The following is a 68,573-nucleotide window of genomic DNA, read 5'->3' on the forward strand; positions in this document are numbered from 1 at the left end:
CCTGGATAAACACAGAGGGGTTGGTCTAATCTTGTTTTCAAGATAGAAAGTGAAACTCGGTTTCCATTATATCAAAGAATCATAGAATAATAAAAACTGCTCTTAAGGATGATGTGAATTTGAATTGGAGCTGAACGTTTTCATTATCTTTTCATGTATTATTGAGAAGTATCATGCGATTATGTTCGTCTTTAATACGCATTCAGGAGCTATGATATGCCAGTGTAACAATACAAGAGATATAGAGTGTCGGTTTAGAGCTCTTTTGTTTTGGTGTAAGGTTTACAGATATGAATGCTTCCAGATCCCTACACTGACCGGTTGGAGCGGTACAGCTAGAGAGAAATAGGAATCAGGTAAAAATGACAGAATCAACAAGAAGACCAGGACGTACCATTACACCACAACCAAGAATCAGCCCTAAAGCAGCCAGAGACCCGAGTGAAGCAGCGATAGCAGTGACATTTGGACCACCAGAACTACCTGCTGATGATGCAGTAGCAGTGTTGGCTGCAGCTGGTGATGCAACGACAGGACTTGCGACGACGGCAGTAGGAGAAGCAAGAGGCACATCAGTGGTCGGTACAACGACGTTATTAGTAGGAAGTGGAGCAACGTCTGGTTCAAATCAGTGAAGTAAGAATGTTGATTCGTTAACACGTCCTAAATTTCAACCTTCTCAAGTTACCTGGAGTATTTGCAGCAGGAGACGCAGCAGCAGGAGATGCAGCTACAGGAGAAGCAGCAGCCGGAGAAGCAGCAGCAGTTGGACCAACCGATGGTGAAACTGAGGGTGCGGCAGAGGCCGGAGCCGGTGACGGACAAACCATAGTAGGAGGAGTGATAGTGGACTAGTGGATTTATGTGAGCGCCTTCGGAAGCACAACTATTGTGAAAGGGGTTCTACAACTCACATTGTCACAAGATTTAGCGTAAAAGTTGGATACTAAATATGAGCCAAGAGACATGACAGGAACGCCAGAGCGGTTGTACAGCGTAATTGGTCCATTATTGAGCGTATCAGAGCCGGAAGCTGGTACGACTGCAATAGAGAAATCAGGTAATGGGGAGTTGCTGATCTTTGCTGGATCAACTTCGTATACTATAAGTTCGAGGGCGGAGATTCCTTAGTCAAGCTTGACTTTGATCTTAAAGACAAACACGTAAATTACTTACTGACGCCAAGTTGCAAGTACCATTTTGACGGATCTGTTATTGCATGCTGGCAGTTTGCTTCAGCAAAGCTAGCGCTTGGCGATAAGCTACTTTCGAAATATACTGGCATCTTGTTCATTCCGGTTGTAGGAGCAACGAGTGGAGGATTGAAAACCGGAGAAACAGAAATGTTCCCTGGCGAGCTGTATTCCCATACAAAGGTCTGTAACTGGTTATCAAAGGTATTTATCGTGTCGCCGTTGTAAACAACTACATTGGAGAGCAAAACAAATACCACGGTTAGCTTCGAGCCCTTTTGAAATACGAAATGGGTCTATCAGAAAGACATACTTTCAACTACTAGTCCCATGGAATTAGTTCCTGGAATGAAACCTCCGCTTGTTGGTGCCCAAGGATTGGAAAATGAAATGCTATAGTTGTGAAAAAATCTTGAGTTAAGGACTGACAACGGAATACTTCAAGTACTTCGAATGACATACACATTGAGCTCTAAACCGGTCAGTACGGCTTGCATATTGGAGACTAAGTGCAAATACGATGGTTAGGATTCGATAGAGAGAAAAGGCAAGTAATGCGACAAGTTCAGCACCCCAAGCAACACCACACGAATAATCGTGCAATGATGGTCTTTGAAGTGTGCTCCAACTTGTAATAGCTGATTCGACAAGATGCAAAAACCCGCCCGAGTAAAACACACACACATCAAGTAACCCCACAGAGAAAAAGCCTCACAACCAATATCGATTGCCATGCATCCGGACTTACTGTTAAAGGTAGACTGTGTGTACATGGGTGAGAAGTAAACTGGGTACGTCAGATTGAATCGGCTGCCATTCGAAGCCAACAGCACTTGCTGAGTTGTAAAATCGAATTGTGAAGAGTTCGTAAAGCCAGATGGAGGAGTAAAGAAACTGAATGTCGAAGTTGGCCCACTACATATGGGATTCTCTAGTGCTAACAATTCACCACTGTTGACATTGGTGAAATTGTATGGCGGCGGAGCACCGGCCTGAGCACTGGCAACGATGTTCACCGCAATTGCAAATAAAGATGTCCACTTCATGTTGCTCGTAGTTGAACTCTGTTTGGGGAGGTTTGGAGGTTTGGCGAAAAACAAAGTCTAAAAAACATCGATGGCTTCGATTTAGTGCCACCCAAAACGCTCCGAAGGTCTCCGAAGGGCCAGATCGTGACTTTGATGACGAAATCAGGCATTCTTGTATCGTGTGTTGTCTCTCCGAGTATACATCTTGCTCCCCTTTGGGATTTGCTCCTTAATCGATTCAGAACTTGCAATGATGTGTCCAAGGCACACAATTATCTAAAATAAGGAGCGATGCATCCTTGTAGGGCGTTAGGCTACGTGGCATAAATACAATTCAAGCTCTCCAAGAGAAAATCGGGGTTCTACTTGAGCGATTGAGCAACTTTGCGTTCGTCTCTCACATTTCAAACCACAACTTTGCATGTGCTAGAAGTCGTTCTTTGGTAGGCCAAACAAGTCCTAGTTGATACAGCCGAACCATATCAGTAAATTAAACTCATTCTTACCTCTCTATATCTCGCAATTACATAGTCTCCAACTTGCGTTCTCAATCAAAACAACCATGGACATGACATTACTCGACCAACCTAGATTTCCTCTTAAACGGAGAGGCGAAGATTTGCATCAATATCAGCAACAGGTTCTCGTCGACCACCAGCAATGGCATCAACCATCAGCGAAACGTATCAAGACATCAGCAACATTTGAAGGATTGACGGATTTTTGGGCAATGTCTGAAACAAACAATAGTAATAACCAGTACCAGCAATACCAAACCCAAAACATGTACTCTATGGACCTAGTAGAACAGCAACATCATCAGTCCCAACAGCAGCACCCGTCTATTGATATGCAAGTATCACAACAACAATCGGTTGGCATGCAACAACCACAAGTAGTAGAAAGTGAGCCTATAGTAAACTATCAGCAGCAGATACAGAATGCACCAGTCTATTCACCACAGAGAAGTACATCTGGTTACCATTTGGCTGGATACCCAAGTACATCTACCAGTCCCGTTAACACTCCTCCTCATTATTCTTCTTCTTCATCCTCTGTAGCTGGAGATTCTAATGGGTGAGTTTATTTGGCTTGCTTTCGTTTAATTATGGCATCAAAGTCTCATCTTCTTCTTCCAACAATTTGACAGAATGGACATTGACGCGAACGAACGACATCTATCATTCAACAGTAGCAACAGCAGCACAATTCAATACCAATACTCACCAGCTCTACTGTACACGTCTTCAATCACTGGATATGATCTAAACCCTATATCATGGCGAGAAATGATGAACAGATAGACACGTGTTGCGTAAGTTGTTACCAATGTTTTTATTGCTTTTGTCATTATTTAGCCTTCATCAAATCAGCCATTGCACCACTTAGACACTGTTTTAGTTCTTTATAGCTTACAATGAGAATTGTCTGTTGATCTCGACTCATTAGCATGACTTTTTCATCAATACCAACATCCAGCTTATATATCAGAAAAGAAAAGTTAGTCAGTGGACAAGAGTAGTTAGAGTTTAGAGTAAACAAAAGCAAAGGAGTTAAGAGGGGACACAGACTTGCGACAGAAACGATGAAAATGTAATTGTGTAATAAGGAATGAATAAGTTTGGGACACTCGTTTGATGTGCCTCGGCTTGTAAAATAATAAAAGAACAAAATCCAAGAAATCGCTCCATCATTCGAATCTACCTTATTCAGACAAGTGATAACATGTCCAATATCAAGAAGTGGTCGTCCATTATCGTCAACTTGGTGAAACACATAGTCCCGAAATAGCTTGAGTAGGTATCGATCTCCAGTCTCAGACCACCTGGGATCCAGATCAAACCTAAATTGATGCAAGAAAATCAGTTGGAATCCAGGAAGAATTCTAGGGAAGGAAAATGCAACCAACTCACTCTGGTCGTTCGTTAATGAAGGATAACTTGGACATCAGTCGAACTAGTCTTCCATTCTCCAACTCGCGTCCCAGTTCTCCTTCTAGCATGTCATTATAGCTGTGTCATAAAGAAAAGAAACTTTGTCAGAGGTACCAAACATAGTAAAAAAGAAGATATGGTCATTTGCTTTACTGATGAGCAGAATTAATCTCATGCAAAATCCTAGGCCCAATCATCAACACCACATCATCAATTGATTTAGCCATAGTGGGTTTACTGAGTAAATATGAAACAATGTTCTTCATGTCGGGTGTATAGTGTCGAGCTATATGGTCCATAGATTTCGGCAGATGGTTTACAGATGCTAGTGATCCACATGCTAGTGCTACAATCAATTGGCCAAAGTGGAAGAGATCGTCTTGCTACGACGTGACATGTGAGTCAGTAATAATCCAATTTTTTTGCCCTGTCAGTCAAATCACCGACATCGCAGTTCAAATTTTACCTGATAATGAACCATATTCTTGCCACCATCATACGTAAGCATATCGAATATTCCACAACAGTTAAGCCGTATCCTTGAGACGAGCAAGATGGATTCGATTAGCGAAATTACGTCCTCGGTTAAATTCCCAGTGGTAAGGTAGCCTCACCTATTCTTGCCAGTCAAAATAACTTTACTTGGCTCAATCACACGTGCAGCAAGTCCAGCAGCATGAATGGTCTTTAAAGCAGAAGCAATTTGTACTATATAGCTCCATAACGTCTTTTCAGGAACTGAGTTTGATGGGTGATAGGAGTTTTGTTGGAAGTGTTTTGCTGCCAAGGTGATCGATAGTGGATGATAGTCGTATACTATCACCAGTGCTGGTAAATCAAATATATGACAAAACATAAGTCAGCGTGACATTATGCAGTGAGCATGATTTTCCCTTTCTTTGCTGCACTTACAAAAGTCACCAAATGCACGTGTCGTAAATGCTTCTCGAACCATTACAATATTTGCATGTCGAATTCTTCTCCAAGAATCGATTGCTGTCATAGCAAGTTCATTCAGTAATCGAAATCCTAAAAAAAGGAGCAGGAAAAGGCATCAGGTTCTGAATCCAACCTATTCCGTCAAACAGCACAAATAATTTACCTTCAATCCGGCGCAACACGTATGGATTCCCATCACTCCGGTTCGTAGCACGATAGACCCACGTGGGATATCCAAACACTTTGACAGACCGCTCTAGATGGTCATCCAGTGGTAGAAAGTTGGAGTATACGTGTAGCTCTGAAGGCATTCTTGACAGGTCGACTCCTAGGAAATGGGAGAGTGTTGAGAAACCTGTGCAAACACAAACAATTCGCAGAAATAGCATTACACTCTTACTGGCAGGATCAGTAACTTGTTGAGAAGCTTCACTACGTTGATGCAACTCTTCCCTCAGATGATCCGACATGAAAAAGGAGTGTATGGTCTTTTGATGTGGATGCAGGTTGGATATATGAGGTAATGGCGTTGTATATAGATGGTATTGCAACTAGAGAGTCGGCAAAAGAAAATCCGGTCAATAGTTGGCGTCGAAACGCAAATTCGAAGGGTCTGGTCTCGAAACTTACAGGTTCTCGGACTTGAGGCTGTTCATAGTAGTATCCTCCTTCTTGTTGATTACCATAATATTGATTGGCCTGGGTGTCGTTCTGCGACGAGACAACAAAAAGTAAGACCAATGCACCACATATCTAACACAGTTGACTCATGGCTCGTACTGGATCAGGTTGTCCTCCAGATGGCGCTCCTAGATTCATTTGAGCCATTTCATTACTTGGATATCCATTTGCTTGCTGGTCCGGCACGAATGTTTGAGGGTCGTAGTATTCGTAACTAGTTTAGATAATTGCAGTGAGTGACGTGTCCGACTTGTTGAAAAGTTTAGGTAGAAGCATTCACACACCCTTGCTGCTGTTGTTGATAAGAGGGATCTGACGTAGGTGGTAGTGCTTGTCCTGATCCTACAATGGAAAGAGATTAACCTATGTCCGCTATATGTTGCGCGAATTCCAAACTTATTTTCCAACCATACCAGCAACATTCAAATCACTAGCCGGATACGCAGGCGTGTTATCCGCCATAGAAGGTTGAGTAGTAGCATACGGGTTGTAGGAGAGCAATGGATCAAATTCAGGAACATCGACACTTTGGCTCAACGTTAAAGGGACTGACGGTCTTGGAGGAGTGAATGATGCTGTTATTTTAGGTCTTGGCCTGTAGGATATGTTGAGATCAAGAAGGAAATGTCAATGTCAAAGTATGGGTTCAGCGAATGAAGTTTGGAACTACATGTCGTTTGTTTTAGGAGCTGGGGTATTAGATGCTGAAGCTTTAGCTGCCTAGAAATATGTTCGGAAATCAGAATTAAAAAGCTGATTTATAGAGAGCAAGTGCTACAACACAAGCTCTACTAGTTCCAGTATTTATTTACCTGAGTTTCGTGATTGAACTCACATCCTTTGCCTTCCTTCTTGCAGAATCCATAAATGGTGATATTCCTACATTGGATCTTGGATTTTGCTGCTGCCGATGCCATCTGATCCTTCCTGCCTTTGGTCAATTTCTCGCCGCTGGACAGGGATTTGGTAATGATGATCGAAAAACACGTTGACAGCTACTAACCTCCAAAGAACACGTATCGAGTGGAATCGCGTCATCTAACGTACTGCATCATGTATTACAATAATAAGAGGTTTTTCAATCATAATTCTCTTTCACACATTATATAGTTCTTCTTCTCCACTCTCGTCATCAAAAGTCTTCAGTAAATGGCTCTCAGACACTAAAGCCACTCTATCATCAACATGACCGTTGGCACCGCCATTCCGCGAAACCATCGAGGCCCTTAACGATGGTTTTGATAGATCGTGCGAGGTGTTTTCTCGCTTGGAATTCAGCATAAACACTAATGTTGAGGAACAGAGTAAGCAAAACTGACGAGCTTTCATTATCTTCCACCATGCAAGCGCCTTAACTCTAACATTTTGCTTTACCTCCAATAAATATAGTAAAGAATCCACAAAACACGGACAAGACCTTGACAGAGTCCGTTTCATTAAATCCCTGGAACAGAGATACAGACGCCAAGATTGTAGCAGTAGTAAAGAACACATAATATACTATTGCGACAAAACCTGAGTCAGCTTACGTTCAGCGAGACAGCGAGAAATATGAAACACAGCGAGTCCCGACTCCATCAACAACAAGAATCTGTTATACGCTCTCCCCATACTCACTTGGCATGACTCTATTGGTCGAAAACAAATCCAGCGCCTTGTTAAAGTAATTCATCTGCGTCACAGCACAGACGACAACAGCCATTCCAAACAAATACGTAGACGGCCGTGATAACTGATTGTTGCCGGCGAATGTGAGTTTCAGAGCAATTCCAAAGCCTTTGCAAGCCATGACGGATATCGAGCCCACCAGTGAGCATATAGCAATGTACACGAGCATGTTTGATTTGCCATGTATTGGTGCGACTTTGTAGATAAGGTATAGGGCCACACCAATGACTAGCAGCATGTACATCATGAATGCTGGATGGTAGAAAAGGGGTTAGAGTTCGCATTGGGTGAAGACTTCATAATATCAGTGTCGCGAGTTGTGCCAAAAGGGCATCTGATGCGACTCTAGATAAGCGAAAAACCGTAATGGCTGAATTAGAAGATCAAGAATCCTGATTTCATGGACTCTCTCTTTCTCCCAGAACGCTAATCCCTTTCTCACACCCACGTGCAGAACCCGTTTGTAGTCTCCCTGGAGCTTACCCGGCTGCACGGCCAAATCCAGTATTTCGTCTACGGATTCGATATCTTTTTCACCAGGAGCATGTAATATAATAACGATAGCTCCAATCATACACAGAGCACAGCCAATCTTTCCTTCGCTGCCCAGACGTTCCTTCAGCAGTATGGAAGCCAGTACGGCACTAACTAGAACACTTCCGGCACCTAGCGGAGTCACTAGAATAGCAGGAGCATATGAATAAGCAGCGAAATTGGCGGCTTCACCGGCAATCACTAGAGTAGATATGGGTGAGAAAATGTGTGGTGCGAATGTATCATAGTAACTAGGTCCCAAAAGAGAGGGTGACTGATATATCCAATAGGTAGCTTCTCTTTCAAGACTCACTTATTCCCATTCCAATCCACCACTTTACATTCTGCAGATAACTGTAGTGTTCACCAGTCTGGATTCCATGTTGTTTCTGGCCGTCCATGAGGCCCATTTTCATTAAGACAAAGCTCACGCCTATAAAGACACTTGACGCTAGTGCCAGGGCGAGCCCTATATACTTTTCATCTACCGTCATTCTATGACTTTTTCAAGGCCAACTATGGTGGTTGCTGTGAAGGTATCGTGAGGGCAATCAGACTTGTGAAGGAGGAAGGAGGAGGAATACTATGAGGGATTTATAGCCAAGATCGCCGTTTATCAGAAAAAATACACGGTTTCGTTCGGTTGTGAAGCTTGGCAATGAGTGCAATTGCAATAGGGTCGGAAACCACCGCAGTATATAATACGAGAGTGGTCGGACTTTAGAGAACGTGTCGAATCACGTAAAGATCAAAGATCAATGAATTCCAAGCTCCTTTCTATCCTGTTTGACGGTTCATCTTGTCGAATTCATGTTGACAAAATTTAGAGGCTCATGAAAATTGGCGGTTCTGCTTTGTAAATTGGTAAACAGGAATGGTCATGGTTGCAGACGTAAGTATATGATCTAGCTAGCCCTGTTCTCTTTTACTGTCTGGATTATCTCTGTAGTCCTGATTTATTGACTCACACGTTCATTATCTCAAGGGGGACGACCTTCATGATACGCTAGAAGATGTCAGCGAAGAATTTATGCATGAACGTAATGCCGTTATATGGAGTTTCCTAGTCATTGTTGTAAGTGCAATATCACCTAATTGTGGTTGGAGACAACATTTGCTCCAAATCCCAACATCTGTTGGTTTGACCTAAGGACACTGGAACTGATTGCATTGAAACTTCATCTGTCATCTTTTAGGTCTCAGAGATAGGTAAGACTCTGATCTAGTCTGCACATACTGCGTACTGCAGTCAATGCTCACTCTCACTTAACAGGGGACAAGACCTTCTTTATAGCTGCCATCATGGCTATGAAGAACCCTAGGCTTCTCATATTCTCCGCTGCCATGTGTGCTTTAGGCATTATGACTTTCCTATCTGCTCTCCTAGGCCACACCCTCCCTGCCCTCTTCTCCAAAAAGTACACTCAGATGGTCGCCGCACTACTATTCATAGTCTTTGGCCTGAAAATGATTAAGGAAGCTTACGCAATGACGGGCAAAGAAGGTCTAGAAGAGCTCGAAGAAGTCACTAAACAAATAGAAGATAAAGAAGCTGAAATGAAGGCCTCTCATATGGAAAAGGGTGGTAAAGATGGAAATGGAATACCTAATGGAAGTACACAGGACCCGTCATCAGCACAACCGATACCAGCTATGGAAAAGCTACGGACATTGGGAATAGGCATCTCAAATCTCATGAATTTCGTCTTGACTCCTGTGTTTGTGGAAACCTTTGTCCTCACCTTTCTCGCTGAATGGGGTGATCGAAGTCAGATAGCAAGTATGTTTCAAGTTGTAATGTATTACATCGAGTTGTGCAGCTGATGACAATGCGTTTCTAGCCATTGCATTAGCTGGTGCTGAAAACTTGTGGTGGGTCACTTTGGGTTCCATTGCTGGTCATTCCATATGTTCAGCTATGGCTGTCATTGGTGGTAGAATGGTAAGACTTTCATGGGACGGTTGTCGTCAAAACACATGCAGTTTCATTCAATTCCATTTTTGTAGCTGGCAACCAAAATCAGTGTCAAGACAGTCACACTGCTGGGAGGTGTACTATTTTTAATATTCGGTTTCGTATCATCTTGGGAGAGCTTTGGTATTGAACTTTAGCACTTTTACATTACATTTAATAGAAAGCATTCATGAGCAAAGAATTGCGGGGTTTAAGTGCATCATAGCGCGACTTTTATGTATCTGACTCGTTCAATCCTGTCTGTCGAATTGCTGTCGAAAACGCACAAACGCACACTTTTGCAGCAAAACAGCAGTCCCACTCACAATAGACGAGTGACGATATTAGGTTGAAAAACCATTAGACCATTATTTATCGCTATTTTCTAGCTTTACTAGTCTCGTTTGGAGCTCCATTCTCTTCAAATCCTATAAATCCAAAAACCCTATAAGAAAACAAGAAAAACAATCATGGTATCCGTATCTCTTCAACCTCCATCACTGACGGAACTGCTCAATGGCTCACTATCAGCAGGTATGCTGATGTGCTACTATCTTGCTATTCCTCGCTTCAATCAATTTTCTAACATTTAATGCTCTTGAAAAATTGGATCAGACACCTCTGTTCGAGAACAAGCTACAAAGCAATTGGAAACATTGGCTAGAGAGAATTTTGTATGTTGGATTATTTTGGCCTTAGCTTTCTTTGTCAATCCACTGCAATTGATTGAAGCGGCCTGTTATTGCCTTCTTGGGCGAATCCAACTAATGCTCATGCTTTCTAGCCAATGTACATGGGATTACTCGCTACAGAATTAGCAAGTGAACAGAATATGTGGACTACCAGAACTTCTGCTGGTCTTGCTCTCAAGAACGCATTGACAGCAAAGGTTTGTGCTGCGCTCCTTTCTGCAATTCTCGAGCTTGCATTCTTGAGAAGAACTCGCTTAGTTTTGTTGACTGAGACATGTCTATTCTTTGCTACAGGATGAAGCCAAATTACAAGAACTGACTGAACGATGGGTTGGTATTGAACCTGAAATCAAGGCTACCATTCGATCTGCTGTAAGTTTGCATTGGTCAAAAATGCCACTGATGACTCTATCAGTGACGTATACATTATCATATCATTAGACGGTCAGTACGTTAGGATCACAAGAAATACGTGCTGCTCATACAGCTGCTCAAGCCGTCGCTGCCATTGCTGCTGTTGATTTACCACGTCGAGAATGGCCTGAACTCATTCCAAGTCTATTGAACAATGTGACTATGACCGATAACAAGATATTAAAGCAAGCCACGTTGCAAGCTATTGGATTTATTTGTGATGAGATTGTAAGTTTTTCATGATGTGTCAATGACCAAAGAGTATGGTATTGAGGGTGTTGTATTGTAATAGGAACCTATGGTCCTTGCTACGGAAGCCAATCCTATATTGACTGCTGTGGTACAAGGAGCTCGAAAAGAAGAAACATCGTAAGAATCGGTGGATTTGATCGAATCACAATCATACATGATTTCGTCTCGATAATTTTTCCATTATCCATGCAGACAAGACGTACGATTGGCAGCAATTCAAGCATTGAGCAATTCGCTAGAATTCGTGAGAGAGAATTTTGAACGTGAAGGAGAAAGGAATATTATCATGCAAGTTGTCTGTGAAGCTACACAAAGTCCTGACGCAAACGTTCAAGTCGCTGCATTTGAATGCTTGGTTCGAATCATGTCTCTGTATTATGACAAAATGGGCGCTTATATGCAACGTGCTCTCTTTGGGGTATGTGTTGTGATGAAGATATGACGTTGAGTTCAATATTGGTTGGGTACGATTAACCGTTTTTTTGTCACTTAGTTGACTCTCTTGGCAATGAAGAGCGATAATCAGAGTATCGTATTACAAGCAGTAGAGTTCTGGTCTACAGTGTGTGAAGAGGAATTGGAACTTGCCGCTGAAGCTCAAGAAGTAGGAAATGAGTTTTTCCAGCCAGAACAGAAGATACCGACGTAATGACTAATCATCGTCGATGATCATAGGCAACTGAAGCTGGTGAACAACCAACGAGGCAGAGTCAACAATTCGCCAATGGCGCCGTCACAGAACTTGCTCCAATCCTTCTATGGTTGTTGACCAAGAAGGTATTGTATGAATGTGTCGACATGTCATATTTTTGAAACGTCGATGTTGAAATCATAATGGAAATGTAGGAGGAAGACGATGATGAAGATGAATGGAACGAATCAATGGCTGCGGCGTAAGTCTAATCTTTGCTGTCGTCCAGAGCAGCAAGAAAAAGTAAAGACCCGCTGCACCTCCATTATGATACTTTTTGCTTCGTTGCATAGAACATGTCTCACATTGTTGGCAAACTGTGTTGAAGACACCATTGTTCAACCAGTCATCTCATTTGTACAGCAACACATTCGAACAACAGACTGGAAATATCGAGAAGCCGCCGTTATGGCATTTGGTATGAAAAGGCGAAGTCATACAACATGTCACATATCTGACGATCAACACCTAATTTCATGTGCAGGTTCCATCCTAGAAGGTCCAACACCAAGACTCATCATCCCACTCGTGACACAAGCTCTACCATACCTGATAGAAATGATGAAGGACGAAGTAGTTGCAGTCAAGGATACCACCGCATGGACACTGGGTCGAATTTGTGAATTGCTAGTGGATGCCATACGACCAGACACACACCTATTCGACTTGGTGAATGCCATCACAATTGGTCTGACCGATTCTCCACGAGTAGCCAAGAACTGTTGTTGGTGCATCATCAACTTGGCTGAACAATTGGGACAAGAAGATGTGCCAGATACTTATGTCCTGTCGAATTTCTTTGTTGGTATTATTACGACCTTGATGGATGTTGCTGACAAGTACGAAAGTTGCTCTTTCTTTACTTTCGTCTTGTTTGTTTTTTTGATTATAATTGTTTTTCGAAAGGTCTACCGAAATGGAATTACGTGCTTCTGCATATGAAGCCATTTCTACCATGGTCTCGCATTGTGCCAAAGATTGCTTCTCGGCTGTTAGCAAGTTGACTACAGCTGTGTTGGACAGGTTGGACCATACTGTGCAAATGCAGGTCAGTTGAAATTGCGTTTCGTTGGCCCCTCATATCTTGTGTCTTCTTTGACTCATTTTCAATGTTTTGGAACTAACGAACACATCTTTCAACTGGTATAATAGTCGCAATTAGTGGGTCCAGATGATAGAATGGCACATCACGAACTTCAATCAAATCTCTGCAGTGTACTCACGGTATGTTCAACGAGTTTACAATCAACAAGAAGATGTCCTGTGGTTTAATGTTCTAACTGGACCTTTCACCTCCACATTTTAGAGCATTATTCGAAGGCTATCAAACGACATCAAACCAGTATCAGATCGCATCATGTCATTATTGTTGACTATTATGAGCAGTTCATCCAAGAGTTCAACAGTACTTGAAGATGCCTTCTTGACTGTTGGAGCCATGACAACGGCAGTTGAAGGAGACTTTGTGCGATACATGGATGCCTTCAAGACATATTTGTGGGCTGCATTACAAAATCACGAAGAATACCAAATGTGTTCTATTGCTGTTGGACTGGTTGGGGATATATGTCGAGCCTTGTCGGATAAAGTATATCCATATTGTGATACTACGATGAATTTGTTGTTGGCTGATTTGCAGGTATGGCGTGGTGTTGGTTGGAGGAATGTGGTGTAGTTCATTCTTTTGTAAGGTTTTGGGTACTCATTTTTTTGTTGTTCTTCAATAGTCAAGGACACTGCATCGTGATGTCAAGCCAGCCATATTTTCATGCTTTGGTGATATTGCATTGGCAATTGGGCCTCAGTTCGAAACATATTTGCACATTGTTATGATGGTGTTGCAACAAGCATCACAAACACGAATTGAAGGGGTACGTTGAAAGGCATGTCCTGGCACCTGTTGATGGTGTTTTTGTTTTGTGACTGACGACAACCCTCTTTTATAGAACTCATACGATATGATCGATTATGCCAATCAATTACGAGAGGGTATTGTTGAAGCCTATGTTGGTATAACACAAGGACTCAAAGCTACAAGAAGTAATACGCATGGCTCTCGAAAGGGAAGTTTTTGCTGTACATTGCTAACTCGTTCTCCTTCGTCTTTTAGTTGATTTGTTGAGTCCATCAGTGCAACATATATTTGGTTTCTTGCAAATGTGTGCAGCAGATCCAGAACGGACCGAATCCTTGACACGCAGTGTTATTGGATTACTGGGGTATGTAGCTAAGAGCATTGTGTATCTGTGCGCTACTCGCTTTCTGCCCTAGCGCAACATAACGAAACCCGGTGTCCCTTCGTTACTATGGTTCAAAACTCTTCATTTATCAGCTAAATAGATACACTCACTCTTCGCTCTCCTTTATCTAGTGATTTGGCTTCTGCTTTCCCACCAGGTTTACTGAAACCACTATTGAGTGCAGACTGGATTGATCAATTACTCAAATCAGTCAAAGCTGATCGAGGAGCATCTCAAGCTACCAAGGAAGTAGCTAAATGGGCTAGGGAAGTAATCAAACGACAAATGATGGCTGTTTGATTTGGAGTGGTATAGAAATCCCAGCAAAAGCAAACAAAATGGAAGAAAGGAAATTCCCCAGTAACCATCACAACCCCCCTAACAACCAACAAACCTTGTAGTATTGTTTAGAGAGAGAAGAGAGGAGGGAGAAGAAGTCTAGTCTTTTGTTCTCTCCTTACACGAAAACCCCATCCCACCAAAAAAAGTAATTAAACTCTATAAAAAAGCAACCCAAAAACATCCCCCAATTTGCCTTTGTATGAACCCCACGAAAGTTATATACACATTGTCACTTCCACCCAGTATAGCGGTGTGTGTGTTGTGAGGTTTGAGTTTGTTTCTTTTAAAGATTTGTAAGTAGCATTCGCAATACAAAATAAACTCCCCTTTTGCATACACATTTGGACCGCTTTCGGACGGGCGTTTTGTTGGTGAGATAGCGATGCACGACAAGAAACCTTGTCGAACCGAAGACTGCGTTTCCCTGGCTTGCATCGCTCGCAAACACACAACAATGCTTCATAATGCACATCATATCTGACATGCTTCAGATGCGAAATATATATCAAGAGGAAGACAGAGGGAGACACTTACAACGAATGGTTCTTTTACAAGGGCACGTCTTTACGTTTCGTGCCTGCTGCTACAGACGATAATCCTGACCCTGATGCTAATAACGCTGCATTGACTGGTGGTATTGGAGCACTACTATGCTGATGCTGTGATGATAAAGAAGACGAGGGTGATGTTCGAGTTAACTGGTTGACAGCTTCAGAAGTAAGAACTCGTAATTGTAGCATCACATCATCGTCTTTACGGTTGGATGTTAGCATTCCGAGTCCTGAGCCGAGGGATACGATTGCGACTGTTTGGTCTTGGTCCAGTACGACTAATGGGGAGATGGTGGTGGATTTTTTGGGGGTTGAGTTTCCTTGTGAAGGACGAAACAAAAGAGGGCCGGTACCTGACAAGTACGGTATGAGTTCCTAAAACAAGGAATAAATGTGTATTAGCGACATTCAGTATGCCAAAAAAACCTGTCGAAAAGTCCAAAACACACACCTTGGAAACATCTCCTCGTGCCACATCCTCAGCTGCACTAGTCCTTGCCTCTATATCGTCCTGGTCTATAGTGGCAGGTATTACATCATGAATAGCGGCCACAGCGAGCAAATCAGCCTGTGATTTGGGAAGGACTGCAATACAGTGTATGGCTGTTGGCAGTGCCTTTGTGTAGGGCGATAGTGTGACGACAGACGACCAGTTTCCAAATAGGATGATGCTTCGTGAACCGTATTTAGCGAGGAGGGTTATGTCTGATTGTTTTTGTTGTGACGTGTCTACATGTTGGTTGAGATGTAGCAATGTTAAGATTTGGTGATGAGGAGGGTGCGTATGATCCCGCAGAGAGATTACCTTGGATTATTGTTCCTGGCATGAATTGCATCGTTGCGAAGAGAATTCCAATCTAACTGTCTAAGCTTTCACCTTCTACTTTTAACAATTCACAAATTCAAGATATTGGATGCAAAGAGTCTCTGCAATCACTCAACAACTAGCATCAAGGGAATACAGTATTGCTGCCATGACTACTAGAAGATTCTTTGTAAGTTAGTTAGTTACTCTATCTAATGTTTTGAAGTTGAAGCATTACAAGCGGGTTTGACGCACTTTAGCCAATTAGATTGGAGGAAACTGGAAGATGAATGCATCGACAAAACTCGTCGAAACTCTGGTCAAGATGCTCAATGAAGCTAAATGGAGTCCTGAAACCGGTAAAATCAAGCTTACATCACGTCAAGCTGCATGACATTCAAAAATTTGAAAACCCCTACTGCAGAGGTCGTCGTGTCTCCTCCAAGCCCATACTTGGACATGGTTCGCAAATCATTACGCAAGGAGGTCGGTGTCTCGGCTCAGAATGTATACAATGCGGCAAATGGTGCTTTTACTGGTGAAGTCAGGTATGAGCTGTCAAACTCAGTGCTTGGATGCATGCTGAATGAGGTATTTTTTGCTAGTCCTGAGTTCCTCAAGGACTTGAGTGTAGAATGGACTATTCTAGGACACTCTGAACGTCGTGATATCTTCAAGGAATCTGATGAAGCAAGTTGTCAACTCTGACAATTCATGGTCTTCAGGCTTGGGTTCAACGTCAACACTTTACCAACACACTCTCTCATCACACCAACCTAGTTCGTGGCATCAAAGGTCGCATTTGCACTCAACTCTGGCTTAAAAGTCATTGCATGTTGTGGTGAATCCCTGGCCGAACGAGAAGCCAACAAGACTACAGAAGTCATTTTCCGACAATTAGGAGCTATATCTGCTAAAATCGCTGAAGCGTCCAAAAACGATTGGACTAATGTTGTCATTGCTTATGAACCAGTTTGGGCTATTGGGACTGGAAAGGTTGCGTCTCCTCAACAGGTATAAACAGCTGATGCAATAAACGCTGTGTATGTTTTTTTACCGTCTTCTTGAAGGGTGCCTTACCACAGACTAACCAGTTTACATCATACATTAGGCTCGTGAAGTCCACATGGAAATCCGAAAATGGTTGGCATCCACTGTGTCCCAACAAGTTGCAGATGCCACCCGTATCTTGTATGGTGGATCAGTCAATGGCGCAAACTGTGCTGAGCTTTCGGTACAGGAATCTATTGATGGGTTCCTGGTTGGTGGTGCCAGTTTGAAGCCAGAGTTCGTGACTATTTGCTCTGTAAAGGGCTAAGAACAAGATGATATATAGAGACGATAAAAATATATTTGGATTGAATTGGCCAAAAACAATGCTTCAAAATTGTCAAGGATTTGGCGATATTAAGTTTGAACCACGTCTGTTTACGTAACCTAACGCATGTAGGTGCTGGCTATCGATATGAAGATGTTCAGCGATATTTGCTAAACCTCTGTTTGACCTGCTATTCGCAAAACCCAATTTCTTTTCAAGCGACGATGGATTTGGAAGCAGCAGCAAAAGCGAGGAAGGCCAAACTAGCTGATCTAAAAGCCAGGAAGCTAGGAGGCAATGTGCAGCAGCAGGAAGTCAAGCAAGTTCCTGAAACCAGGTAAGAAACCAAAAATGGCACACCGATGATTCTGAACTAAGTCTGTTATAGGCAAACCGATGATGACGAAGAAGGCGAGAATGCATCAAACGGACATGCTACTAGTGGTAAAAGGAGACGAGAGAATGGTGATGATATAGATGTCTTGATGAGGTACATTAAAACATTTGAGCAGTTTAACGTTGGTTGTTCGAGAAAAATGAAGCCAGAAGTATGATGTATAGCATGTATTTCATGATTTTGTTGGCTCTTTGTGATCATATCTGGTGGTTGGAGGCTCTGGATGACGCTGTTGCAGGACCAATAAAACCTGTTGGACAATACCATTCACTCATGAGACTGATGTGCCTTTTTTTACTCCTTGTGTTTAGGCCATCGCATCTAGAAGCAGATACAGCCGAATTCGCTAAGGAAGCGTTACAAGCTGAAAAAGATCGAAACCAAGAACTGGTAAGCTAATGAATATGATGAATATGGATAGGTTTTAAGCTCTTACATTACATGTATCCAAACCTCGTCATTGACGCATCATACAAACAGGATTTAACAAATCTAGCCCCCAAAAAGCCAAACTGGGACCTAAAAAGAGATCTAGAGCGTAAACTCAAGAAACTGGATCGTAAGACTCAGATAGCTATAACGGATCTCATTAGGAAACGATTACAAAAGGATGGGGATGTTGGGGATGTTGTTGGCGCTGCTGGTGATGGTGTGAATATGAAGGAGCAGGAGGATTCTGATGACGAGTGAAGTGGAGAAGCGACGATACATCTCGTTGGTTGTCCTAACCGTTTCGTGCCAGGTTTTTTTGCTGTACATATAATGATTTTGCTTGTTTTCGCATTTTGAAAAATACATCGTATACTGTAATATTACATCGCAAGGTTGCCAAAACACGTCTTCTCTCACAAATAACAGTGTATGTATTCGTCAAAAACCTTAATCTACTCTTGAATACATTACTGAACCCCACTGCCTTGCTCTTGCGACATCACTCATCCTGATCCAAAAGAATCAAACTTCAAAAGACCACCAATAGTTTTGGAATCTGGACCATAGGCCTACCGCTGTCGTTGTAACAGTGTTCTGCCCTTCATTGATATTCCAAATTGCATCGGTTTAATGACAATACAGAGTGCACCGAATCCTTTGCAGCACTTCCCTTTTGATTTCCGGGCAGTTTTGAAAGTACCTGACCGCGATGCTGCAAGATGCCAAAAAAGTCTCATGCGATTAAACAACCTGCATTTGCTTCTGTATCACCAAGCCAGCAAGAAGGAGCAAAACTTCCACACTATTGATATGGTCTTATGAAGTTGATATCAGCGGCCTGTCCAACCAGCTCGTCTCGAAAGCTGTCAATTTAGTCCAAATCTCATAAATGGTACATCATTGTTGCCTCTTGATCAATCAGGTCACAATCAAACACACCAGATAATCATGTATCACAACAGCAACAAGCAACATCACACTGCCAAAATCTCCTCTCAAAAATAAGAATGTATGTGATTTGTAAAAAAAAGTTACCTCCACTCTTCTTGTTTTTATACTATTAAAACTCTTCCTTTTTGTCTCTCCCACTTCTCACAAATTCACTCATCATCTTTTATCAAACCTCTTTATCATCGTAATCCATCATAATCAGAAAAAATCAAAACCAAAAAATCATGCAACACCATGATATCCCAAATCTACTTTTGGAATCTGACCATATTGTGGGTATTGTATAGCCCAATATCTTGAAGACTATTGCTAGCGGCAAATCCATTTCCATTCACTGCTGCAACGACGGCTGTTGTTGTTGCTGTGGACTTGGTGGCTTTGGCTGAATCGCTTCGTTGGCGTTCCAAATCGTCCAGGTATTCGTCAGTGATGTCCTCTACAAGTTGAGAGATAGAGGTGTGAGGATATCAACTTATGGTGGCTTTTTTTTGTGGTGCGATATTTTGCTGAAGATAGTTCATCTTCATTACCTGTAACATAACATCCTGAAAACACGGACACATCAAATGAGGTAATTTGAGGGTTGAATTGCGATACAGAGTGCACCAAATCTTCCAAATCCTATACGGTTTTCAGTTGTGTGAGATACACCTTTGAGGTCTGCATTTCTCCAAATCGAGAGTAGGATTCTTTTGTCTTTCGAAGAATCACATACCTGGTAGATGACAAAATCAGCACCAATCTCAGTAGCAACTTGTTCAGGTGTCCGGTTGAAAGCGACCAATTCTTTTCGAGTTGGCATGTCGATACCATATACATTTGGGTACCTGATTGTTCACAAAACAACAGAAGTCAGCAAACGAGTTAAAAAACGGGGCCAATACGCTCAATGAATTACCGAATTGGTGGCGCACACGAAGCAAAGTACACTTTTCTAGCACCACATTCTCTTGCCATTTGAATGATTTCTTTTGATGTTGTTCCTCGTACAATAGAGTCTAAACAAAGACAAAGTGAGATTCACAAAGAGTCAGCCAAAAAGAAACGCAGTCTCAAGCTGAGCATGTTCAAATCGACATACCATCAACAATCAATACATTCTTGTCTGCGAATTCCATAGTCATGGGATTCAGCTTACGTCTGACATTCTTCTTCCTCAATTGTTGCCCAGGCATGATAAAAGTACGACCAATGTAACGATTTTTTATAAACCCTTCACGATATGGAATACCTAGACAGGTTGCAGCTTGTAAAGCAGCAACACGACTGGTATCTGGGACCTAATAAGTGAAAATGTCGTGGTTAGAGACTGAACCACTTGTTGAGTTGGTAAGTGGTTTCTTTCTTGGTGTCAAACGCAATTTCTTTGGTAACGGTCTTCATAATAATATAAGCTGTGGGTGATCACTTCTTTTGACTTCATTTGTGGGGTGTGTTTTGCTTTCATGCAGCGGGGCATGGATTTTCTTAGATCATTTTTGGTCAAATGACAACCAACCAACAGCATCAACCAAACAAAAAAATCAGACATGATACAAGACAATGGCAAGAAGCACTTACAGGAATAACAACATCAAGATCCAACTTGTTTTGAAAAGTCTTTTTGACCTGTATCGCAAGCGCCTCACCCATAGCAAGACGAGCCTTGTACACCGATATACCATCCATAATAGAATCAGGGCGAGCGAAATAAACATATTCGAAAATACATGGGGTGAAGGATCGTGCAGGTACCACTTGTCGTCGTGTAACTTTTTGGTGTCGAGTCACAATGATTGCTTCACCAGGTCCTACATCCTGTATGTTGGTGTATCCCAGTGCTTCTATTGCGACGGATTCGGAGGCAAAGATGAAATCGAGGCCGTGGCCGGGGACTTCTCGTGTGCCGTAGACGAGGGGACGGATGCCGTTTGGGTCTCTGAATCCAATGATGCCGAACCCTAAAGGAGGGTGACGATATTGGTGTTATTGTCGGGGTTGGAGAATCATCAACAAAAAAACCCTGTGATACTACAGCACTACGGGCTGTCAAGGGACATACCAGCAATCATCATTGTACAAGCATAACCACCACGACATTGTTGATACACTGACTTCAAAGCATTGAAGGTATCGTCTTCGTTCAACCTATTAGCGGTAAAATCAATGTCAGATCAAATTGGTCCGAAAACGATACAGAGACATTTAAGATTCTTTTGGGTAGACACAGCTCCGCGCGCAAGTTTGCCTTTAGTTGACCCAACATACCTGAATTTACCAGTCTTTTGCAACTCGTTTGCGAAAATATTCAACAAGAGTTCAGAATCCGAGTCAGTGTTGACATGTCGATGAGCTTCAATATCCAGAAAGTGTGCCAATTCTTGCGCGTTTGTCAAGTTTCCATTCTAATACCATCAGCAATACGCAAATCAGTGGGACACGAAGACCAAAAAAACTAATCAGTGAGGTCAAAGGATTGGCTTCACACTCACATGAGCAACCACAATACCATACGGACTGTTGACATAGAACGGCTGAGCTTCTGACAGTGAGCTTGAGCCAGCAGTTGGGTATCGAGCTATTGCAACGAGACAATGTCAAACGGCGGTCAAAAGAATCACACCAGGATTTCCAAAAGAATTTACCATGAGCAACACCCATATAACCCATCAAATTAACTAGTTGCTTTTCATCAAACACGTCTCGCACAAGTCCGTTTCCTTTACATTGATATAATCGACCCTACGACAGATGATGTGTGTCAAAAAGACAGGTGTTTTGTTCACGGTCCGAAGAGTCCAGATAAGGATCAAACGTTCTCAGATATATGACTGTCAAATAGTACATACACGTGCTCCACAAGTGACGATACCGGCGGCATCCTAAGATTGTCAAGCATAGGAAATTCGAAATCAGCTCCTTATCTTTCTGATGATGCAGATTTGATATCAGTCAGTTACCTGACCACGATGCTGTAGGATGCCAAGCGCTTCGTATAATTCAGCACTAGCACCTGTATTAGCTTCTGTATCAGCCAGCAACAAGGCGAGAATTCCACACTAACAGATGGTTTGATGTCAGTTGTTTTTGATGCTATAATCGATATCGATTAGGAAAGAAAACTTTGGCGTCAAGAGGTGCATCCAAATTCCTTAGTTGCTTCTCAAGCTACAAGTGCTGAAAAGGAGCTTATCTTACCATTATTGGTATGGGGCTTCACAGATTAAGAGGAAAGTGTAGGATGAGGCTCTTATCTTGACAGCTTCAACGTGAAAAATGTCAAACTTGAAGAAAAAGTCGGAGATTGTAAGTTACGAGTCTCTACGGTTTGTGAAGGAGATTTTCTTTTTCTTCTGCTCCCTTTACGAGACTCGACGAAAAACCACTGTTGAAACTGGTTTGCGTCGACTTCCCTTTTTAAAACTACCCTGGCTTCGGATGCTACATACAACATACAACATAACGAGCACATAAAACTGCATCATTCATTGTCTAAATAATATACATTCATTACAGATTGCTCTTTATATCCCGCTGTCTTCACCAATTTGGTTGTAATCGCCTTTGAGATTCTCCTTCCATAAAGACACCTAATGGCAACGAGAAAAGAGAATCAGTTCACGCATTCATAGAGCGAAAAAGATACTATCGTGACGGCAGCATACCTTGTTGTCACCAGATGATACGGCCAAAATGTTGCCAGCCAAAGACCAACTGACTCGCCATACAACATCGGAAAAGGCCTCATTCTTGACAATCTTGCGAGTCCAATTGGCTGTAGGACTGTCTTGAGTCCATACGAACACCAACTTGTCCTGTTTTGGTAGGATGGGATGTGAGTGAGAATGGGATGTGAGTGTGTGTGAACAGGGTCATTGGCGATGATGTTCTGTGTCAACAAAAACACATTTCACACCTGTCCACAACTGGCAAGGTAGCTATGAGGTAATCCTATATTCGGCGCCCATGCCACATCACGAACCCAATCTGTATGTCCTTCTAGTGTGAATTCTTCCTTCCATGATCCTTGTCCTTCGTCCCTGGACAAGATAGATAATGATGATGAGTATTTGTTAAACGACCAAAAAACGAATCGCAAACGAACACTAATACTCACTTCCATATTTTTATGAGATTATCACAACCACCAGACGCAAACCTCCTGGCTGTGGAAGCCAATGTTGACGAGGTTGAATGTACGAGACTTCCTGGCGTTGTTGCTGGTGCCCAACTGACTGCATTGCATCCAATAGAATGAGCTGGGAATGCGACAGATTCCCATTGTCCATCCTCTATAACGCAGCAAAAAAAGGAGAGGAAATAAGGAGTCCAAAGAAGAGAAATCCAGAGTACGATTCCGTGGATTATTAGCCTACCTTTACACGTCAAGAGCGACACTTTGCCATCAGAAGAAGCACAAGCCAGTACTAGTCCAAATTCATGTGGAGCCCATGATACCGAGTTGACTATGAGCGTGTCGTTTAATCGGTTAGAATAGCGTCACGAGATACACGAGTCTTCTTGTAATCTTCTGTTTGTCAGTCTCGTTGTTTTTGCTGCTCTTATTGTTACCGGAAGCAGTATGTACAGCGTGTTCCTTGATTTTGATCCATTGTCCATTGACTTCCTTCCATACGAGCACCCGTGTATCATATGAACATGAAGCCAATAGATTTCCAAACTTGGGATGTGCCCAAGCTACTTGCCATACTGGACCTTCGTGTCTATATGAGTTTGGGTTTGGAGTGAGATGAGGAGTTCAAGACACTTCCAACCAACAGAATCTGCTAGTAGATTTGTTTCAAATGCTCATATACCCTCGTAAAATATCAATGGGTCGATGTTGCTCTCCTTCAATTTCGAACAAGCGAACAGTTCTATCTGATGAACACGTTGCTAGTTTCCGGCCATAGTAGTCTAGTTGCGCATCATGCTATGTACCGAAAGCAGAGTATTAGTTATGAACAAGGATGTGCATACTGCTTCGGAATTGGATTGTTTGTTTAAATTCGTCAAAACCTACCAGCAAGTCTTCGTGTTGACTGTCAAATGTCATGGCAGCCTAATAATAAGAAATTTGAGATTTTAAGGAGTCGATGCATATGTTTATGATATCTCCACATTAGCTCCCACCATGATTGCTTTTTGTTTCTCTCCTTACGTGTGTTATTTGCGATGAACGAAAGGACTGGTTTCGAGAAGTACAAAGGACGAGTTCGCGGAACCAACACACGTTCAAGATTGCCCTCTACTGCTGCTTTATATTACCACTAAATGCTATGGTTATAAACCTACGCAACACGAAATCTGATTACGAGAACTTTGTCTTGATCTTTTATTGCTAACTACAGTACAAAACTCAACCTTGTTCAGCTTTTCTAAGCCACGTAAGTAGATGGGCGATGACCGATGAAGGTGTTGGCATGAGCCTTGGATGCAGCTCTTTGAACTCGGTGAGGAAGAGGGAACTTGAGACCAGGTACCTGTTACGTTGAAGGCCGAAAAAAAGGTCAACTGGATGGGAAGGCCGAAAGGGCCAACCAGAGCAACAAACTACACATGATACACATACCAAGACTTGTTTGATGTGTGGACGTCTGACATCTTCGTTCTTGACAAGGGCGACCTTGATGATTTGGATGGAACTGAATCGAGCTCGGTGCTTTGAAGCCATATCTTGGTCTGTAGAGACGAAGTGATATCAATAAACGGACGATGCGAGGTCTTGGGTGTTTCATTCCAAAGGCTGTTGGTTGGCCTGATCCACCATGATATCCCACATGTATCACTGTGTATCTAATGAGACTTACAGCAAGAAGCAACAGCGTCTGTTCGTGTCAATTCTCTGTATTCCTTGTACATGTTGTGGGTACCAGATCGAGAGTTGTATCGTAGCCAGATACCGTAGTTTTTGATGACCAATGGCTTCTTTTCAAAGATCTAGACATACGTGATGATGATGAGGATTCTGATGTAGAAAAGCTTGTAGTGTTTGGACATCAGTTGTCCTCTCTCGTGTATGTGCAAGTGTTTTTTTCAGTCGCAGTTCATCCACGCTCAGTGCCTTGTACAACATCCATCCAAAGTAGCTGCATACTGTAATGACTGTAATATATACCAGTCCACATATCTCCTCTCTTCTGCTCTGTCCCCAATCCCATACCCAAGCTCCTTGATGCCTACCTCGTTAACAGCAACGATTTCACCAGATGCTCTCTTGACCTTACGGACTTGCTTCAAAAAGTACCAGAAACGAGACTTTGCGACAGTAGTATTTGGAGCAAATAATCTCATCCGGTATAGCTTGGGAATTGGCTCTTTTTCAGTGGCCAGTTTCCTGCCAATGACCTAGTTATGAGAGTAATTTGAGCTATCATGATGAAAATGGTGCTATTTATCCTGAGGAAAGAGGGAATACCTGGTATTCGTGATAATGGGATATGGTCATATTTGCCGTGATAGTGTCTTGTTGCCACTAACGATGCTAATGATGGATTGACTCTGTCGAAAAAAAATAGGGAGAGCAAGGGGAGCCTTTGGGGCTTGGATTGCACATCTTCGTTGATGAAGCTGAGAGGTAGAAAATAAGGAAAGGGCACTCAATTCAAAAGTAAAATTATTGTAGTTTGTAGTCACTTTCCTTCAACCAATGACACGAAAACTTGGACGCGTTTTCACTACTTTGCAGTTTTCAGCCAGCCATTTTCAAATCAACTCTTAGCACCATCATTATACTTACACCATCAACATAGGAATTATTACTATCTATCGGCCGCTTTTCTATCACGTAATTGTTGTGTGTTTTGTCGTTCTCCATCACCGTCCACCCTTTCACATCTTCACACATACACGTACACAACGATAGAGAGTACATCAAAAATCATGAGGATATTATTACTACTCGCTGCATTCATATCCCTAGTATGCGGGACCGTACTAGTATCAAAGGTATGTCATTGACGCATTTGCAGGTACATTTATGACAAAAACAATCATATTTACAATAGGAAATCGAACAAGAATACTTTGTCCAGGGCAGGCCAACTACCGTCAAAGTATCCGTATTCAATCTAGGACCAGAGTACGCCGCTATGGTTGGACCATGCACCATCCGTCAACATTACAAACTCATTGCCATCAAATACTAACTAGGGTCATCACAAACGTCATCTTGAATGACAAGGTAACCATTCCACGTTAGAATTACATCTCTCAATTTATTGGAATCTGAACCCACACTTCTCATCTCACACAGAGCTTCAAAAACCACACACAATTCACGATCCAAGAAGGTTCAACAACATCCACCACCTTCCCCAAAGTCAATATCGCTGCAAACGCTACCTTCTCTTATGTCGTTGTCGCGGCCATAACTGGTCCATTCCAAGATGAACCTGTTGCGGTTCATTATACTGTAAATAACAAGAAAGTCGTAAGTGAAGCTCGGTGGGCCGGTTTGGCATGCATCCAGCATATTCGTTTTCTTTTAGCTGGCTTATTCACTCACGAATAACTCTCATATTTTAGACGGCATGGTCTTCGTCATTGGGAGCTGTATATATCGCTACTGAACAAGAGTATGCTACCATTTCTTCACATACTGTGAGTATCGGGATGGTAGAAACGTGCTTCCGTGTCCTCTTGTCAATTGTCGGTTAAAAAATTCATACAACAACCACCACCACCAACACCACCAAAAGAATGTTTTTCAACCCCTCTCACACACCTCCTTTTTCACAATTTACAGAACGAATGGCTCATATTTGCTGGTCTGGCATCATTGCCAATTGTTGTGCCATATGTTCTCTATAGTTCTTCAGTCGGTGAACTTAGACCTTCAAAGAAGACTCAATAGATTTTACATATGTCAAGAGTTTGACACACCTGAAATCATTTTGCTCAAAGTCTCTCGGGTCCTAATTTGCCACTGAATCGAGACTTTGAATGTTCTTTTGGGTATTGGATCGGCTCGACTCATCGTTCTTTTAAACAATGAGCAACTTCGCAAAAAAAGATCGAAGAATGAAAGCATCACAAGAAAAATGAATCAGAATGACAAAGCAAGGTTTTGTTTTTGGCAATTTACATCTTGTGGCAATTTAGAGAGGATAAACTTTCCTCCAAGCGGTTTTATCATGGCGTTTGTATATTGTATTTTCAAAGACTTCTTTGGCCGTATGGTATGTACCATCATCGTCTGTCTTTGCAGAATCATCCCATATTCGAGTAATACCATAGTCAGGAAAGACCATCAGGAAGGCCTCCAGCTTATTGGGATCGCCATCGAATTGTACATAGTACAATGCTGGTTGGTCTTCAATCTTGACAGCTTCGTTGTGGTTCAGCAATTTAAAGACCCTGAGGCACAAATCATATTTACGGTCGACATGACCCCATTCCTTTTGAGTGACTGAGTCCCCAACCAAATCAATCATAACCCTGTATTGACTGAAAAGAAGATGAGAAAACACTCCGAGCCAACTTTGCAAGATGACATGTCGACAAGAATGAAATGCAATTTCCAAAACTTACATTTCTGGTTGGATAGGTACTTGAGCTACAGCCCTCTCGACTAGAAACTTGTTCAGTAACTGCAAGGTGTGTAGACTGGTCAAAATTTCGAACATGGTATGGGCTATCTCATTATTTCCTATCTGGAAACGAGTGAACTGTCACAAAAGACTGAGGAGAAATGAAAGGTGCCGCGAAAGCCAGTTTTTCGAGCAGCTCCAAAAGACTGGAAAACATACCACAACAGGAGAGGCACCTCCGCTCGAGATTTGATTTGCACTCGTACTTGAAGACTAGAAATGAATGAAAGATCAGTACATAGTTTTTCGAAGGAACCAAATTTGACAAAAAACCCTAACGTGCAATTGATTGAGAAAACTTACTTCATGTGCATTTGATTCCAAAGTCATTGAGTTGACAGGAATTGATTGACCTACACCAGCAAGATATGGCTCCATAAACTTTTCAAAAGCCTGCTTGAACATCGTGTCATTGCTGGCATTGTTGTTTGCTGATACTGCTTTGGAGATGTCAGATTCACCGTTTCCCGACTTCTGAGCATTTGACCTTCCTTGAGCATAATCTAAGTTCAATTCAATGAGTGAATATTCAAAGTTTCGACTCATCCACGGCGATGAATGCAAGAGCAAGAGAAACCACCGCAAATGTGACTATCAGCATTTTCTGTGTTTGTATGCGCTTTACCTGCAGTGGTGGAACCAAACATGGCCATGAGCCCTCCAGCGGGAGACATTCCGGGTGGATCAAAGCCCATCGAAGGCTGCGTATTTTCCACACCACGTTCACCACCAGTACCGAAGGGAGCTCCTAAGCCTTGATTGTGATGAAAATTAGTTTGATTGATGATGAATCTCGTCGTTGATGTATGATTTTTTTGCTTTTTTTCTATGTGAGTGTTGTTGATCAAAGTATGATCTGGCGAGTATGTGATCAAAATTCAAACAGCAAGAATGTTTTCGACATCAACCCAGATTGAAATCAAGCTCGGTGAAAGAATATGATTGGATCATGATTGAGACGTACCGTATGTCCAAGATGAATGTTTGGGTCGAATTCCAGGTTGGCCATTACCATGTGTTTGAACAGGAGCAACAGAGTATGTTGCATCTATTTCAAGTTTGGATCATTCAGCTTCAAATGTTGGTTGACTTAAATGTTTTTCTTGCATGTTGCGCTGTGTGTGTGATGTGATCATGTTTGATGATGATCATAGCGATGATGACTTACTTGAGTTGGAGAATGGGGAGGGAGGGATAACAGGAGAGCGTTTCTTATCTCCAAACTTTTGTATCTTGCTTGGCGGGGAAACATCCTCCATCTCATAGTCATTGTCATTTTGTGATGAAGAGCACTTGCCCTTCACCTCCTCATCACCATGTTGCTTGTCTGACATGGTTTCAAATACTATAATATCAGTTGAACAAGTGGAAAATTGGAGGCTGTTCTAAGATTGGTACGAGTTTGTCACGACAGAACAATTTGAGTTTGTGAAACAAAAAAGATTCGTTAATTCGACGTGTGTCAAATAATAGAGTATGTCTCTATCATGATCTCGACTCACAATTCGCGTGGCTTTATCGCTTCACATACCCTCTTGTCAAGAACTCGAGTGGACCTCGTGAACATCGCATATCCCATCTCATCCTTTTTTTTATAAACCAACATGTCGAAACAGATCCCAAAGCAATCTTGATGATCTCGACAAGCTGTGTGGAATCTATGATAGAAATCGAATAGCATTTTGTCATCAACATCATATCCCACCAACCATTTCATCAGCTGCTGTCGTTTGCCTACCGTTCCGAGTAGATCCACCGTGGCTATCAAAAAATTCATCATATTCATCATCAGATTAGTCCAGAAATCATTGGTTTAGCAATTCCGACTGGCTGAGATAGATGCATACAGCCCTTTTTGTTCATGTTTACAGCCAAGTGATGTGGCGTCACATGCTTGCCAGATATCTTGCCACTCAAACGAGCAGCAAGCCACACTACTTTATATCTATCTGAATGACGTTGGTCACTTCTTTGGAGTATGGTGGCTAGCACAAAAAAAAACAACAGTGGAGTTGAGTTGTTTGACTAAACTGGCAAACCTTCGAGACTTCATACATGGCCAAAGTATCATCAAAACCACACAGCCAAAAAGGGTTTACACAAAGAAGCAGCGTGAAACGGTCATCCGCAAATCCTTCCAGAGAAATATTAGGGTTGAGTAATAGAGGATGCTTGCATATCCTAGCCAAAAAAGAGGAGCATAAGTCCGACCAGATGCTTGAAAAAGAGCTAAATCAAGGTGGAATCTCTGACCAATATTCACCGAGTGCCTTGCTCAGTGTTTCACGAAACACTATTAGCCATCTTCAACAAGAGCCTGGCACACATGGTTTGAAAAACTGCACGACGCCGAAGTGCGATCTTGCGAGAGTAGACCTTAAAAGTCGGAACAATTTGGGTCGGTGAAGTCGGATGCAAGTATGGTGAATCAAGCATTCTACTCGTTGTGACCCAATGGTCTAGATCAACCATAGTTGAGCTAGTAAAGCAAGATCCAACAGAAACTACAATGCATACCTCAGAGTATCACAACAAGTCACTGCAGAGCCACCAACCCTCTTCGTTCAATGAGACAAATAGGGTTCTGAATGCAAGGTTTGCAAGGTGAATATGTGATGAGATTAGAAGAAGTTCGGGGAATGAAGTTTGGCACGTCACTTACCAAATGCTAAATCACTTGGTGTAAGAGGACGTACAGACAATCGTAATATCAATACGACGAGAAATCCTTCAGAAATTGACAAACCCTGACTTTCAAAAGCTTGCCGCACCGAATCCACAAACTTCAAGTTGATTTGAAAAGCAACCTGACGAGAACCAGGAGATTTCCAGGGAAGTCCACTATTGCAAATAGCCTGCTTTATGTCGTCATAGACAAAACTTTCAAAGCTGCGGCAGTCAATTTGTCACTAACCTCTACGTCAGAAACAAGCACGGAGAGAGAGACAAGTCGAGGATTCAAGGCTCTGTTTGAGCTAATTGTTTGAATATGATGTCAGGTGTCGTGAACAGCAAGAGTGTGTTAAATGTTGACACACTAAGCAAGAGACAGCTCACACGAAAAGAATCTGTAAGAATCAGCAGGAGGCCGTCACAAATAATGAACAAACTTAATAATGTCCAAAACATATCGCTGAATTGTTGCTACTCTTACTTGTATTGGTCTGATAGCTATTTCGGCTTCTTCAATATTTTGCGCACAGGCTCTAATTTATTACCTAGCTTCATCGGTTAAGCATACCCAAGTCATCGTGGCTCGATGGCATAAATAAGTATTATATATTGGTAGTGGATGGGTGCGTTGTGGGGATTGAATTTCTGCATTTCATTAGTCGCATTATCCGAGGGTGGCTCTGGTTCGACTCCTGGCTCTACAACTTCATCACTACTTTTTTCCAAAAAAAAAAAAAATCTGCTCACGGATTTGTCGCTTATTTCGTCAGATGCCTTCTCGTAATTGTACACGTTCCCGCATTTGAGCAAAAATTTTCTATGGTCAACCACGATGGTTAACCCAAACATTGAAAATTAACGTTTACACAGCAGCAACCGGATGCTTTTATGTACTGAAACAAGCACAAATACATGGTAAATGCTAGAGATTTGTTGCTCCTCTGGGTTCAAGCCTGATTGCGATTCGGTGATGGGGTTTTCAGGGGTCATCACAGTTTCTGTTTGCGCAAGACGGTTCAGTTCAGATCGGATGCAGCAGAGCACATCCAGTACCGTCTGAGTATCACGACTCAAAGTTAGATACAAAAGCAAATAACATCTGCCTTTGTCCTCGAAGAATGATGTGTCGACCACCAATCACAGCTTGTCGGAGACCGTTCCCTTTCCACGTTGAGTTTACAACGCGGAGGATTGGGTATTCTTTGCCAGCTCTTACATTCGTAGTCCGGCAACTGTGAATGATTGGTTAGACCCATTTTTCAAGATCGCACAACCCCATAAACAGACTCAAGAGCATTACTTCCATATTTACTTCTGATGAATATGGACAATACCACACAGGAATTCTTATAGACACCTTCTATGCCAATTGGATTCGTAGTGGGATAAAGGGTGGGTGGAAGGAGACACGTCCACAAGGTTGCAACTTCTCACATTTAAACCGTTCTGACAGAGAAGACGTAGGAATGTCAACAAAACTGCTTCAGATGAAGCGACGAGCAAACTATCCAAAATTTCGTTGAACTTGAGGGATCCATAGTGCGAATCAGCAATTTTCGGGCTGGTATCAGAGTAGGTCCGATATTTTATTCGTTTTGGAAGAAATGTAAAGTTGGTGAGACACGAAAAGTAATTATCTCCTACGATGAAAATAGAAAGTAACCTCACAATTTCAAGCCCGTAAACCTCCTGAGTTCCGTTACATCCAGAATTCACTTCCTTGGTCACATTTGAAGAGCGAGTATACGTGTCAAGTGTACGTCTTTTGAGCATCGTACATGACACCAAGGCGGGACAAAAGCGTTTTCTAACCCGACACGATGGCAGTCCAAGCACCTCTCTGCCCCGTCCTTGCCGCAAACCTGAGCTAGACATTGCCGAAGGAGGAGTCAAAGCACCATTCAACACTCTATCCACACTCTTTAAATGCTGACGCTTCAACCCAACGGTCGCATATACACGACATGCATCACAATTCAATCTCCCCTCAGTCAGCACTGTAGATATGTCGAGCTACTTGTGGCAAGGATTTGAGTCTTGAGGCAAAGACATCAACTTTCTTCTCGACTTGCGTGTTTTGAAGAGGCCGGTGTGTTAGGTGGGATGATCTTTGTCGAGCAGCATGCGCCTGTGTTGCAAGTGAGAGACAGGGAGAGATCACGTGGTCCGAGGCGTCAACTTTATGATCCTATATACGCCAGAGCGAGGTGTTACGGTTTTTTCCATTAAAGGGACCCACAAAATAGCGTTTGTTATACCTTAAGTATGTCCATCAATAGCGCCAAGACTATTCATTGCTTCCAAAAGATGTCCTTTCCGATCTTGTCTGACATCAATTTCATTCTCTTCTCGTGATTGAAATTGTCTCACTCGAGCAGTCCTTGGTAAAGAATGCTTCTCCCAACGATTTTCATGATACTAGATTCCAAAGTAGGGTATTAATGTCAGTACGACAACAAAAGTTATCTGGAAAAAGCTTGTGCGATATTGAACGCTCAACAAAAAAGAGTGCTAATGGAAGATTATGTAGGTGCAGATGACAACGCTACTCACTAAGTTACCTTGACACTAATATCACGATATGCTTCAATTCACCACCTCGCAACAGCCGTTCCAACTTCAATGCTGGAGCTGCAGAGTGTGTCTCACAGTACCATCAGATGGATTATAATGATTATAAATACCAAATGGCAAATCATCGATCGACTCTCCAAAGAATTCCGGCTTATCTTTGTGTCCTATAGAGTACAATCTTAGTGAGTTTAGTTACAATGTCGGGCGAGTATATCCAGAACGATGTGTTGATCGACGCTGTTTGGTTCAAGATGACAAGACTGACAAGACATTTTGATTTTGAACGCAAAATTTACCTGCTAATGGAGGCTCAGTGATCGGTGGATCAACAGAATCCTTACTCGTTTGCTTCTTTTGAGCCCTTTGCGTAATTTGAGCCCTTTGCGTCTTGCAAAATGTGACGAACGGCTTGACAAATAGGAGACGCAGACACACCACGGGACAAACACGAGTCAAGATACAAGATATAAGTATATAAGGATCAACAAGGAACAACTGCATGAATGTTTGAAAATAATTACAATTCTTCAAAGCTCAGATCTTCTGAAAACTCTGTGTCGTGTTCTTTGGTTTGCTTGTTAGCTAAGACACGCAAAAACATATCAGAATATTTCACTTATGAAAGATTATGCAACTGATAGTACATACCACGGTGTGTTGGACCATGACCCTCATCAGACGTCTCTCCAAGCTCATCCAACAAGTCATCCAAAGAATCATTAGACGAAGACATTCCAACGTTATGTTGTTTCTCCTTGGAACTTGATTTCAATCCACTTGACGATGGTAAAACTTGAATCTTGGTTGTTCTGAGTAGAGGTGTCAACAAAAGTTGGTAAGCTTCTCATCCACTGTGGGATATTCTTGAAAAATCTGCTTTTTGTACTAACTTTGGTTGAGCAGGAGGTTTCAATGGTACTCTAATAATCTCCGGAGCAGCCAAAAACTCATCACTTCTACGCCCTCGTGATGTCGAAGGACGAAGATGTCCTGGTTTCACTGTTCGTTCCGACTCGGTTTCATCCTCCTCTTCCTCACCACCACTGATGGAAGGCATAGACACATTGAATGATTCTTCGTCCTTGTTGTTTTGGTCGGATCTTGCTGTTCCTCCCACAGGTTTCAATTCAACAGCTTTGAGCATCTCTTTAGACACCGCCATCATTTTCAGTGGACTTGATAGAGTCGGCGTAGTCGGTGTTATCATAGTGGCCCGTTGAAGGGTATGAGTGGATCGTCCATTTCCCTTGGACTCGGTTCGATACAATTCAGGTGCCTTGTTTGTCTTGTTGCTGTCACCACCAACAATCGTATTAATAATAAGAGATGAATCCGGCTCTGGTGACGATGACGGTGACATTACAGCTAATTTGCGCACATTGGACGGTGGACGTTGTCGTGATGGTCCATGTGGTCGTACCGGTGATTTGGGGACTGGTGCTGATCTTGTCGGTGGTGGTAGTGCAATTACTAGTTTTGAGGCTGATGGAGCTCTACCCAGTGACTGTTGCTGTTCTTGTTGAGGCTGATTACTGGCATGTTTAGCAGAATGACTGGATTTAACACTGCTGACTGATGGCCGGAAACTATGTGGTTTGTCTTCTGCTTCTGAGAGTATACCCTCTGACGATAATTCATCATCATCGTACTCGAGGTGTTTGGCTGCTGCATTTCGACTTGCAACACTCTCTTCTTCTTGGTCTCTTCGTGTTTGTAGCTGACTGGTACGAGCTGCAACACGATATTCACCATCGACTTGTGAATCCTTCTTGACTTGTTCAGCAACCACCGCTTGACCTTGTAGGTCTTCCTTACTTGGTCGTTTACGGAAGGTTTGCTTGGAGTGTTGTCGTGCTTGATGTTGATTCAACGGCTCTTCACTGGCAGGAATTGGTTGGTCGGCTGACTTGTCACTCTTGCTGCGAGTACTACTCTTACGGAAGAGTGAGCCCGTTCTTGATAGTAGGGTGTTTCCCTTTTTAGGTTCTTGTTGTTGTTTTCCTGATGCTGTCGACTGCTCTGAATTTTGTCTCGACAGTGGTCGGAATGCTCTGACTGGTGACGCCGGTGCAGACGAGTCTGTACCGCTTACTACCACCACCTCCGTTTTGGGGTGTACAGGTGACGATGGATCGCTAAAACAATCAGTCACTGAGAAAGTGTAAGGCAAAAAAATAAGCAAAAAGTGGACCTACCCTGTACTAGCAACTCCACTTTCCGACTCAGAATATTCCGTACTAGCTGCCTCTGATCTTCCACCAAAACTACTAGCTCCAGAACGTGTACGGCCTCTCAAGAAGTTAGGCATCATCTTCCAACCACCTGAAAGAGTCCTAGCTCTTTTACGCTCAGTTTGCTCCTCATGCATGAGACGTATTACATCATTATCGACGGGTACTCCAGCAAAGTGCAGTCGTGTCGGTGATGATGGACCTGAAGGATTACGAAGAATGGATTTCGTCGGGGATGGTGGAGTTGATGTGGAGTATCTTTCCGTGCCGCCTGTTGCTGGATTTCCGGATAGTGTCGACATGGCAGATGGTGGTTGATCGATAGATGCGTCACGATATGATGTTGATGCACCTAGATTTTAAAAAGTATTAATTATTTTAAAATAGTGAACGTCCGAAAAAAAATCACCAGACGTAAGAGGTAAAATATACCCTATACTCACGAGGTTTGCTGACAGGTCCAGTTGGTTTACCCTTTGGCACATCATCGATAGCTTTAGCAGACTCCTTTCTCCCCAAATCCAATTTAGGTGGCTTGACACGTTCTCTAAACCACCCAGTAACAGCAGCTTCCAAATGATCTTCCAACCATGGTCGAATCATTCCATATCCATAAGCGTCCTCTTCATGTTGCCTGGCATGCTGCTTCTCCAGATCGCGCCATTTAATATTCAGCTCAGATTCTATAATCGGATCTCTACCCCATCGTTCGAGGAGATTCGGTAAAGTAATTCCCATTTTGGATAATTGAGCGTCTACAACTTGATTCACGATTACTTTTTCTCGTGCGATTGCTTGGGCAGAGTGTGCGTATAGGGTATGTAGCCACGGAGCTTCATTCTTCATTGGTTGTTCGACGTGGTCTTCGAGGAGAGACATTACTGAGCGACGTCGTGAAGGGGAAGCTGGGGTTTGTGATGCATCACTCATCAGCTCGTCGTCTGTGCCTACAGCTTCGTTAACACCCGTCGTGAGTTTCGGCACACTTGTTGATTGAGACATTTTGGCAATGTTGTGAGCACTACTGGCTGTATCGACTACCGATGCCCGTCTTTTTGGTGGGCTGGCTAAATTGTTTTTGAGACGGTTGATTTCATCAGAGGCTTCCGTGAGTCGTTTTTCCAAGTCTCGTTTGTCCTATTGAGCAAAAACAAGGTTATAAAAAAAAAGGTTTTCCTCATAACTACAGGTCAAACTATAACTTACATTCTGCTCAATAGTCTGCTTCATATTCCGTATTTCGGCTTCTAACCTATCTCCCAACTCTTTTAATACCAAACTTTGATGATCTTCTATCTTCGAAACCAAGGTTCTTGAACTCATCTCCTTTCTCAAAGGAGATTGTTTCGGAGTATCAGTATCATCTTCCAAAGTCCCCACAAATGAAGTCAGCTTTGTAGGCTGGGAAGCTTTTTCAATAAGAGCAGTCAATGCTGCCTTTTCAGCTGCCAACATGTTTCGATCTTGATCAATCTCTTGGTGAATTTGCGACTTCATGTTTTGTAATTCACGTTCGTATTTCAGACGTTCTTGCTTGTATAGGTCTTCCATGTTGATCTATGCAAAAGAAAATCAGGATTTACTGATAGCGTGGATGTGTGTTGGTCACAAATGCAGCGTCCACAAACCTGTCGATGAATCAACTCCTTCTCCAATTTATGCTCCATTTCTTCACGCAGTTTTCGTTCAGTGTCCATGACTCGTCCAGTAAATCGTTCAATGACTGCCGTAATCTTGTCTAGAGTTTGCAAATCAATCACACCAGGAGGCAATCTAGGTTCAACAGGTGCTGCTTGCTGTATAATAACAGGTTGAGGAGTTGGTGCTGTTGGTGGGGGAGCTGCAACTATTGCAGGAGGTGGTGGTTTATCCAAATAATTCTCGTTATCCGGATGACGACGACGTAAATGTGCGTCGAGAAAGTGTTCAGAGTTGAATACTTTGGGACAGTAACGGCATCTCTGTAATGTTGAGAGAGAGAGAGTTGGATTCAGAAAGAGTAAGTGCAAAAAAAGCAGACGCATTGCTTGATATTCACATTGTACGAAGCAGGCACTGGACCACTGCCTGGATGACCTGGACCATTTGGCAACTTGGCCATGATCTGATATGCAAAAAGACTCTTCCTGAGCATTCTATTGTCTTTTCTCAATACCGCAATCTCATTCAGCTTAAAAAGTGAGAGTTTTAGAAACAAGCGCCATGCAGTAGGTCACAGATGTCTTACATGACTATCAGTCACTTTTATGGCGTCAGCAGCACTAGCAGAAGCGCGTTCCAACTCTTCAGCAACACATCTGCGATCCTCCACCAGATAGTCCTGCGTATGTAGCAGATACTCGACCATTAGCTGAGACAGCTTGAAGAGCTTTACAAAGTTTGGATCCACAAAGCGTAAATCTAAGAAGGCATTGAATAGATCAGATATGTGAAGATGACATGTGATCTTCTTCGCTACGTGCAGGATGAGCATACCTTCAGCTTCAATGTCGCAAAATGCAATATTTTCAGTAACTTCTTGTAGTGAGTCCAAGTCGACCTGGAAGAAGATGAAAAGATCAGTATGGCTCTTGAATATGGCCAAGTACAAAGCAAGTGGTTGACAAGTCACGACTCTTGTTTACCTCTCTAATGATGTTGTCTAGTTGAACACCAGCGAGAGCGCGCCAGTTAAGACGTTCTCGTCTCCTTCTGAAATAGAAGCCATTTGAAGCATTCTTTGGATCGTCAGGTGTGGTGCGATTGGTATTGATCTTGTGTTTTGGACTTGAATTGTCTTGCTGGCGCGATTTGTCAAAGAGTCCAGCAGGAGGTAAGAATCCATTTGGTATGCTATCTACAGTGGCAGCCATAGATCTACAATTTGGCAGGCCACGTAATAGAAGTCTCTACGCCTCTCCTGGCCGAGCGAGGTTGAATTTTTGGATGTTTGCTAGCAAACTTCAACTTTTCCTTTAGACAACACACAAAATCAACAAATTTCGAGTGTCGCTGATTCACTCAATACAATAGCAGGAGAGCTTATTTAATTCGCCAGCCACACGTATATATAGTGTCGACCGAGTCTAATAGTTAAATCGAGCATTCCCTGACTTCAAAAGGCCAAATTGGACAGACATCAATTTGGCAAATTACGAGAATTAGGGAAGCTAGTGTGCCAGCATCAGAACTGGTGGTGCCCGAAGATTTGAGAGATTTTGAAGTACTTCAATATAGGTGCTGGTGTTTGCTTTGGAAGCGCCACAACTGGATACAGTGATACCTTGTTTGGGGCAGCCAAGTCGAAAGCTATAGTCTATAAACTACCTCACTTCAACCAAGAGCTGATTGTTGGGTGTCTCTTCTGCCAAAATATGGAAGGTCGCGATGGAGCTGTGCAAGCAGGCTACGATCTCCATATTCATGATCACTTAGTTGATGAGCGGGTCCAGGATTCTCAAACTGTGCTGGACGCCCAAAGAACAGCAAATATCGTTCTGGCGATTCTAGCTGCAGTGAGGGCTATAGCTCGTTGATGGGTTATTGTTAATGGTAATCGTAATATCATAATTTAGTGTCAGACTGTCAAAGTTGCAGAGAAGGAACGTGTCATATGTCAAGAATCCAAGTGGATAGTTTTCAATTGTAATATAATAGATCATTTTCACAAACAAGGTACAATTACATTTCGCAAACATCTAGTCGTGAATTCAGCATTAGGTGATCTAGTCTAGAATTCAATTACGAGGGCTCGCTTTGCCATAACATCTCTTTAACTGAAGCAAAAACAAAGTAAATGCTTGTTCAATTGGGTTCTTAACGAGGAATTCTCACTCTTGCTTCTCCAGCTCGATTGAACAGTGACAAAAAATGTCGGTAACATTCGGCGGAGGTAATGTACTGTTCTTATAATTCATTCAAAGCACTCACAACAATATAATTAATTCTGCGTTATGTTTACTTAGACGAAGTATCCGCCATTGTGATGGACTTTGGGTCATCAATTACAAAAGCTGGCTATGCTGGAGAAGACACTCCAAGAGCTGTCTTCCCGTCATGGCTCGGTGTCCCCCCTGGATCTGATACAGTCGACAACAATATAAAGGGTAAACAGCCAATCCTACCTACCGACGATGCTATGGATGTCGATTTAAGACCAAATACTCAACATCCTGTAAAGAAACGTAAAAAGAGATTTGTGGGAGAGAATCAAGCATACTTGTGGCAACCTGCTGTTGAAATGAAGAATCCTTTCGTGGATGGTGTCTGTAAGTTGGACTGTTTATGAACTATTGACCAGCACCTAACAATCCCATTAAACAGTACAAGACTTTGACTTGTTGGAGTCCTTATGGGATCATGCCATGTATGGAAGTCTCCGTGTCAATACTACAGAACACCCACTATTATTGTCAGAAGCACCCTTCAATGTACAAAAGACTCGAGAAAAGCTCACAGAGCTGGCATTCGAAAAGTATGGCGTGCCTGCATTCTATCTGGAAAAGAGTCCTATATTGTCTGCTTTCGCTTTTGGACGTGGATCTGCCTTGGTCGTTGAATCAGGAGCTGGAAGTACATGTGTCACGCCGGTGTCTGAAGGTCACATACTTCGAAAAGGTATGATCGTAAATCTGTTGGGCTATATTTTTGCATCGTTGAAGTGACATCCTTTTGTTGCTAGGACTCAAACGACAACCTATTGCTGGTGACTTTTTGACTCGGCAAGCTGAATTGTACTTGAGACATGCCGGTGTCGTTGTCGAGCCCCAATATCTCGTGTATCAGAAACAACCAGTCGATGCAAATGCTGCACCTATATACACTCGTCGTGATCGAGCAGGAACGACTCAAAGCTGGCATCGTCAGGCCACCTTGGTATGTGTTGAGTGAGCCGTGCACCGTTTTCTTCGAATTCTCATTCCACCAACATTCCCATTTTGTAGAGGGCAGTGAATGATTTCAAAGAGACTGTTTGTATTGCTTGGGACAAGGAACCATACAATGAGCCGTGAGCTGGTTTTGTCGCGTAACTGGTGCAAATTGTCTGCTGATTTCTTTAGCATTCATAGATACGCATTGACAAAAGGAGCCAAATCGTACGAGTTCCCTACTGGCTTCAACCGGTCGTTTGGTATAGAGAGAACCAAGATTATGGAAACATTGTTTGATCCTGCCTATGCTCTTAAAGAATATGTTCGTGTTGACACACTGCTCCTCTGAGCACATCCAAGTATTTACTATCTGGTTTTTTATATTAGGAAACTGATCCAAATGTTCAATATGTCGGTATTGGAAACCTGATAAAGCAATCTATCGACACAATCGATCCCGACATTCGACCAATGATGGTGAGCAATATCATTCTCACTGGTGGAAATACCTTGATTCCTGGACTGTTGGATCGTCTCCAGACCATGTTGTCTCGTATGCCTGGAAACGTAAGCCCATTCTGTAACGATTGTAATTATTTTGTGATTGTCGAAAAGTTTTAACGATAAATCTTCCATGTTTTTTAGGGCAAAGTCAGAGTAAGTGCTTCATCACAACCTGTTGAACGTAAATTTGGTGCATGGATTGGGGGTTCCATTTTGTCTTCTCTTGGTACCTTCCATCAGTTGTGGGTGGCAAAGAGGGAATATGAAGAGAATGGTGTGAATGTTTGCGAAAAGTACTTGCATTAGATAAAAGCAACACCATAGTTAAAACCTTGTATATATACTTTTGTGAATCACAAGTGAGCTGTATGAAAGACCAAAGCGTATGAACTGGTGATGAGCATGGCCTAAGAAAAGGGCGCTTCAACTCTTATCCATATTCAAATCATTTCACTCATACTACAATGCTATGTTCTAATCGACGAGAGCTTCTAAATGTGTATGATTTTACCTCCATTCGAGCTATATTTCAATATACGTTTCTTCAACCTATTTTGCACTTCCATCCACACAAATATGAGGAAAGCCTTTTGGACCATCATATAATATTTAAACACTAACTAAAGACTTCGGCCTTTCTTTGGCGACCTGGACCTTCAGCTTTCGAATGTACGCATGAGTATCATCCATGGTGCCTTCTGCGCATAGGAGCTATCCCTTCAGACAAGTCATACACTGCGAAGGTATCTTCTGCGGTTCGTTTGCCATATACTGGTTGTGCGAAGATCAGACACACATTTATAGCGCTCTGAACCGTGAAGTGGCAATACGATCTGCCAATTCACGAGATATGACAGTTTTCCAGCAGAACACAGACTTCAGTTTTCTCAGTTTGGTAGCGACAAGCGCAAGACAGTGCTCATCACATTTATCGGGAAGAACCAGAGTTACGAGATTCGGACAGCAGTCTACTATCACTTGCAACTTCAAGGACTCTAGTCCGTACTCCCAACCATGAACACCGAGTTAAACGCGTTGTGACCCGTATCGAATAAAAAAAGAGGCGGGCATTCTTTTCGTTGCGTGCCAAGGTTACCCTTGTGAGGTTTGGGATGTGACAATGGAGTGGCGGATTGAAGGATGATTGACGGATGCGTCGGATTCTATATACATTTCCCGTAGATTTAAGGAAATGACGTTCCACCACTTTGGGAAGGAGAGTTGAAGAGTGCTCCATACGGTGGTCTGGGAATGGATCTAATATGGTACAAAGGCTGAGATACTCGATTTTACAATTGACCTCTGGTGAGGCCAAAGACTTCAATATCTGACTATTGTAAGTTCGGCCTCCTTCAGTAGAGAGTACCATCTTCTTCAGATTGACAAAGGGATACAAAGCTGAGACTGGCATGGTGCGGTCACAACCCGAAAACCATAGTTCTGTAAGAGTTTCCGTGCTCGAGTTTTGCAAGTGTTGCAAAAGGCTAAATGTGAATCCATTATCTATGTCACACTTTATATTGAATGTATCCACTTTGAGATACAATATCGCTTTCAGGATTGGCATTGATGGTGGTCTGCTAATGTAGATACTGGCTATACAGTTGGTGTTCCTGGATACAAACCAGCGAGCTACTTGATCGTTCACTAGCCTGTCAACACCCCGGCCTTTTTGGTCCCAGAAACTTATAGTAGATAGATTTCGAGTGTGGGTAAGCACGCTGACGATGTAATTGTATACTGTAACCTGACGTAGATTACTGCAACGTTCCATGAGACGGATGACACGTTGTTCATCGAGATACATGTACGGGACGCTACAAAAGCAGAGAGAGAGAAACTTGAGGTTGGGTTCCAATATGGGATGTTCATTTCCAGCTTGGACCTTACCAATCACAAGGCGAGTCCGCAGCGTCAATAACGCCGATAGGCCTACCAACAAGCTCATACTTTTGACATGTTTCAGCGCATCTTGACCGAAAAATGTTTGATTTGACAGAATGGCTTGGGGCTTGTGATTTTGTGATGGCAATAGCGAGTAAGAGGATAGCCTTCAAAAGGTGGTGGCAACCCTTGGTAAAGTATTCGAAGAGCTTATTTTGAAGGCGGCATTTGCGACAACTTAAGGTACTGGAAATCATCAAAGAACTTACACATTCATTCCATTGCTTTGATGCCCTAGCTACTTGAGCAAGACTTTTCATATTGACACCTCCATACTTCTTTACGAATTCAAGTATTTTGTCAATAAGTTCCGTAGGCAACCAGCCTCCTTCTTAAGTGATCTCGGCCATCTATTTGAAAAATGACTGATATTGTGAGTTGGGTGCGCAGATGCGCAGATCAGCATGCCATTTAATTGTAAACAGTGAGATAGGACATCACTGATTTAGTTGTCTCTCTACCTAGTTCCGTTTGGACTTGCGCCGTTCACGTTCTCAGCTCCGACATAGATAGACGAATCTTTTACGTGGTTTAAGTCAGGACGCGCTTCACGAGTGTACTTAGTACTTACGCGAAGGATTCAGTTTTAAATCCATTAGTGCATTATCTGCACGTAGGACCCGGTCCTTAGGACCGTAGCTCAACTCAACAGCATCCACATCTCAGGACTGACATCCTTCTCGCACAGCACATTTAGGAATTTAGTGGCAAGATGAGCTCTGCAGGAACACTCAAGAACTTTGTGGTCTTGCATACCAAAACTGCCAAGATCCACTTTACAAAGAACTGTAAGTTTTGCCCATAGCCGCTGGTGTCCGCAATAAACTGACAAAGATCTCTTGCTAGTTCAAGGAGATGCACTAGATCAGAGGTACATTCCATCTATTATACTAATTCCTTTCATGGATATATTGCGTGTTCACTTGATCTCACCCTACATCGGCCCTTAGTTTGCTCGTCGCATTCTCATCAACAATTTCAACATTATGCAACTCGCTACTGGGAGAAGGAATACGAGAAATTGTTTCCGTTAATGGACGTCTAGTCTATCGTGAATTTGGATCTGTATGTTGGCGCTCTCGCAAGTCTGTGTTTGATGCCTGAACCCTCGTAGACAATGATTTATGCTTTACTACCACTAGTTTGTGTTTATTGCTCATTGTGATTTGCAGACGAGTAGTGCTGTTGCTCAAGCTGTGCTGAGAGACATTGGTGGCATTTGTGAGGTACAGGGCTACAATCAAGCTGCAGGATGAAAATCACCTCAATTCATTCATATTTGAATATTTAGCTACTGTTTGGAAGTTGCGAATTTTGGGAAGAGGATTACTTTGATCTTAATGGTGCTCAGGTGAGATAATGCTCCCATTGGGTGGGGAAGAATTGTCTCATATATCTCACAACTGTGCATTTAGGACGTTGTGGGCATGTTTTTCAAAAGGACATCTCCAGATCCAGCCTCTATAGTAGGAGGAACGGAGCAGGTACGTGCTACAGAGATGTGCATTGCATAGTACCGAGCTTATTGGTTAGTCCCGGATCAAAGGTGTTTCTTGAACCCGAAGTTTGCGAGAGACTAGACAAGCTGTTGGCATATCTAGAATCACAGAACGGAGTCTGTGGAAGTGGAACAATGCTAATATTGGGCGACTCAGTGTTGTACTCACGCTTTGGATTACAGGAGACGCGAATGGTATAACGTGACAACTTCGAGGTTTTTTTTCGCTCGCGATCTCATCACGACATTCATTCACATGATAGATTCTCAAGTATCACAAGGCTCGACCATTGGGCACAACTTCAGTCCGTTTCACGCCAGTCTTTTGTTACAACTCGTGGAGGAATTTGTATACCGTCCGAATTGGAAACTATGTCTTGGTGGTTTTGACTTATATCGACAAGGCATTTGCACCACTGGAACGTAAAATCGCACAGTTTCGTATTGCCTTTACCCAATCACGTTTAGAGATTCCGATAGAGGTACTTATACATTTTGGGCAGGTTGTTTTGCTGATGACTAACGCTTGGAATACTACTTCTACACAGGAACCACCGATTCTGTTAAGAATGTATGCCAAACGAGAGACACTGGCTATGCTGTATCATAACATCAAGACGGGAACATCCATCTTTCCCCAGTTACGGCCAGGACCTGAAGTTCAGCAAAAGGAGATTATGAATTCATTCTGGACGTTCTTTTCTGAAGCTGTGTATGTAACATGAAATCCTGAGTTGTGCTTGTGGCAATCTGCTATTTAACTTACTCCTCGTTTTTGCTCAGGTCTAATTTGAGTGTGGCTGGAGTAACTGAATGGTCGATATCTCGAGACCAATATCGATTCTATGCTCGATCCGAAGGTACTGTGAACGAGCGTCCCTTTGTTGACCAAGGGCGTCTTTCCAGTTGAACTAACACTTTGATGACTTGAGCAGGTATTCACAAGCTCTATGTGCTGTACGTGTGACGTTGCTTATATACGCAATCTAAGCGAGATGGTAGCACCATTCTAACTGCTCCACGTTTAGGTTCACGGCTGAATCCATGTCTGCACCATCAGCCAATGTAGCGAGCGAAATACTTCAATCTATATTGCAGCATCGACAACTTCACTAGAGATATAGTTCTTAAGATTACATTGTTGCTTGGGGGTTCTCTAATATAGTGAAGAGAGACTTTAGTGAAGAGAGGTTGTAGGGTCAAGAATACGATTTGTTGGTGCAAATGTTGTGGCATTGATACCACAGATCAAACAACTACATACCCATTTATTGTTCAGCAGCAGCCAGCCGCATCATCCTTCTCTTGACCAGCTTATCTCGTTCAAATTCCAGTTTGTCTAGTTGACTTCTTTCAAAATTGTGCACAAGGACACCCAATCCGGCAAATGCAGCAAAGAAGAGAGCATGTATATGTGGCCCTATCATAAACGAATCGTAAGCACGTCTGATGAGTGATGGAATGCATGTGTATCCTCTTACTGGAAGATATTGGACGTCCTTGTAATCCTAACGCCCAAATTCTAACAAAGACACCGGCAGCTCCGAAACCGGTTGCGACGTAGATGGCTTGAGGCGATGTGCCTCCTAGCTTTTGAGCTTCTCTGCTTGTTGATAATAGTGACATTTTACTGTATGCTTGATTGTGTTGTTGAAGTTTGAAGTCAACGAAACGGCAAGATACCAGCACCAAACTCTCTTCAACTGTGAAAGTAAACCGATAGCAAGGTGCCAACTTTCAAAAGTATCAATACAATTATAAAACGTACAACTGAACGCGTCTCTTAATCGTAAAAATGTGGTTGTAACTTTGAAGACAGCTCACACCGTCTGAAAATCACAGTCGAAGATAAGACACGGCTAAATGGCTTCAAATATCTTCCAAAAATCGTTGATGTGTTATGAATTGGCTGTTCATAGACCCAAAAACCTGTAGGCGCATTGGACCCTTCTTCTTACACGAACGATTGGTAGGGTGTTTATGTAATAATTACGTTTGCTAGGACTGTTTGCCTAACCCCGAATCTCAGAAGTACAGAAAGCTCTCGCTCTAACGATTCCAAAATCCCCCTCTCACAAAATCCAAAAACACTGCAATCCGACGAAAGAGATTACAAACACCTATTAGATCATTCATTATACGATTCAAGGTATGTTATAACACGGAATGACCTTATCTAGCTTCACCACCGTTCTCAGCTAGCTCATTTCTTGACTAGATTCGTCCGTTGGTTGCTTTTTCAGCTGTAAGCACTCTCTGAGTGCAAGAAGAGATCATCATGACGGTAAGTTCACTGCATCATTTACAACATTAAGCTTTGATTGTCTTGTATTAGTCTTCTTCTCACTCTTTACCATACACATTCTTCAAAATAGTCGATCGTGCAAACGGAATGTGAGATTTTCGGATTCCAAGCTCAAGAAGACTACTTTGCAAGACGACTGACAAGATACTCATCTTTTCTTTACATTACTTTTAGTATATGCTGCACGGCTCAGTGATCCAGCACTGGGTAAGTGAACCAAAAACCAGCATCCTGTTGTTGAAACTCGCTTGAACGTACTTTGTGATCTCATCTCTACTTTTCTCAGGCTGGGATATCAAGCAAAAGATTGTCACGGAAATGAGAGAAGCTCTGGAAATCCTGCAAGGTCCCGATTATCCTCGCTACTTGGCTGCTATGATGCCTACATTCTTGAACTTACTCAACGATATGAACCCTGTCTTTATTAGCAATTCACCTGAACATGTATGTGCTGTGTTCATCGCGTTGCTGTATCTGTGCGTTCTTTCGTCGTGTGTGCGTGTTGTGTACTGAACTTTCTATTCCTTTGTCCTGATAGAGATTCCGAAATGTAATTTTAGAAATCATCAACCGCTTCCCCCAAAACGACCACCTCAAACCATATGCACCCAATCTCATGAAAACTCTCATGCATTTGCTTCGCGTCGATAACGAAGAAAATGCCGTCGTATGTGTAAAAATTATTATCGACCTGCACAAGTCCTTCAAATCTGCATTGGAAGATCAGGTCCAGGACTTCTTCTCTATCGTGCAAGATATGTATCGTAACATGGAGCAGGCTGTCAAGGAGACTTTTGATGATCCAGCTGCTGCTGCTGCTACGGTATGGAAGAAAAAGCCCAATAGTTATCCGCGCAAGTTAATGTAGTAACTCACATTCGTTCCAACGTCGTTAGCCTGGGCTTCCACAACCAGTATCACCAGCACCTGGTGAAGCTGCAGAAGGATCTGCTCGTATCTTGCCAAGAAGTATGTTCAGCTTTAAAGTGCTGACAGAATGTCCAATCATTCTTGCTCTGCTCTTTCAAGTACACAAGAAGTTTGTCCAATCTAGTGTACCAGCGTTTGTGCCACTCATCATATTGGTATCTTTGGGAATTTAGATGTTTTTTTTCGCCACGTTTTGTCTAACATCAATTGCTTCACAGGTCTTGTCCTTGCAACCGGAAGCTCAAAGACAAGCTCATGCAGAAGCTGCTGCAAATGGAACAGGACCATTTTGTGGTATCAGTCCCAATATTCGTGATAAAGTTGCTTATGGCGAATTCAAGGCATTGCAAGTTAAGGTGTGCTATATGTATATCTTTCTCTATTTTTTTGCGGTTATGGCTGACCAGTCTCTTTCGGCAGACAATCTCTTTCATTGCCTATATCTTGCGAAGCTTCATCCATATCTTACGAGAGCATCAACGAGCCATTGCTGAATCTGTCGTCGGCTTGCTCAAAGACTGTCCTCCTGATGCTTCTGCTACTCGGAAGGTATTGAAACATGAGCAAAAGCGACTTTCTCTTTTCGCTAACAATTGATCCCCTGAACTTTACAGGAGTTACTCGTCGCAGCAAGGCACCTTTGGAGCACTGACTTCAGGGAACCTTACATTCAGTACATCGATGTGTTGCTAAATGAAGAGGTCTTGGTTGGATCTGGAGTGACTTGTCGTGAGACTTTGAGGTACAATGTCAATACACGTTACTCATCGAGCTTATTATTTTTTCAACTCTCATTGTCGATTAGGCCTCTGGCTCATAACGTCTTGGTTGATTTGATTCACCATATTCGAGCTCAATTATCACCAACACAATTGGCTCGTACCATTGAAGTGTACTCTCGCAATCTGCAAGACCCCACATTTGGAACCAACATTCAAACCATGTGTGCGAGGCTCTTGTTGAATTTGATTGAAAGTATTTGTGGCATACCAGATAAAGCACAAGGTAAACACTCAACAGGTGCAATCACCATAAGTAAATAGTAAGCGATTTTTTTCGCAATGTGTCTCACCTCTCTTAATTTTAAGGCCGAATGTTGCTGATTCGAATTCTGGATGCCTTCACATCCAAGTTTTCGTCTTTAGCCGCAAGCTTGCCAATGATTTGCAAGTACATTCAACGCAAAAAATTGCAAGCTGGACGAATTGTACCAGAAGACTTTGCTGGTATTCCGGATCTAGATGGCTTTCTTGATCTGGGCTATGCTCAACCTATTCGCACCTCTCTCAAGTCTTTGGATGTTTCACAAGACATTGTCAAAGGTAAACCACCGGTCTTATCTGTTTGGCATGTTGATGAAACTGAATTGAATACTGTATTAGAGGTGCGATTACTCTTCAAGAGTTTGGTTTCTGGAGTCAAGAATATTCTGGGATCGTTAAGACTAGTAAATGTGCCACCTCCAGTTGGTATAGAACCAGACCAATGGAATTCATTCCCTCGAGGATTTAGCGAAGAGGAAGTCGAAATTCTCATTCGCCTAACTCGCGACGGCTTGAAATGCTTTGACATATACTTTATCGATAATCTTGGTCCTGATGGAGTCCCAGTAAGACCCAATGATAGAGCCGCATCCGCCTCAACGCTAGGATCCAAAGAAGAAAAGGAAGTGCTGGAAATATTCGCTTCCATATTCACATATGTAGATCCAGCAGTATTCCAGGATATATTCACTACAGAAATTGGATACCTGTTTGACCAAATATTGACCAACATGTCTATCTTGGCAGTGCCTCAATATTTCTTGGCCAATGCTTCGGTGTCGTCCAACTTTGCTGGTCTCTTGTTGAGATTCTTGGTTGATCGATTACCTAAATTGGGAGGTCCAGATCTCAATTGCTCGGCTGTAATACTTCGTCTCTTCAAGTTACTGTTTATGGCAGTGACTCTCTTTCCCGATAAAAACGAGACAGTACTCAAACCTCATTTGGGTAATATTATAATGAACTCTATGAAGCTATCAGCCAAAGCCAAAGAACCTCTCAACTACTTCTTGTTGTTGAGGGCTCTCTTCCGTAGTATCGGTGGTGGCCGATTCGAATTATTATATCAAGAAGTCTTGCCCTTGTTGCAGGTATTACTTGAAGGATTAAATGGCTTGCTATCTACAGCATATAAGACTCAGATGAAGGAGCTATTTGTCGAACTGTGCTTGACCGTGCCAGTTCGACTATCTGTATTACTTCCATATCTATCCTTCTTGATGAAACCATTGGTATTGGCTTTGCAAGCTGGTCCCGAACTGGTTAGTCAAGGTCTACGTACTCTTGAGCTCTGTATAGATAATCTGACTCAAGAGTTCTTGGAACCCATCATGAGTCCAGTCATTGATGATCTCATGACGGCATTATGGAAACATCTACGTCCACTGCCTTACAACCAAGTACATAGTCACTCAACCATGAGAATCTTGGGCAAACTCGGTGGTCGTAATCGTCGATTGCTAAAAGACCCAGTCTTGAGCTATAAAATAAATGCAGAGAATGGTCTTGATATGAATCTTCTCTTCCATGGCAGTGATAAATCACAGGTTATGCCGCTTGATATATGCCTCAATCTCGTAAACCGTATTCTTGACACTCAGGCGGTACCGATCTTTTACAAGGAGCAAGCCTTGGCCTTTGCTAAGGGTTGTCTGCCACTCCTGATTGAACTAGAAGAAGGCAATGTCGATATTGATGCCGCTCTTCAACTTCAAATTCAAAAGTATTTAGCAGATCGAGTCAGTCTAGTCATGAAACCAGGACATAATGAACCTAGCCAAAAGTCTGCAGATGGGACATTTGGTATGGATGTTGACGAGCAACGCAGTCCATTGGGATTTTTCCAAATTTTGGATAAGCATACTAGTAATGTATTGGCCATCGTCGCAGCCTATCTACAACCTGTTGGTCTACGAGACCTGTCATATTCTAGCAAAGCAATTCGAAAGATCTTGATGGATCACCCGACATTGCGAAACCGACCAGAAATGGGACGACGTCTCAATCCAATGGGTGCCACGTCTAATGATCCGAATGCACCATTCGGAGACTTGCCACCTCCTGTAGCACCCAATAAAAAAGCTATGCACGCTCTCGCTATCAGACAAGTATTCTCAGCACTCCTGTCTGCATGTATGGTTACTGAACTTGCAGATCCAGCATGGAAGATTGTAGAAGATTGTTGCCGTCACTTTGCCTTGTTGGCTGTAACGGAAACGATTCAAGCACCCGTACCAGACCCTCCAAAACCAGGAATATCTAGTACGTCTATAGCTGCTCTGATGTTGCAACCACCATTAAGAGTCGATGCCTTCATTGACGCTGTAGTAGATATCATATCAGCTGAAGACGCTGCTCGAAGGCAATTCGGTGCCAAGGTCTTGACATGTATGTTCAATATGTGTGTGACAATTATGGGATCCAAGGACGCTGTCGAATCCTTATCCATCTTCCGCACCTTTGCATCACGATTTTGTTCGTGTTGCTACCAGATTGAATGGTTTAAAAAGAGTGGTGGATGTCTTGGTATTACCGTATTGAGCTCGCAATTGGACTTGAGTACGCAATGGGTACTGGACCATGAGCTTGACTTTGTACGAGCCTTGTTGTATGTACTCAAAGATACATCTCCCGAAATGGCACCCAATAATGTGGAGGATGCTACTCACACCTTGTCGGAAGTGCTAAAAGTATGTAATAGGCCACCATTGAGTCCTGAAGCTCAAACCAAACTGCATAGTCTTACCGCAGTCTTAATGGAACAGCTATGTAATGCCAACAGCGCTGTTCGTGAAGCCATACAATCAGCCTTCCAACTATTGAATGTCTTGACTGGTACGGCCATCTCGGAAATGCTACAAGGTGTAAAAGACCGATTATTAGTACCAATCTTCTCGAAACCATTACGAGCACTTCCATTCTCCATGCAAATCGGTAATATTGATGCCATAACGTATTGTCTTGGTCTTCGTCCACCATTCTTGCCTTTTGGTGATGAGTTATTACGACTATTGCATGAAGCTCTGGCTCTAGCAGATGCTGAAGATCAGGCATTAGTTGGTAAAGGACCGCAAATGAGGAACGCTGCTTCCTTGACTAGTCTACGAGTCGTATGTATAAAGTTGCTCACGACTGCTATGGCTTGTGAAGAATTCAACAACCAGCCTCGTAATTCCAATACTAAAGGTCGTATCATCGCCATGTTTTTCAAGTCCTTGTATTCAAAGTCACCAGAGATTGTAGAGGTTGCTAATCGAGGTCTCTCGCAAGTCTTGACTGCTCAAAGTAAATTGCCAAAGGATTTGCTACAAGCAGGGTTACGACCTATATTAGTGAACTTGTCAGATCATAAACGTCTCACTGTAACAGGTCTCGAAGGTCTAGCCAGGCTATTGGAATTGTTGACCAACTACTTCAAGGTCGAAATTGGTAAAAAGTTGTTAGACCATCTCAAATTATGGGCTGACAAGAACTTGCTGGAAGACGCAGCTGGTAAACCATTATCCGAAATCGAAGAGATGAAGGTTATAGTAGCAATTCTCGATGTCTTTTATCTCTTGCCACAAGCAGCCAATATCTTTTTGGATGAGTTGGTACAAACCATTCTCGAACTCGAAACGGTATTGAGACGCTCATACTCCAGTCCATTCCGCAATCCACTTATAAAATTCCTAAACCGATATGCTGCTGAATCGGTCGACTACTTTTATGAACGTATGCTACAGCCACCGTATCTCAAACTCTTTGTATCTTTGTTGAGGTCAGAGTATGCTGTGCCACTACGAGCAGAGATCATGAAGGATACGGAAAAATTCATGGCCAAGACTTTATTGGTCGGTGCCGAAGATGCTAATAAGAACGAGTTAGCGTTCTTTGGTGTACTCATCATACGTGAGATTATAAGGTTCCATCCGGAATGGCTCCTCCAAGGCAATGATATTGTTAAAGTCTTGATGGAGATGCATCGAGAATGTATGGGTGGACCTGTTGTTGATGAAGGAGTTGGATTTGCTCAGTCCAAGGAAACCATGTATATAACTGAGGTAGATCTCGTTCTTCTGGCGTGCTTCTGTCGAAAAGTTCAGCATTAACATTCATCCTTTCCTTTGTAGATTTTGATTGTATACTGTAAAAAAGAATCCAAGGATGTCGATACAGTCTTGGAGTTGGCTCGTGGATTCCTCTATGCGGGTTTCATTGATCACGGCTTCTTGAAGCAATTCTATTACAATGAAGTCGTAATGGGATATACTGGTCGTCAGAAGAGAGCTGTCTTGGACCGCTTCTTTGGTATATTAGGTGATGCCACAATTCCAAGAGAACTCAAAGCCACCATACTCCGAATGATTATCATCCCTATGCTCTTGGTCTCCTTACAAAAAGGTCAAGAAACTGTAGATCATCAAGTCATCGAAACGCTCAATAGGCTAGTTTGGCTTGAAAGCAATGCAGGCCCCGATGACATGCTCAAAGTAGAATTACTTCAACTGACTACCTTGTTGATTCAATTTGTGCCAACTTTAATGGAGAGTGGACGCAAAGAAGTCATCAAGTGGGCTTGGGGTCAAATCAAGTCAGAAGAAGTGACTTGTAAAAACGCACCATACGTCTTGATTGCCCGCTTCTTGTCTAAATTCGAAGCGCCTCTCAAGATTGTCCGACTCACATATTATTATTTGCTACGAAGTCATGCATCTGAGGCTCGTATCTTGACTCGACAAGCGTTGGATATATTGATCGATGTGGTTGGTCAACGAATGCAAGATGACACGGAGAGTAAAGGAGGATCTTCCAAATCATCTGTACCGACTTGGGTCCGATATATTCGAAAAGCGATTGTCGATGAATCGCATAGTATACCGCATCTTATAGTAGTATATCAGTTGCTCATCCGCCACGCCGAACTCTTCCATGATGCCAAGGATTTCTTTATGGCTCAAATCGCCCAATCCTTGAATCGTCTTGGATTGTCTACGAATGCTACTCCCGAGACTCGTGCACTAACTGTAGAATTGTGTGAGTTGATATTGAAGTGGGAAGTACATCGAAATGAGCAAAAGCGTGTATCGGTGAGCTCTACTCCAGCTGCCACGTCTGAACCTGTATCGCAGCCACTTAAGCGAGCAGCACCCGATAATGAACTAGCAGGTGGGGCATCTAAACGTCTCAAAGAAGAATCTGGCGGACATCCCGTCACGTCCAATGGAGATAGTATAGAAGGAGCTGAACATGCAGAGTCTGCACCGATCAATGACACTCTTCGTCATCGAGAAACGTTGATTAGTTACATCATTCGTTTCATGTCGTCTTGTGCCGATTTGCCACGGCCAAGAGGCGTTCCACAACGGGTACTTGATGTCGCTCGTGGTTTACTACAGCTATGGCCAGACTCTGCTATCAAGTTGGGACACTTTGAAAAGGCTCTAGACGTTGCCGAGAGCAATGTCAACGCTGTTTGTAATGCTCTAGACTTGATGAACGTGATTTGTGAATCTCGACCAACTGACTGGATTGTATCCAACTTGTCCCAACTTCACAAGTGTGTAGAAGTATGGATACGATCTAATAATCCACGAGTAGTAAGAGGCCTACATCCAGTCTTGGTTCGTATCTTTACCGGCATAGCTTCAGTAGAAAATCAGGAAAATCAAAACTCGACCGATATTCGAGCATTTGTACAGCTGGTTGATGCCGTAATTGCAGACGGCTTGAAGGAGATGACAAATCTTCATAGTATAGTATGCTTATTGGTTGCAGGTTATACTCACAAGACGGAAGCTTTGGATCCCATGTTGCCAGATCTCATTAAGCTCTTGTCGAAACTGGAAAAGGCTCATACAGCTCCTCCACCTCCCCCACCACCTCCACCACCAGCTGGAGTACCTCAACCGCCAGCTGCACCACCACCAGAGCCTCCTGCAAATCTTATAATTATGCTGCTTCCATTGCTAAAGACACGAGTTGGTGTGATGACGGACCCACGTAAAGGATTCTTGTATGCACTTATAGCCTTGATTGATAAATCTTCAGATCTGGATGTCTTGCGAACCATTCTTGGGATGGTGCGAGAGTGGGTGATGAAAAAGTCTACTGAAACCTTCCCAACAATGAAGGAAAATGCTGCCTTGCTAGTTAAAATGATGACTTTCGAGATGCGATCAGATAAAAAGTTACTTGAAGAGTACTTGACTCTGGTTGCTGATATATATACAGATAAGCACTTTGGCCGATCAGAATTGACTGCAAGGCTAGAACAGGCCTTCTTGACTGGCACTAAAGCCGAGAATCCACTACTACGACAGCGATTCTCCGAAATCTTCAATAATAGTGTCAAGAATACGTTGCCAGCTCGAATGTTATATGTCCTTGGAGTCCAAAACTGGGAACACTTGTCTTCATCGTTTTGGCTTCGTCAAGCTCTGGATTTATTGATGGGAGCTGTTGTCACTGGGGAAGCAGTACACACTTCCGCTGCCGGATATCGAACTCCATCGTTACCATCACTCATCAACACCACGATGATTGTAGAAGCAGAAGTACCCGAATCCTTGACCGCCATATTAGCCAGTGATCGTATCTTTATGAAGGACTTGCAATCAGTCCAAGTTGGCTCGTTATTAGCACCATTAAGGCATATGATTCATATGGATCCTAATGTCACGTATGATGTCTGGATCAATCTCTTCCCGCTTTGTTGGAATGTCTTGAATGCACAGGAACGTCACGACGTAGTCAAGGCTATTGTACCTCTGCTTGCCAAGGACTACCATGGGAAACAAATGGAATCTAGACCTAATGTGGTACAAGCTTTGTTGGAAGGTGTTTGTAGAGTAAGTGTCTGGTTGACCTCCCAAAAAGAGCGTGGCATTTTTCCATCAACCGCTCCTTGTGCTAACATGTTTTCGTTTCTAGTGCACACCACCAATGCGATTACCGCCTCAACTCGTCAAGTATATAGGTAAATCTTATAACGCATGGCATATTGCTATTGAGCTCTTGCAAACCTCAGTCTTGGAGATCCGTCTCAATAATCAGCCAACCAGTAAAGAAGACGACCGCCTCCGTGAGAGTATATATGATGCGCTTACAGATATGTTTACAAGTTTGTCTGAAGATGACTTGTTTTTCGGTCTATGGCGTCGTCGATGCCTCTACTCGGAAACCAATGCTGCCTTGTCCTATGAGCAGAATGGTATGTGGGCACAAGCTCAAAAGCTATATGAGCAAGCACAAGCTCGGGCACGTCAAGGATTGATGCCCTTTACAGAAGCAGAATATAATCTGTGGGAAGAACGATGGGTATCATGTGCAGAACGTCTTCAGCAATGGAATGTATTAGTAGACTTGGCCAAGCACGAGTCTCTCCCTGATTTGATGCTGGAATCCGCCTGGAGATTCTCGGATTGGTCTGCAGAACGTCAACAACTCTCCGCGTATCTTCCAGCATTGCTTGATCAACCAACACCACGTCGTAAAGTATTTGAAGCGTTTTTATCTTTAACACGTCTGTCTGAAGGAGTAGACCGTCAACAAGAGTTTAGTAAAGCATGTGACGAAGGTGCTCAATTATCTTTACGTAAATGGTATGCCTTGCCAGAACATGTATCAAATGCCCACATTCCACTCTTGCATACCTTCCAGCAATTGGTTGAGTTGCAAGAAGCACTACAGATCCACACCAATTTGTCTGCCACCATGGCTAACAATATAGAACAAAAGTCACAGGAATTGAAGGGTATCTTACAAACTTGGCGAGAACGATTACCAAACTTGTGGGATGATATAAGTATCTGGAGTGATCTCAATGCATGGCGTCAACATGTATTCTCAACTATCAACGATGCCTATAAACCACTCATTCCATTATTATCACAAGCTGGACCAAACTCGCAGAGCTCATATGCCTTCCGTGGATATCACGAAACTGCTTGGATCATTAACAGGTTTGCTCATGTAGCTCGAAAATGTGCTCTAGTAGACGTATGTAACAACGCATTGAGTAAGATCTACACGTTGCCGAATATTGAAATCCAGGAAGCCTTTTATAAGCTTCGCGAGCAGGCTAAATGCCACTTGCAAAGCATCACCGAGTACTCTACTGGACTGGAAGTCATCAATAACACCAACCTCATGTATTTCTCTACTCAGCAGAAGGCCGAATTCTTTACATTGAAGGGTGTATTTTTGGGTAAACTCAATCTACATGATGAAGCTGCATCCGTGTTCGCTTCAGCTGTGCAGATAGACTTGAGTCATCCCAAAGCATGGGCCGCTTGGGGCCAATATAGTGATCGTATGTTTAAGGAACAGCCCAAGGAAATCAAATATGGCAGACACGCCATCAATTGTTATTTGCAAGCAGCAGGCATTTATAATAGCGCTCGCTCTCGTAAATACTTGGCTCGTATCTTGTGGTTGTTGAGTGTTGATGATGCTCAAGGCAGCATTTATCAAGCATATGATACGTATAAGGGTGACGTGCCACTTTGGTATTGGATTACGTTTGTGCCACAATTGCTCTTGTCGTTGGCTAGTAGAGAACCTAGGCCGGCAAGAATGATATTGATAAAGTTGGCTCGATCATTCCCACAGGTATGTCTGAAGCAATGTGTGGTCTTTTCTTTTTGGCAATTTCTCACTTTGATGGGTTTTGTTTTTCAAAAGGCACTGCACTTCCATCTTCGCACGACAAAGGAAGATTATATGCTGATGAAGAAGCAAACCCAGCAACAGCAGGCCCAAAGACCTCCGGAAGCTGCACCAGCTGCACCGCAACTAGGTGAAGGTGGACAGCCAGAAGGCGAAGCTCAACCTGTCGATCCAAACGCCATGCAAATAGCGCAACAACCAAATCCACAAGCTGCTCCACAAGTTCAAGTCAAGAAGCATCCATGGGAATATATTGAAGAATTGATGGCGTTACTCAAGACTGCGTTCCCACTATTGGCCCTTACTATGGAGACATTGGTAGAACAAATCTTGCAACGTCTCAAGCCATCTGCCGATGAGGATATTTATCGCTTAATTGTGGCATTGCTTGGTGATGGTGTTACGGTACGCTTCATTTTCCACCTATACCAGTTCCAAGGGCTAACACCAGTCGCTTGTTTTTCTAGCAACTTGCTCGAGATCCTGGTGATATTGGAGCATTGTCACAGGCTACAGAAGTCAATTTACGTCGCTTTGCAGACAGCATGTATCCAAACCATGTGAAGGTAAAGCCGAATTGCATTTGGCGTCTGTAAGAAACAGATTTAATGACTGCGCCCCATTCTGCTTAGTACAAGGGACCATTCGAACGCGACTTTATCCTTTGCAAACCGACATTACCTCAATTGGTGGAGAACTTCCGCAATTGGCGTGACAAATTGGAAGCTCTTCTTGACAGTCGACCAAAGAAACAGAATCTCGAGCATTTCAGCGTTCATCTCGTCGAGTTTGAGTATCAAAAGTATGATGACATTGAAATCCCTGGTCAATACTTACTCGTAAGTACCTAGTTGACTTTGTTTTTCAAATTTCTTTTCTAAACATTGATTCTATGCACTTGCAGATGAAGGACAATAACAAGGACTTTGTCCGTATTGAACGCTTCCAACCTGTGATTGATATTGTACGAGGACATTTCAGCTGTCATCGTCGAATCACTATCAAAGGAACAGACGGCACCTTGTATCCTTTTGCAGTTCAACATCCTGCTGCTCGAACCTGTCGACGAGAAGAACGTATCATGCAACTCTTCCGTATCTTGAATAGCGTTCTTGAACGTAAACAAGATACTCGAAGACGTGGATTGTCCTTTCATTTGCCGTTAGTTGTGCCACTTGCTCCTCAAGTCCGTCTCTTCCAGGATGATACGAGTTACATGTCTCTGCAAGATATCTATGAAGATCATTGCTCTCGATGTAAGAGAATATATATATGTTTATCGCAATTTTGGTTTCTTTGCACTTTGGTATCGCATTGATTCTCACCTTTCTTTATCTTCTTCAGTGGGGCAACACAAGGATGAACCAATAATGTATTATATCAATCGCATGCGAGAAATTCATCAGAATGAGGATATGAGCAAAGCAGGGGTAAGTGACAGTTGCAAGCATCTTGACGGCATATCAGACACTTGACATTATTTTGCGATTCATAGAAGGTGGCATTTGTGAACCTCAAGACTGAAATCATGGAAGACATTGCAGCGAAGTTTGTCCCAGACACTATTCTCACCAAAGTAAGCTGTTGTCGCCTTTTGAATGAGATTTTCTGATCAATTTTCAAGTAAATCAGAAGAAATGATGATTTCGAACTGATTCTGTTTTTCTTTCTTCTCAGTTCATGACTCGATCATTGGATTCGTACTCGGATCTCTTTGAAATGAGAAAGCACTTCTGTGGTCAAATGGCTGCCGTCACATTTATGACATATCTGTTATCCATCAATCAACGAGTTCCACAAAAGTTCTTCATCTCTGGTAAAACAGGAAACATCTGGTCGTCTGAGCTGCTTCCCAGTAAGTGCAACTTTGTAGATTTCCCCATAAGATTTGTTTTTGCATTTTTACTGACGCAACAAGAATACTTATTCCAACCAATTTTTTCCCTTCTCAATCACAGCATTATCGCCACCGCCTCATGTCGTATTCACAAACTCGGAAGCAGTCCCCTTCCGCTTCACACCCAATCTCCAGCACTTTATGACTCCCATCGGCATAGAAGGTGTCTTTACGAGTTCCTTGATGGCAATAGCCAAGTCATTGACGGAACCCGAATTTGAAATGGATGATTATTTGAGTCTGTTTGTACGAGATGAAGTAGTACAATTCCTACAAATGGGTCGCAAACCACCATTCACTGAACAGCAGTTGCGTGATGTGGTCGCCACGAATGTAGAGCTTGTTATGAAGAGGGCCAATTCGTTGTGCTGTAAAGCTGAACGTGAAAAGGTAAGCAAGCTTGTAAGATGGTGACTCTTTCATTGTTCTGTGGGTTTTTGGTCGAATTCAAGTCTTAATTTGCTCTTGCTTTTAAGGGTGCTGCAACTACAGTTCCAGCTACTCAGACTGTATTGGATATGTGCTCTACTGCATCCAATCCAAACAGACTTGCTCAGATGGACTTGTCGTGGATGTCCCAACTCTGACAAAAATGCAATCAAATAACATTCATGTATAAAATCAAAAGTTTGTCCTCTATTGAGCTTGTTTTCAGTATATAAAAGTATGAATTTGCTGACGTGTAAACAAGGAGTGAAGTTTTATCAAATCCGAAAAACCAAGTTAACGAAAGGCAGAGGAGCGAGAGTACGGAGCTACTACTCCACCTACTTCGAAGTTACTACATCAGCTGTGGGCACTCTTATCTTTGAAAAAACAACAATAACAAAAAGGATTGTGTATCATGAAGGGTATTGCGTGACAACTTGTCCGTCGTCGTCGTTTGGGTGATCCTATTTGGGGTCTATGAATGTAGAGGTGCCGCTCTTGGTGTAGATTTTTGCTATAAATCGCTTTAATATACGTTTTTTGCATCACGAAAGAAAAAGAACACAACCACCTTGTGGGAGAGCCAGGACTTGAAACGGTGACCGCGTCGCACGGGCGCGTCAAGTATAGATATACAGACAATCTACCTCCCCCAAACGCACCGGAGTATTGCTAAGTGCTTAGCCATGGAGCTATGCAACGAGTTCGTTTAGAACTGAATATGTGGAATGCTAGGTGCATTATCACCGTGAGCGGATTTTGAAAAATAGTGAATAAATCCACAACATCTCAGATTATCGACGCTGGACACTGCCCATCACAGCTGAACACCACTGATCTGATTAAAGCTGTCACCACCTGTGCTGATAAAGTTGGCAATTTTCAGCAGATGGTTGCTTGGTCGTCCCTTTGCGAACGAATGCAACATCAAGACAAACGACATCGTGGCTTACCACCATTTGTCACTAAATCCGAATGCTCTGCCGCCTGAGCATCGAGCGTTTTGCGACTCGTGGGACTCCTGCTCATTTTGAAAATTAAATTGCAATTTCGAATGCCGCAGGTCAAAAGTCCTGCCTCTCTGGATAGGCAAAAACAGTCTATTGTATTATTCTAATACTTCAATCATTACTCTCTACTTCGAGTCTTGCTCTCAAATCAATCTGACTTTGAGACTTGGCAAACATTTGCATGCTGCACCCTTTTTGCTTCGGGATTTTGACAAGATACTCAAGTATCTTTACGTGAATGTCGGTATGTCGTCAGCGGCCAAGTGATCTAGAATGTGGTTAGCGTGCATTGACGAAAGAGAAACATGTTGCTGACCTTGATGATCTCCCTCCTTCTTTGATTCACGTTGAACTATCGAGATAGTGGAGATTAAGCTTGATTTAGCACAAGTGGTCCGTCTCTGTCCTCCTTTTTGCTGTCGAAATTCCTCAAAAAAGAAGCATTCAGCTTTACAATGTCTCTAACATGACTCTATAGATTTCTATTATAGAATGCACGTTTACGAGACTCCTTGGGCAAGGCATTCCGTACCAAGAACAGAAGGAGACAGCTTCAATCACGAGACGAGAGCGAGATTGATGTCGGTCAAGATTTGAAGTGCTCTGTCTTGAAGAGTATGAATGATGCTATTGCTAGACCTAATCAAACTTCGCTGCCCGCTGCAGATATTGCTTTTTGTTCTCTTTCGACGCCAAAAATATCAACAAATCTATTTGCCGTCTAGACAAAATGGTATCAGACTGTGTAAACCCATTTTACAACCCTGCCACAACACAAGTGGAAGATGTGTACCGCCTCGAGAAGACAATCCCAACACACGAGCTCTCATTCGTTAACCTGAGGCCCTCCTCAAAATCACAAATCATGAAGAAACCGAAGACCACCCTTCCGAAGCGATGGCACCACCATGGGTAACTCACCACATCCGTAGAGTTTCGATGGCTGCTGCTACATATTTAGTGAAGCGAAATTGAATTAGTGATCCTCCATGTTGTAATGATCATTAGACAATCCCGATTGTTTGCGGAATAGTTGAAGCAACTCTCTTTGAAGAGGTATATGTTGCATTGTTGACTTTTGGTTACATCGCAAGTTTCTTCTTTATTGACTTCCAATTGCGTGTATTTGACAACTTTTGTCGTTTGTTTTAGGGAGATCTCGACTCAATATCAAAAGTTGTTAATAGCTTCCCTCGCAACTACCACGTAGCACCCATGCTCTTGGTTTCATGAAGGTCCTCATGAACTTAGTACGAGTGGGTAACATATAATAACGGCTTCGTTGTGCGTGAAAACATTCTCGACTTTTGTAAATTCTCCTTCGGCCCATGGAAGATCAAGACAAGACCGTTTCAGTATATTCCGACATATCTATCGTTTTCTGGAGCAGCCCCCTACGGAGACCTTTGGTGATTCGGATGCAACTGCTGGTACGAAGCAAATTGCTGAACAAATTCCTCCAAAGGTAGCAGAGTTAGTATATTCTCGTATTCTATTCTCACGTCGTTAGTCCAGCCATCCACCACAATTATCTCCAAGACTTGGTACAACTTTAGCTGAGGTGCCGGCAAGCCTGGAGATATCTCATCATTTGCTTCGTTGTCTGCCTTTTTTTCCTTCGCAAATGTTGACATGACCCTCCAGTGAAAATGGCTAGTCGACATGGTCCAACAATTTGAGCTCATTCTGTCGGCACTGGACAGTCTATTTGTACTCTTGGAGTGTAGTCTCTCACCAGCTGCATGTGCAAAGCTTCAATTTATGAATGTGTGCCTCTTGTTGTGAATGAGAGCTGTTTGGGAATGCCAGATAAGCCACAGGGTGGAAATTACCCAGACATGCCAAATTTCGGAATTCAGTGGGTTTTGTGTATCTTATATCCCTGTGGTTTTGTTTTTTGTCGCAGGGTTTGTCGAATCGCTGCTTTAAACGGTTTGACTCAATCCAGACATTCCCTTGGAACGTCGTTTCTGCTTGAAGTGAGGAGGTGTCTGTCTTTGTTTGCTCACCACCATGCTCCACCGAAGGACTGGAAACATTTTCGAATAGGTTTTACGGAGTGCAGGATTGCTATGGGTCTGCTTTTACAACAAGTGTCAGGTAGGTGCTTACAGCACCAGCAACAAAAAAACGATAATTTCCATTCATCCCAACCAGTCGGAATTGCAACATCAAGAATTTATGAACTAATCTGATGATAACTTTTGGTAGGAGCTTGAAATGTACGCGTAATGGTAAGCACACGACAAATGGTTGATGAAGCGGTTTGGAGTGTGTGATGGTTTACCACAAGTGTGATTCGATTTCTACAATAAACTCTGGAATGTTTGTTGAGATGATTGCAATTGCTATCCACTATGTTGTGATATGTTGGTTTCTAGTAAAGAGTTGAGATTGGACGTGTCGAATATGTGGTGTTTGGACATCCTTCAGATTTTTTGCGAATACGGCGTGAGAGTTGAGAATTGCCTTCAATCACGCGTGAGTATGATGATAGCGTCATACTTTATTATGTGCAACACGTCAAATGAACCAGTTTTTACTGCAAGCTTGTGTCTCAAACCTCCCCGAAAAATCAACAAACGGCCACTTTCAGTTCACCATCCCAACACAACAGGAATCGACAAGGATGGGGCATGGTAAGCGCCAAAAGACACATAGTGATGATCAAGAGCAGAATGACGGCGATGAAAGCATGGACGACCATTACTCGGCTCCACCATCCTCGTCCGCAGCAAAGGCCTACAAACACACTCTCTCCTCCCGAAACCACACTACTATGCTACCACCTGAACAAAGAAGTCAACCTGATCAGGTCCGCCCTGACATCATATCCTTCAACTTTGGTGCTGCACCGTCGCCCACTCTCCCATCTCATACAACCCAGCCATTTTCATTCTTTTTCAGTACGTATCGTTCATCAAGGAATAGCTGGTCGGATGCACTTGATGTTGATTCGATGCAGGCAATCATGTTGCTGTCTGGTGAAGACCATCAACATGTTCGCCACACTACCATCTCATCATCACCCACAAACTATGCAGAAAAACTGCAACAATCATCAATTGAGGGGAACATGATCAATGAAACTCACTGTGATAATATCAAAATGGGTGGATCACGGCCAACTCAACCACATGGAGAAGTCGTTGAATCAAGAGTGTTCACGGACAGAGGTAAGGACCTGAATCCATTCATTTGCAATTCAAAAGTCTTTCAATCACCATGCTTGCCTTTCTGAATTATTCTCTCGCAATTGTTTGGCTCACATTCGCCACCCTTTTCTCAGAATCTGGAAGTCGTATCAATCAACTGGCATCAGCTTCTGTGGTTGAGAAGTCTGTCAATGGTATGAATGGACAGGGCTTGGATGGTCTTATGCCTACAGAATCAGGAAAGGGTGATCGACTCTATCTTGGTGGCGAGGGCAGAGGTAGATACTTGAATACATTAACGCATTTGACAGGCTTTCAACCATTACATCTGACCTCTTGGATTATTCTTTTGGCTCACAATATTCATTCCTCTTCCAGAGACTTTCGGAAATGAAGATCCATATCTTAGTATTGGTGGTAGGGGGATGGTCGGAGGTGACTACCGACCTTCCCCAGTCAGACGAAGATATTCTGGGGGAGGTAGTTCATGGAGGAATGATGATGGATTTGGTGTCTCTGCAGAACATGAATATAATCGTGGTGGTCAAGGTGGTGAACTCTTTGGTTTTGAAAGTAAATGTCATCAATTCCTCGATGATTGTCGAATCCAAAGTTTGAGTTTCTTGTTACCATGTTGTTAACATCGACGATTTAATAGATACTGACGACTCCTCAATCTATGGAATCAACCAACCCTGGGAGCCATCATATACGAGTGCTTTTCACGATCGTATTGGACAGCCCGTACTGGTCAATCCGTCTTCCTTGTTGAGATTTGGCGGGGTAAGATGTCTCCACGTTTTCACCTCACCTTGCAAACATTCCTTTTTTTGCTATTTTTTGTTTGAACAAAATTGGCCGACTTCTCACCTCATTTCAAATCAGCTTCCTGAAGAGACAGCTGCTGCCAGGCAACCTTCACAACCATCATCAGTAAGTTCCTTCCTGTTTACAGTTGATTTTCGTCCTTGTTAGAAGATGTGAGTTGGTGTTTTAGTTGCTGACATGTCATTCATCTCCAGATTCACACCAGCAGTATGGACAAACTGATAGTGAAGGTTGATCAAATGTCGGTACAAATGAATTATTTGAGTGCAAGAGAAGTGTCGCGAGAATGTGTCAAGGATACGTCGACGTAAGTGTTGCAAATCGCTTGACTTGATGACGACTTGATGTGTCATTTTGCAAAATCGAGCGTTTTGGCTACTTGTACATATGCAGTTGCTCATCACTACTCCCAATTAGGTACTGGTATAGGCTTGTGAATGCTATTGGAGAACGCATCACTCTGAAAGACTGGACAGATCTCTCAAAGAAAATCCCACTCTTTGTCTACAAGACATTTGACATGGGCCTTCTCGGGTGTCGAGTTGCCGAAATCTATTTGCAATTTGAGATTGACCATCCTGACAAGTTGATGAATTCGATATTTGCTTTTACTCCTGGCGGGATTCCTAGAATGGAAGCTTATGAAGCAGTAGACAGTCGTGGAAAGTTTGATGCTGCTGTTTTTCTCAGGAAACGTGGATTGGGGTTCATACAAGTTTATCCCCCAGAAAGGTGATGAAGGCTTCAAGCTTTAGCAAAATGTAACATAGAACTGGGTTTAAGAATATAAAGGATTTCAAACTTAAATCCGTGGTTTGGAGCTTGGAGCAGAAACTCGATGAAGCCTCCAGTTTTTGCTTAGGGCAGATAGTCGCAACCACTTCACCACCATGAGGAAAGCATTCAGTCCAATACCACCATCTAAAACACAAGGAACGTTCAAAACCAGTGAAGCTATCGTAGAATGCTCCTCCGCACTACCAAATTAAGGAACTGTCATTGGCTTGAGAAAGACCATGCCGTCTGAAATCAGATCTTAAATGGCGATGCATCCACATACAAGAAAACCCTCTCGGATCCCTTCAGCAAGTCCATCAATATCCTGACGCCTTTGGTTTGCACGAAATAGTCCAGCCAAGAAAGTCATGACGAGTTATGTAAAGAGATCACTGCATTGACTTTGGTAAAGGTAGTGCGTGTATGTTAAACCAGTTTGGAGTCGTGATTGGTGGAATTGTGGCGTGTTTTTTTGGTTGATAGGAGGAAGGTTCGAGTTAATTGGAAGATTCGACAAATCCGAGGGTTCAAATGTTCTCGACATTGGGCACCTTCTTAAACGAAACTGGAAAAAGCATTTGAGGTCAAATGAGTATATATCGAAACGGCGGCATGAAAGACACACATCGACGACGATACACGTACTCTGATCCAAAACTGAATACTGATTCGTTGATTGTGGTATTACAGCCTTGAGCGGCGTATTCTTGTTTGAATTCCTATTTGATGTTTGGATGTTATGATCAACCGAATATAAGTGTTGCTATCCAATCGAATCACGTACGCTTGATATTTGTATGGTCTCGCATACTAGGGATATACAGAACCCATGTCGTGGTTTGTGTCTGCGTCTAAACTCGGTAAAAACTCTCCAACTACTTCTTAAAACACCCAAAAACAGGCTGAAAAAAATGAAGCGAGTAAGGATTTCTGTCGAGCCAGCGAGCATCAAGCCTCCACAAGCAGGTATTCCCAACTATTAAAATGATATGTAATCTATGTCTCATACCCTCATACCCTTATTCTCATGTAGTAATCTTCAACAACAAGGCAGCATCAATCGGCACTACATCTTTCAAGTTATATGGATCCGACATTGTGAAGAACGCACCTAGCTTGTATGCTATAGGACATACAGACAAGCTGGAATTTGTTGGAGAGTCGCTTGATGACCTGCCAGTTCACTATGCTGTTGGCATTTATCGTCCAGCTGACAACACTGTCAAGATACATGAAGCACCCATGTTTGAGGTTGGGACTACTGTCAAGAGGTTGAGGAATGAAGCATCTCGTGAGATTGGTGTCAAGGTAGGTTGATTTCGCAATAGTGACTCTGCATCCTTAATTTTTTTTTGGCTTTTGAGCTTTCTCAAAAACATACGCTTTGAGATTTACAATGCCTCTAACATGACTCTATTGAAGAATGCACTATCTCGAAAATCATTGGGCGAAGCATTCGGTACCAAGAAGAGAAGGAGACAGCTTCAATCACGAGAAGAGAATGAGATTGATGTCGGTCAAGATCTCAAGGGCTCTGTCTTGGAGGCTATGAATGATACTATTGATGCTATCGATGGACCTACTCAAGGTACGCATACCTCAGCGTTTCAATGAAGACGTTTTTTGTTCTCTTTCGTCGCCAAAAAAAACCAATCTCTTTATGTTCCAAATAGACGATCACAAAATGGACGCCTCAGACCGCGTTATACCTGCTTACAACCCAGCCGCAACACAAGTCGACGACATATACCCTCTCGAACAGACGATCCCAACACACGAACTCAACTCCATAAACCTAAACACCATTCTCAAACTCACGAGTCGTGAAGAGCTCGAAGAGCACCTCTCCGAACTGAAAGCACCAGTATGTGTGACTCGCCACATCCGCAGCATACTGATTTCAGGTGCCACATCCAATGAAGCGAGACTGAAATTAAAGGTGTTGATGTATGTCGCGTATATGGGACTGTTGGTTGGACTCAAGGATCGGGATTTGAAGAATCTGGATCGGTTGTTGAAGAATGTGCCTACTGCTATTGCGGAGGGGTTGAAGGATAAGTTTACGAGTATGGGTGGTGAGGAGGGTGCTGAGATGTAAGTTTTCGAGAGCATGACTTTGTCATTATTCATACTGTATGTAGTACACTTCTTTTGTTGATGGTTATTTTCTTTACATCTTAGTCGTGTCATGTCAGATCGATCCAAGGATATGCTCTTTACACATATATTCTGTCTGCTCTTGCGAATCAACAATTGGATTATGGATCCCAGAGAACTCAAGGAGGCTTATGGGCTTGGGATTGTCAAGTTAGTACTATCTTGTTCGAGTATCATACTCGTTTTGGGTGCTCACCAACTACACCTCACTTCTACAAACAGAGTAACAGACCTACTCAAAGAACTGGGATGTCGTATTGACATATTGACCAAAGCACAGAAGGAAGCATTAAATGTAGTAGGAAGGGCTGAAAAGAGAGCGAGACTTGCTCTTCCTTTCGTACTGCCTCAAGCTCGTATGAGGTTGGCAAGGAATTGAAAAGTTGTGAGAGGGGTGGACGTTTGCTTGCATGGTACCTATTTCAAAGAACAAGAAGGCGGGAAAGAGTTTGTTACAGTATAACAGTCGCTAGTTTATTATTATCATAGATTTCACAAAAATACAACATTTCCCTTGTACACAACTACAACCTAAGCTATTTGTTGAATTCCCGTTCGCCAATAGCGCTCCAACGCTTCCGTCTTTGCATGCCTAGATTCAGAAGAAGGAAATATATCAGCAAAAAGTAGCAAAAAGAAGGGCAGTACACGTCTCGAAATACCTTGAGAGGTAGGCCTCATCGGACAAGTCTTCAACTTCAACTATAGATACATCTTCAGTCGATTCTGGTAAGATGAAATCCTCAATAGACCACCATGGGACGACAATATCTAAACGAAGATAACCAACTCGGTTAGCCTGATCTGACGGAAAACAAAAACAAACCAATACACATGGATCTAAAACCACACGACGTCACGTACCAAACATCTTCTCAACTGACTCCACAGATTGCTTTGGATCAGATATTTGAGAAGTACGTCTTCGTCGTAGAGAAGTGGCGCTGGTTGTTGATGAGATACGTCGTCGTGGAGATGAGGTTCTGCCTGGCGGTCGTCCCTTTCTCTTTGATGGTTGATATGCGGGTTCTTCTTCAACTGGTGCTGCTCCAATGTACATGTATGGCAGTCCATACCTAGGCAAGTCGACATCTATGCAAAAAATGTTACTAACTCACCTCCTCAAAATGTTCAAACATGGGTTGAAACCTCACCTATCCTTCCAGATCTCCCTTCACACTCTTCCGTACAATAAAATTTCATCCTCCCATCAACCACTTTTCGAGATAGAGACACACCAAAACACCTCGGATGAAACGCTTTCGAGCATCCATTACACATGACGATACGTTTCTCGGTTTGTGTAAAGCATGCATGGCAATATTCTTGAAGTATGGGTCGAATGCGTGCTTCTTCGTCTGTGAATGTGCTGAGATCAAGTCGTGGACGACCTGATCCGCTGCCCCAGCCTTTCCAGTCACATCCATGTTTACTGCGGTTGTAGATGTGGAGTGTAAGGAGCTAGACGATCCAAAAAAACAACATTGACTTGAAGAAGACTCTTACTTGCAAAGAGTTTTCTTCCCCCACGGC

The 68,573-nt window shown here is 42.7% G+C and overlaps 17 protein-coding genes across 17 annotated transcripts; 9 read left to right on the forward strand and 8 right to left on the reverse strand.

The window, feature by feature from the left end:
* Positions 1-3,571: 3,571 nt before the first annotated feature.
* On the reverse strand, positions 3,572-6,692 carry SmJEL517_g03044 (uncharacterized protein; the record flags this gene model as incomplete). The annotated part of the gene is made up of 15 exons (XM_031168972.1): positions 3,572-3,700; positions 3,926-4,064; positions 4,135-4,233; positions 4,309-4,538; positions 4,622-4,694; positions 4,770-4,983; positions 5,068-5,184; positions 5,258-5,422; positions 5,495-5,645; positions 5,725-5,805; positions 5,875-5,989; positions 6,060-6,117; positions 6,189-6,370; positions 6,446-6,495; positions 6,588-6,692. 15 exons carry the CDS (start codon positions 6,690-6,692, stop codon positions 3,572-3,574), a joined length of 1,908 nt encoding a protein of 635 aa, XP_031025050.1.
* A 178-nt stretch (positions 6,693-6,870) lies between these two features.
* Positions 6,871-8,471, reverse strand: SmJEL517_g03045 (uncharacterized protein; the record flags this gene model as incomplete). Its single annotated transcript, XM_031168973.1, has 5 exons — positions 6,871-7,061; positions 7,150-7,275; positions 7,393-7,695; positions 7,927-8,178; positions 8,291-8,471. 5 exons carry the CDS (start codon positions 8,469-8,471, stop codon positions 6,871-6,873), a joined length of 1,053 nt encoding a protein of 350 aa, XP_031025051.1.
* A 380-nt stretch (positions 8,472-8,851) lies between these two features.
* Positions 8,852-10,089, forward strand: SmJEL517_g03046 (uncharacterized protein; the record flags this gene model as incomplete). The annotated part of the gene is made up of 6 exons (XM_031168974.1): positions 8,852-8,869; positions 8,963-9,052; positions 9,174-9,186; positions 9,251-9,757; positions 9,819-9,919; positions 9,985-10,089. The coding sequence occupies 6 exons, from the start codon at positions 8,852-8,854 to the stop codon at positions 10,087-10,089; spliced, it is 834 nt and encodes a 277-aa protein (XP_031025048.1).
* Positions 10,090-10,401: 312 nt separating this feature from the next.
* On the forward strand, positions 10,402-14,520 carry SmJEL517_g03047 (uncharacterized protein; the record flags this gene model as incomplete). Its single annotated transcript, XM_031168975.1, has 19 exons — positions 10,402-10,465; positions 10,547-10,605; positions 10,716-10,820; positions 10,918-10,995; positions 11,065-11,265; positions 11,330-11,406; positions 11,482-11,707; positions 11,783-11,893; positions 11,965-12,066; positions 12,136-12,182; positions 12,274-12,398; positions 12,465-12,819; positions 12,887-13,028; positions 13,133-13,204; positions 13,287-13,619; positions 13,708-13,851; positions 13,927-14,020; positions 14,091-14,199; positions 14,352-14,520. The coding sequence occupies 19 exons, from the start codon at positions 10,402-10,404 to the stop codon at positions 14,518-14,520; spliced, it is 2,613 nt and encodes an 870-aa protein (XP_031025049.1).
* A 590-nt stretch (positions 14,521-15,110) lies between these two features.
* On the reverse strand, positions 15,111-15,949 carry SmJEL517_g03048 (uncharacterized protein; the record flags this gene model as incomplete). Its single annotated transcript, XM_031168976.1, has 4 exons — positions 15,111-15,391; positions 15,467-15,488; positions 15,565-15,842; positions 15,919-15,949. The coding sequence occupies 4 exons, from the start codon at positions 15,947-15,949 to the stop codon at positions 15,111-15,113; spliced, it is 612 nt and encodes a 203-aa protein (XP_031025052.1).
* Positions 15,950-16,027: 78 nt separating this feature from the next.
* On the forward strand, positions 16,028-17,236 carry TPI1 (triose-phosphate isomerase; the record flags this gene model as incomplete). Its single annotated transcript, XM_031168977.1, has 6 exons — positions 16,028-16,108; positions 16,187-16,277; positions 16,343-16,466; positions 16,524-16,612; positions 16,745-16,932; positions 17,030-17,236. 6 exons carry the CDS (start codon positions 16,028-16,030, stop codon positions 17,234-17,236), a joined length of 780 nt encoding a protein of 259 aa, XP_031025053.1.
* A 224-nt stretch (positions 17,237-17,460) lies between these two features.
* On the forward strand, positions 17,461-18,323 carry SmJEL517_g03050 (uncharacterized protein; the record flags this gene model as incomplete). The annotated part of the gene is made up of 4 exons (XM_031168978.1): positions 17,461-17,573; positions 17,625-17,726; positions 17,945-18,023; positions 18,114-18,323. The coding sequence occupies 4 exons, from the start codon at positions 17,461-17,463 to the stop codon at positions 18,321-18,323; spliced, it is 504 nt and encodes a 167-aa protein (XP_031024990.1).
* A 941-nt stretch (positions 18,324-19,264) lies between these two features.
* On the reverse strand, positions 19,265-22,196 carry ADE4 (amidophosphoribosyltransferase; the record flags this gene model as incomplete). The annotated part of the gene is made up of 13 exons (XM_031168979.1): positions 19,265-19,452; positions 19,547-19,637; positions 19,732-19,843; positions 19,915-20,014; positions 20,098-20,296; positions 20,577-20,956; positions 21,058-21,143; positions 21,264-21,400; positions 21,488-21,573; positions 21,641-21,737; positions 21,845-21,877; positions 21,956-22,054; positions 22,194-22,196. The coding sequence occupies 13 exons, from the start codon at positions 22,194-22,196 to the stop codon at positions 19,265-19,267; spliced, it is 1,611 nt and encodes a 536-aa protein (XP_031024989.1).
* Positions 22,197-22,519: 323 nt separating this feature from the next.
* Positions 22,520-24,131, reverse strand: SmJEL517_g03052 (uncharacterized protein; the record flags this gene model as incomplete). Its single annotated transcript, XM_031168980.1, has 9 exons — positions 22,520-22,585; positions 22,661-22,810; positions 22,912-23,035; positions 23,113-23,287; positions 23,372-23,461; positions 23,568-23,719; positions 23,813-23,928; positions 24,019-24,057; positions 24,117-24,131. The coding sequence occupies 9 exons, from the start codon at positions 24,129-24,131 to the stop codon at positions 22,520-22,522; spliced, it is 927 nt and encodes a 308-aa protein (XP_031024992.1).
* Positions 24,132-24,373: 242 nt separating this feature from the next.
* On the reverse strand, positions 24,374-25,443 carry SmJEL517_g03053 (uncharacterized protein; the record flags this gene model as incomplete). The annotated part of the gene is made up of 5 exons (XM_031168981.1): positions 24,374-24,478; positions 24,568-24,677; positions 24,806-24,935; positions 25,179-25,343; positions 25,414-25,443. The coding sequence occupies 5 exons, from the start codon at positions 25,441-25,443 to the stop codon at positions 24,374-24,376; spliced, it is 540 nt and encodes a 179-aa protein (XP_031024991.1).
* Positions 25,444-25,877: 434 nt separating this feature from the next.
* On the forward strand, positions 25,878-26,850 carry SmJEL517_g03054 (uncharacterized protein; the record flags this gene model as incomplete). The annotated part of the gene is made up of 6 exons (XM_031168982.1): positions 25,878-25,943; positions 26,003-26,076; positions 26,148-26,178; positions 26,251-26,427; positions 26,523-26,597; positions 26,743-26,850. 6 exons carry the CDS (start codon positions 25,878-25,880, stop codon positions 26,848-26,850), a joined length of 531 nt encoding a protein of 176 aa, XP_031024986.1.
* A 6,500-nt stretch (positions 26,851-33,350) lies between these two features.
* Positions 33,351-37,916, reverse strand: SmJEL517_g03055 (uncharacterized protein; the record flags this gene model as incomplete). Its single annotated transcript, XM_031168983.1, has 11 exons — positions 33,351-33,415; positions 33,482-33,642; positions 33,724-34,968; positions 35,029-35,416; positions 35,508-36,201; positions 36,271-36,621; positions 36,693-37,025; positions 37,103-37,234; positions 37,292-37,464; positions 37,540-37,603; positions 37,689-37,916. The coding sequence occupies 11 exons, from the start codon at positions 37,914-37,916 to the stop codon at positions 33,351-33,353; spliced, it is 3,834 nt and encodes a 1,277-aa protein (XP_031024985.1).
* A 997-nt stretch (positions 37,917-38,913) lies between these two features.
* On the forward strand, positions 38,914-40,724 carry SmJEL517_g03056 (uncharacterized protein; the record flags this gene model as incomplete). Its single annotated transcript, XM_031168984.1, has 8 exons — positions 38,914-38,935; positions 39,009-39,311; positions 39,367-39,660; positions 39,725-39,918; positions 39,987-40,051; positions 40,113-40,236; positions 40,302-40,481; positions 40,560-40,724. The coding sequence occupies 8 exons, from the start codon at positions 38,914-38,916 to the stop codon at positions 40,722-40,724; spliced, it is 1,347 nt and encodes a 448-aa protein (XP_031024988.1).
* Positions 40,725-43,074: 2,350 nt separating this feature from the next.
* On the forward strand, positions 43,075-44,976 carry SmJEL517_g03057 (uncharacterized protein; the record flags this gene model as incomplete). The annotated part of the gene is made up of 12 exons (XM_031168985.1): positions 43,075-43,150; positions 43,209-43,233; positions 43,313-43,427; positions 43,505-43,588; positions 43,654-43,713; positions 43,778-43,846; positions 43,909-44,055; positions 44,124-44,342; positions 44,409-44,572; positions 44,644-44,720; positions 44,796-44,817; positions 44,889-44,976. 12 exons carry the CDS (start codon positions 43,075-43,077, stop codon positions 44,974-44,976), a joined length of 1,146 nt encoding a protein of 381 aa, XP_031024987.1.
* A 152-nt stretch (positions 44,977-45,128) lies between these two features.
* SmJEL517_g03058 (uncharacterized protein) lies at positions 45,129-45,486 on the reverse strand (the record flags this gene model as incomplete). Its single annotated transcript, XM_031168986.1, has 2 exons — positions 45,129-45,280; positions 45,342-45,486. The coding sequence occupies 2 exons, from the start codon at positions 45,484-45,486 to the stop codon at positions 45,129-45,131; spliced, it is 297 nt and encodes a 98-aa protein (XP_031024994.1).
* Positions 45,487-46,138: 652 nt separating this feature from the next.
* On the forward strand, positions 46,139-59,271 carry SmJEL517_g03059 (uncharacterized protein; the record flags this gene model as incomplete). The annotated part of the gene is made up of 23 exons (XM_031168987.1): positions 46,139-46,144; positions 46,236-46,254; positions 46,340-46,372; positions 46,452-46,609; positions 46,704-46,988; positions 47,062-47,134; positions 47,195-47,250; positions 47,314-47,451; positions 47,516-47,644; positions 47,710-47,837; positions 47,901-48,100; positions 48,184-52,181; positions 52,251-54,968; positions 55,051-56,730; positions 56,803-57,192; positions 57,255-57,353; positions 57,420-57,626; positions 57,692-58,043; positions 58,132-58,217; positions 58,283-58,363; positions 58,465-58,642; positions 58,746-59,074; positions 59,161-59,271. The coding sequence occupies 23 exons, from the start codon at positions 46,139-46,141 to the stop codon at positions 59,269-59,271; spliced, it is 11,454 nt and encodes a 3,817-aa protein (XP_031024993.1).
* Positions 59,272-65,794: 6,523 nt separating this feature from the next.
* Positions 65,795-67,419, forward strand: SmJEL517_g03060 (uncharacterized protein; the record flags this gene model as incomplete). The annotated part of the gene is made up of 6 exons (XM_031168988.1): positions 65,795-65,849; positions 65,917-66,191; positions 66,306-66,471; positions 66,557-66,977; positions 67,065-67,190; positions 67,263-67,419. 6 exons carry the CDS (start codon positions 65,795-65,797, stop codon positions 67,417-67,419), a joined length of 1,200 nt encoding a protein of 399 aa, XP_031025040.1.
* Positions 67,420-68,573: the final 1,154 nt, after the last annotated feature.

Source organism: Synchytrium microbalum (genome assembly GCF_006535985.1).
Source record: "Synchytrium microbalum strain JEL517 chromosome Unknown SmJEL517_scf0015, whole genome shotgun sequence".
In the NCBI taxonomy this organism is placed as follows: domain Eukaryota; kingdom Fungi; phylum Chytridiomycota; class Chytridiomycetes; order Synchytriales; family Synchytriaceae; genus Synchytrium; species Synchytrium microbalum.